The sequence below is a fragment of the Apium graveolens genome, chromosome 10 (assembly GCF_009905375.1).
Source record: "Apium graveolens cultivar Ventura chromosome 10, ASM990537v1, whole genome shotgun sequence".
In the NCBI taxonomy this organism is placed as follows: domain Eukaryota; kingdom Viridiplantae; phylum Streptophyta; class Magnoliopsida; order Apiales; family Apiaceae; genus Apium; species Apium graveolens.
Window position 1 is genome coordinate 36,146,210 of NC_133656.1, and position 72,089 is coordinate 36,218,298.

General features: G+C 34.3%; 2 protein-coding genes and 1 long non-coding RNA gene across 6 annotated transcripts; 2 read left to right on the top strand and 1 right to left on the bottom strand.

Moving 5' to 3' along the window:
- Positions 1-4,916: 4,916 nt before the first annotated feature.
- On the top strand, positions 4,917-5,744 carry LOC141690503 (uncharacterized). The gene is made up of 2 exons (XM_074495297.1): positions 4,917-5,015; positions 5,058-5,744. The coding sequence occupies exons 1-2, from the start codon at positions 4,917-4,919 to the stop codon at positions 5,742-5,744; spliced, it is 786 nt and encodes a 261-aa protein (XP_074351398.1).
- Positions 5,745-20,874: 15,130 nt separating this feature from the next.
- LOC141692799 (uncharacterized) lies at positions 20,875-25,680 on the bottom strand. 2 transcript variants are annotated; one of them, XM_074497740.1, is made up of 7 exons: positions 25,409-25,677; positions 24,365-24,517; positions 23,463-23,609; positions 22,958-23,104; positions 22,248-22,370; positions 21,328-21,420; positions 20,875-21,151 (listed from the first exon to the last, which is right to left on the bottom strand). In XM_074497740.1, the coding sequence occupies exons 1-6, from the start codon at positions 25,538-25,540 to the stop codon at positions 21,343-21,345; spliced, it is 780 nt and encodes a 259-aa protein (XP_074353841.1). In that variant the 5' UTR covers positions 25,541-25,677; the 3' UTR covers positions 20,875-21,151; positions 21,328-21,342. The 2 variants fall into 2 exon arrangements, with proteins under 2 accessions (XP_074353841.1, XP_074353842.1); XM_074497741.1 differs by lacking the exon at positions 24,365-24,517 and having other exon boundaries at positions 25,409-25,680.
- A 3,175-nt stretch (positions 25,681-28,855) lies between these two features.
- LOC141692636 (uncharacterized) lies at positions 28,856-31,525 on the top strand. Of its 3 annotated transcripts, none has more exons than XR_012562867.1 (3): positions 28,856-29,669; positions 29,917-30,029; positions 30,361-31,471. It is a non-coding gene; the product is annotated as an uncharacterized LOC141692636 (long non-coding RNA). The 3 variants fall into 3 exon arrangements; XR_012562866.1 differs by having other exon boundaries at positions 28,858-29,669; positions 30,386-31,471; XR_012562865.1 differs by having other exon boundaries at positions 29,260-29,669; positions 30,998-31,525.
- Positions 31,526-72,089: the final 40,564 nt, after the last annotated feature.

The window sequence follows — 72,089 nt, forward strand, 5'->3', positions numbered from 1 at the left end:
CATGTGCCTTGAACAACCACTGTCCAAGTACCATAGATTCCTTCTTTTTCCCTGCACACAACAAAATCAAATCAAGTTGATTTTGGTACCCAAGTTTCCTTGGGTCCAGCCTTGTTAGTCTTTTTCCTAGACTTCATACCTCCTGCATCTTTTGACTTAGGTAACTTTGGGTCAACCTTGGTCTCAGATGTAGTTGGTTGAAGTGTAGAGTTAGTCACGGAATTATTTAGCATATTTGGTTGAATTTGATAAGGCATAGATTGTGCAAACATATTATTCCATATAGGCATGTTATATGGCATTTGAGGCATACTGAATGCAGCAAAATAAGGATTATTAACATATGGCATATTTGCAAAATGTGCATGAGGATTTTGTTGAGACATAACAGGCATAGCATGCAGAGGTGACATAGACATGTTAGGCATGGAAGGAGTTAAAGGCATGGGAGCATTCTTAAAAGACTTGCAGTTAGCAGATAGATGATTAACACTTTTACAATGCACACCACTTTTTCTAGGAGCATACTTATCAGGTGTGTAATTGTTGTGTTTGTTAATCCCTACCTTCCCATTTCTGTTAGATTTCCTTATAGTTTCCTTTTTATCCTCAACCATCTTAAGCCTATTTTTCAACTGATCTAAAGTCATGTGTCCTATATTCACCTTACTGGCATCTTTGGATGTGCTAGCTTCTTCTTTGACAAAGTTCTTGGAAGTTGAACCAAACTTCTTATTGAGATTTTTCAAATTGTTCTTTTTAGAATCACTTGCATGTTTTGATTGATGAGCCTTCAACGGATGCTCCTTTTCTTCCTTCAACGGATAACTTTCATCATCCATTGATTCCACATCCGTTGACAATCCATCAATTAATTCTACTTCCTTTTTGTTTTTCTTCCAGGCATTCTCACAGAGTGATTCAATTCCCTGAACCTTGACAATCTGAACACTAACATCCCTAGATGTTTTCCAGGCCTTGATTACATCTTGTTCACGTTCTAATTGTTTAGAAAGAATTTCTACTTTCTTAACAGATTCTTCTAGTTCACTCTCAACAGATAAGCATTTGATTTTAATCTTTTCAAGCTCAATTACCTTACCCTCTAACACAGCATTCCTATCACTTAAAAATAAATTATTCTCTTTAATTCTTGTGTTTTCTTTAGCTAGTGATTTAAGGGAAACACGCAAATGATATAATTCATTGGACATATCATTTATAGCTTCAATACATTCAATCTTAGAAAGCTGAGAGAGGTCAGTAGTAATTACCTGGTTGCTTGATGAACTAGTTTCATTTTCATCAGAATTAGCCATCAGGGCTAGGTTGATATATTCCATATCATCACCTTCATTGGCTCCATCCGCTGCCCAGTCATCCTGAGTCAGAAAAGCTCTTTCCTTTTGTTTGAGCAAATCGAAATATTTCTTTATGTAATCCACTTGCTCAAATTTCTTCTTATCAGAGGTTGGCTTTCTGCACTCATTTGTAAAGTGTCCACTCATGCCACAGTTATAACATTTGAACTTAGATTTGTCCACCATGTTCTTGTTTGACTTAGTGAATTTAGCATTTTTCTTGAATTTCATCTTTGCAAACCTCCTGGACAGAAAAGCCAGATGTTCATCAACATCATCAGAGTCATCTTGACTGGAACTATCTTCAACCTCAGCTACTTGCTCCTTTCCCTTGCTTGATTCTGATTTGCTTGTGCCAATTTTAAGACTTGGCATTGTCTTTTCTTCATTCCTGGCTTCAGTCTTCTCATTGTCAGCTACAAGTGCAACTGATCCACCTTTTCTCTTTCCCTTTTCCAACAGCTCATCTTGCTCCATCTCAAGTTCATAGGTCTTCAATATTCCATATAATCTTTCAAGTGTGAAGTCCTTATAATCTTGAGAATTCCTTAGTAAAACAGTCATAGGCTTTTATTCCTTTGGTAGAGACCTCATAAATTTTAAGTTGGAATCCTTGACTTGGTACACTCTGCCATACAGCTTCAATCCATTCAACAGTTTCTGAAATCTATTGAAGATATCATTCAGTGATTCTCCTTCTTCAAAATGAAAGTATTCATACTGTTGAATGAGAAGCTGCATTTTGTTTTCTCTGACTTGTTCAGTACCTTCACAGATAAGTTGCACAGTATCCCAAATTTCCTTAGCAGTTTGGCTGTTAATGACATTATCAAACATATCTTGATCTAGGCCATTAAACAGAATGTTCATGGCTTTCTTGTCCTTGTGAACCTCTTCAATATCTTCATCAGTCCATTCTGCTTTTGGCTTGGGAATAGACTATCCAATAGCAACTGTGGCAGTTGCAGCTATGGCTACCTTGTGAGGGATGTGAGGACCATTTTCAATGTAGTTGATGTAGCTTTCATCTTGAGAGAGAAGATATAGATGCATCTTCACTTTCCAGTGATGATAATTATCTCTTTCCAGGATTGGAATCTTTACACCAATATCCTTCTTACTCATGATGTTAGTAGAATAGATCTTTAAACTCTTTGTAAATTAAGAGCTTGCTCTGATACCAATTGTTATTCCCAAGGAACTAACAATGAGATTTACAGAAGGGGGGTTGAATGTAAATCTTAAAACTTTTTCAAGTTTTGAGCAGTGTCAAAGGCTAAGTGTTTTGATGAACATTTGTGTGTGAATTGCTTTGGGCAGGTGCAGACAGATATATATTCAAACCATAAATGTAAAGAACACAAAGGCTTTAAAAACTTTTCTGGTGGATTTGTTGTTCCACCAGAGATGTGTATTTCAGAAAATCTGTGATTCAAAAGAATTAATCACAGTTGCGTCCTAGCACAAACTAGATGATTTTCTCTCTATGTTTTTCTAAACAGCTCTGGAAAATTCACCATCTAATTACTAGCTGCAACTTGGTTTATATATCACCAAGTTTACAAGTGAAGACAAAAGTACAAATACAATTAAAAAGATTCTTCACATGTTTCTTCTTCATTTCTCTATCCAATGCGATCTAGGATAATCTGTGAATCTTTGAATACTTCCTTGTTTGCACCAGAATGGAAATACTGCATTTTCTTGATTCCTCCAAGAGGCTACCACATTCCAATTGTCTCTGTCAACCCATGTGCCTCTGTCAGCTTATGAATTGTCACTGTCAACTGCTATTGAACTGAGCATCCGTTGAAGCTTTCATCCATTGATGGCTTTATCTGTTGATGCATTAGCAGTTGAAGCTTTATCTGTTGATGCACTCATCCGTTGATGGATGTTATCCGTTGAAGCTTTAGAGACATCCGTTAAAGCTTTGTTTCTCATCCGTTGAAGGCCTTTAATTTATCAGTTGATACTACTTCACTTATACAAAATTACAAGGCATGAAATATTTACAATTAGCCCTCCTATTTGCATATCCACTAGTAGTCAACACGACTTATAATTTCCCACAATCATATAAGAATTATAACTTAAATACAGAAACCGAAATGTGCTACAATACTAAACTTATTTCTAAGTAAAGCTACTCCATCAACTGATAGCTAGAATGGTCTTATCCGTTGAGGCTACAAACACTAGATTTCTACTTAAGTGTTTTGTTTAACTTATCATCAAACTAATACATATATTCCTAACATATATTTTAATTAAAATAAATAAATCATGTATATAATATATCTACAAATTCTATGAATCATTATCCAACTAAATTTCTAATCGCACTCAACCTCCTTGTTACTTCTTTTGTAGGGAATCAAACACTTTCAAAATTAATTTTGGTAATTCAAATTACGATATAACAAAATAATTAATAAATTCAGAAAAAAATAGAAAGATAATAATATTACTATACTATTATAAGCCAAACATATTTCGTTTGGTCGGTTAGTTACCATTTTCTTAAAAATTATGTTAACATCTTCCAAAACAAAGTTTAAACAAATATATTTTAATTAAAAAAATTAAATCGTGTATCTAACATAACTACAAACTTTATGAATTATTATCCAACATAAATTCTAATTGCACTCAACCTCTTTGTTACCTCTTTTGTAAGGAACCAAACACTTCCAAAATTAATTTTAGTATTTCAAATTATAATATAACAAAATCATTAATAAATACATATAAAATTAAAAAAAATAATAATATTAAAAAAACAATGCCAAATCACCCGCATACACCACTGCTACTCAAAACTTCCGCTTTCCATTTGCACCTTTTTAAGATTTTAACTATCTAAATTTTATAGAAAAATAAGATAATAATATTTCTCAGATTAAAAAGTTTCATTGAAAAAATTAAATTATCCATATTTTTAATTTTTAATTTTTATATAAAAGATGTGATTTGTGGAAATCGAACTCGAGATATTTCATTCACCTATACAACCTCATATCACTACACCATCTTGTCACATGTGCTTTTTATTATACATATAATATGTAAGTGTGCTAAACGAATATTTATTTAACTTTAAAGATAGTTACTTAAATTGAAATCATCGTAATTTACTACGAAATGTATGATACGATAATTTATGTGCCGAACACACATATAACTTTATCTTACTTTGTTAACATGTAAATAACAAACTAACATTTTTCCATATATACATACTTTGAATTTCAAAAAGTAACATTTTTCATTAAAATCAATTTTTATATTAACAGTAGTGTAAATTTTACATTTTATATATTATGATTGCAAGTCATTCTGACTTCAAGTATGCATTTTTTATCTTTTTAAATTGAATAAGTTAATTTTAAGTTAATAGTGATCTCAATAATAATATAAACCAGTACATATAGTTTATTTAAATAAAATTTAAATTTTTTGGTACATTCGTGTGTAATAAGGAGAGATAGTCAATCAGTACATATGTATTTGTAGCACATTCATGTGTAATATAATGTGTTAGAGAATTATAAGATGTTGCAGGCGCATAAGAATGAATGGAGGCTAAGTGATGAAGCTAGTATTTGGAAAACGTTGTGGAGAATCAAAGCTTCCCCGAAGACGCTCAATCTGGTATAGCGTGCTTTAGCATTTTGTTTGCCCACGTTAATTCAGTTGCAGCAAAAACATGTTAATATTCGACCTTTATGTCCAGTGTGTTCTACTGATGTTGAAACTATAGAGCATGCTATTTTTTTATGTCCTTTTGTTGTTCAATGTTGCGTTGCACTAAACAAAGCTATAAGGTGTGCGCTGGGATTAAGTTTCTCACAGTGGCTGGAAAACACTTTGGCTCTTTGTAATAAGGAGCAGCAAGCGGAAATTGTTACTTTATGTTGGGCAATCTGGAGAGCACGGAATGAAGTAGTATGTAATAAAAAATCTTCTACAGTGAATAGAGTAGTGGCAGAAACAAAGCAGTACCTTACACAGTGGAAATTGGCCCAAAGTCGTTCTACCAATGCGCTTCTCCAACCTCAAGCTGATGGAGATGGTATTGTTGTTTGGGTTAAACCTCAACCGGATACAGTTAAGGTAACAGTGGATGCGGCTATTTTTGAAAACCGGGATGAAATAGGCTTCGGTGTTGTGGCTAGGGACTCTACAGGTGCTCTCATTCAAGCTAAAATAGTTATCAAGCAAGGGTTGATTAGTCCGGTTTTAGCTGAGGCTATGGCGGTGAAAGAAGGTTTGAGTTGGATAGATACATTGAAGTGGTCAAGGAGTGTGCTGGAGTCTGATTGTTTGGTGGTGGTCCAAGCGATTCGTGGCCTTACTCCGATGAGATCTCATTTTGGTTAATTATTGAGGAGTGTCATCGTCTTCTTTCTCAGTCAAATAAGGTTTATTTGCACTTTATTAAACTGTATGTAAACATGGTAGCCCATCAGCTTGCCAGGGAGTCATGTTTTTATTCAGGTCGTAGTTTTGATTGGAACTAATGGAGTTCAAACATTGTACTGAGCTTGATTTGGTTAATTAATGAAGTTACTAGCTTTTCGTAAAAAAACCAATATAATATTTAATTGAGGTAAAAATAAAATTAAAGCAATTATATTATATGATACAAAAAATACCGTGCATGACACAAGTTCTAAACTAGTCATCCAAATATTTTCTCTTTAAAAAATAAATGTCTAATATTTAGAAAGCTAAAATTTGATTTTCATTGCTAATACTTTAATGTTTCGTAAACATCCAAGTATATTGCATTAATTTGGTCAAATAACTGGACAATGATAAAATTCAAATTCTACATCGAGTTTAGATCAAACCTTTTTTTTAATTTCACATTTAGCTCATTGGCTACAAATTAACGGCTCTTAGAAATTTTAAAGGTTGTACAAGCTGCTGGGAAGGATTGAAGGAACCTGGTTCTATTTATGATGTTGGAAAGCTAGATTAGGATTTTGAGGGGGGACCGAAGGCTTGCTATGACTGTAACATGCCTATAGGCATACTTTTTGTCAAAAGGCATGCCCAAATGGCATGCCATTTATTAATTAAATATAATAAAATTTAATAAATAATAATTATACTAATACATAGTGAATTTGAATATAAAATTAAACTTAGTTGACAGTAACAACCAAATACCATCATAATACTCATTTAAATTAGTAACTTTTTAGATCCTAGCTTATAACCCATGCGATGCACGGTTTTTTAAAATTTATTTGTTTTATTTTTTAAAATTTTATAAATTTATTTTAGAATTTTTTAATGTAGGTATATTATTACTCTTGATGTTTGTATTTATATTGTTATTATTTTTTACAGTTTGTTGCAATATTATTTCAATAAATATGCAGATATTGAAAAATATACGAATGTTGAATTTAATTACTTTTTTGTCATGTATATTATATAGCTATTACAGTTATATCATTGCATCATATTACAGTTATATCATTTCATCATATTTTAGTATTTGGGGATTTGTATAACAATCCTTTTTATTTATGATTGATTGAACCTCTAATCATATTCTATTTAGAATCGTATTCAGAAATTATATTGTATTATCGTGTTTGAATAGTATTAGAACAATGTGATTATTTTCTATTCATGACTGTATTAAGAATTTTTTTAATTGGTTTTAGAGATTTTTTTTTCTAATAAGATATTTTATTATTATTCTATTCAGTTTAGGATTTCTACTTCTTTTTGGTTTAAATCTTATGTTTTATTCAATTTAAAATAATGTAAGATATAATAAGATATGTTAGATATATTTGTGATGTCATGTCTAATAATGATTTGTATTTAGTTTTCAGATCTTGACTAACAGGACAAATCAGGACTTAACTGGAAATCAATACTTATACTGAAGTCAGAACTTAAGATATCAGAAGATATTTATCAGGAGATAATATCAGGAATTAAGAAGACTTTCAGATAAGGAAGGCGGCTGATTGAAAGGAAAGAAGATCAAGACTAAAACAAGAAGAGATATGTATGGAGAAGAATTCTATGAAGAATAGAAGATTTGGAAGAAAAGATAACTAGTTAATATATTTTAGGATGCAGACTTATATTCGATATCAATTAGAAGATTATCTTTTAACTGTGTGTCTATATAAACACAGCATAGGGTTTACACTATATGTGTTATCTTAATCGAGAATATTATTCATTGTAACCCTAGCAGCTCTCGTGATATTTGTTCATCACTGAGAGAGAACGGTTTCATTGTAATACTGTTTTATTAATAAGATTATTATGTGTTTCATACTTGTGTTCTTAATTCGATTTGATTGTACTATACACTGTATTCAACCCCCTTCTACAGTGTGTGTGACCTAACAAGTGGTATCAGAGCTAATCTGTTAACACATATACAGTAAAGATCCAAAACAATCATGTCTGAAGAAGAACAAACTCCAACCAAGCCCACCAAAACTGAAGAAACTCCAAAGACTCAAATCCAAAATCGATATGAGACAATTAGGGTTCCCATACTGAAACCTTCTGAGTATCCCATATGGAAAGTGAGGATGACTATGTTTCTGGAAGCTACGGATCCAGAATACCTTGACAGAATTAATGAAGGACCACATAAGCCAACCAAGCTCTCTGTTGTAGTTGCAGATCATCCACCACAGACTGTACCAAAGGAGAAAAGTGAATATACAGCTGAAGATATCTCATCCATTACCAAGGATGCAAAGGTAAGGCATTTGCTGCATAGTGCCATTGATAATGTTATGTCAAATAGGGTAATTAACTGCAAGACTGCAAAGGAGATATGGGATGCCTTGGAGACAAGATGCCAGGGAACTGACTCAATTAAGAAGAACAGGAGGACTATACTCACTCAAGAGTATGAGCACTTTTACTCAAAACCTAATGAGTCATTACCTGGTTTATATGATAGATTTGTCAAACTCTTGAATGATCTATCACTGGGGATAAGGAATATGATCTTAAAGATACTAATCTTAAATTCCTTTTAGCTCTTCCTGGAAGTTGGGATTTGAAGGCAACTACTATAAGAGACAACTATGCTCTTGATGAAACTACTCTTGATGAAATTTATGGTATGCTCAAAACTCATGAACTTGAGATGGATCAAAGAAGCAAGAGTGATGGGAGAAAGTCAAGAATAGTTGCTCTTAAGGCTGAGGAGGAATCCCCTAAAGTGGCTGTCTCAAAGAAAGGCAAAGGAAAGGCTCTCATCACAAAGTCTGATACTAAGTCATCAAGTTCTGATAATGATGATGAAAATTCAAAAACTGAAAGTCTATCTGAGATGATGAGATTGTGTGCTCTTATGGTGAAGGGAATCACAAAGATAGCCTACAGGAAATTCAGAAAGGGAAGGAAATTTTCCAGGAAAAGTGGAAGTTCTGATAAGAAGGGATTCAGAAAATCTAAAGGCAAATCAGGAAAGTCTGACAGAGGAGATTACTGAAATGTCAAATGCTACATTTGTGGTGAGAAAGGCCACATATCTCGTAATTGCAAGAAAGGAAAAAGTGACAAAGGCAAGGCGCTTGTCATAAAGAAGAAAAGCTGGACAGACACTTCAGATTCTGAGAATGAGGTGAACTATGCCTTGATGGCAAATGCTGATAGCAGTTCTGCTGCTGCTGAGTTAAAGGTACCTCAAACAACTTATGCTTTTCATACTGATGATATTACTGAGTTGAGATCTTATCTTAAAACCATATTCATTAGCTATAGAGATCAGACTTTAACTTGTGATAGGTTAACTTCTGAAAATATGGCTTTTAAGAAAAAGAATGCAATTTAGAAAAAGAGTTAGTTATGTTCCATCAAACTCAGAAAGAAAGAGATGATGCTTTTTATGTTAGAGATGAAGTATTAAAACTGAATCAATCTCTAAAAACTGAGTTAGAAAAGGAAAAAGAGATTATCAGGACTTGGACTAACTCTAGCAGAACAACTCAGAATTTACTAAGTAGTGGAAACTGGAAAGAGGGCTTAGGTTATGGAGATGATAAAACTGAAATAGGAACTGAACAAATTTAGCCAATTGTTATTAAACAGACTAATAAGCCAAAGGTAAATCCTGTTAAGTTTGTAGCTAAATTTATAAAGTCTGATTCTGAAAAGATGAAAGAAAGTGAGACAGAAGTAAAGGCAGAGTCAACTTCTGACAAATCAAAACAGGATAAGCTAACTGAAGTTAACATAAGCTTAATGACAAAGAAGCAACTTAAGTATAAGCTGAAAGAGATTAAGAATGTAAACAAGGTAAAGCCACCTAGGAAAAATAGGAATGGAAAGGAAGGTATGAATAAAAGCAATAATTATATGCTTGTTCTTAATGCTCCTAGAAAGAAATGTTATAACCGTGGAAATTTTAACCATCTGGCTTCTTTTTGTAGGAAGAATAAGAATATAAACTCCTTACCTTCTAAGTCAGGAGTTAAGAGTCAGTCTGTTAGGTTTAAGCCACAAAATCCTTGTTTTCATTTTTGTAGTTTATGACATTCCATTTATACTTATAAGGAATATCATAGTTTGTAATATGATTATTATCAAATAAAACCTTCTTTAAAGAAAGTTAGCATTGTTCCTTCTAGTGTAAGTTCTGATGCAAAGTCTGATACTGTAAAATCTGATAAAAAAATGTTAACTTAAACTCTGATGTTAAATCCGCTGCAAATGTTAATAAACTTAATAAGGCCAAAGGATCCAAGCAAGTCTGGGTCCTTAAAACTAATCATTAGTGGTCTTTGTAATTGTAGGGCAACAGGAAAAACATCCTAGTTCTTGACAGTGGATGTTCAGGACATATGACTGGAAATTAAGCCCTGCTATCAGACTTTGTGGAGAAAGCTGGCCCAGGAGTTTCTTATGGAGATGGCAACATGGGAAAAACTCAGGGATATGGCATTATCAACCTTAGGAATGTCATCATTGAAAAAGTAGTTCTAGTCTCAGGACTTAAACACAATCTGCTGAGTGTTAGTCAAATCTGTGACAGAGGTTATCATGTGGATTTCTTTGAAGAACACTGTGAAGTTGTAAGCAAATCTACAGGCAAAGTTGTTCTAAAGGGATACAGGCATGGTAACATTTATGAAGCCAAGCTTTCAACAAGTTCTGATGGTTCTATAATATGTCTGTTAAGCAGAGCATCAATTGAAGAAAGCTGGGATTGGCACAAGAAACTCTCTCATTTAAATTTCAACAATATAAATGAACTAGTCAAGAAAGATCTTGTGAGAGGACTGCCAAAATCAGTATTTGCTCCTAATGGCCTTTGTGATTCATGTTAAAAGGCAAAACAAAGAAAATCTTCATTCAAGAGCAAGACTGAATATTTAATTCTTGAGCCTTATCACCTACTACATGTTGATCTATTTGGTCCAGTGAATGTCATGTCTATTGCAAAGAAGAAATATGATATGGTCATAGTAGATGAGTTTACCAGATACACATGGGTGTATTTCTTGAACACTAAAAGTGAAACTGCATCTATCTTGATTGATCATGTCAAACAACTGGATAAGTTGGTCAAAGACTCTGTGAAAATTATAAGAAGTGATAATGGCACTGAGTTGAAGAATTTGATCATGGAAGAGTTCTGCAAAGACCATGGAATAAAGCAGGAATTTTCTGCTCCTGGAACTCCACAGCAAAATGGGGTTGTTGAAAGAAAGAATAGAACTCTTATTGAAGCTGCACAAACTATGCTTGATGAAGCAAAGTTACCAACCTACTTTTGGGCTGAAGCTGTGCAGACTGCTTGTTTTACTCAGAATGCAACACTTATCAACAAGCATGGAAAGACACCATATGAGATGGTAAAGAAAAAGAAGTCAAATCTGAAATACTTTCATGTATTTGGATGCAAGTGTTTTGTTCTTAAGACTCATCCTGAACAGCTATCCAAATTTGATCTAAAAGCTGATGAAGGAATTTTTGTTGGATATCCACTTTCCACAAAAGCCTTCAGAGACTATAATATAAGAACAGGGGTTGTCATGGAATCTATCAATGTCTCTTTTGATGATAAGAAGATTACTGGACTTGAAGATTTCAATGATCATGATCAGCTGAGATTTGATAATGAAGTTTTAAATTCTGATTCTACAAATTCTGATAGTCTAAATCATGATACTGCAAATTCTGATGGGTTAAACTCTAATGTTATTGAAACTGTGGTGACTACGCCAAAGGAAAATGCACCTGTGCAGGGGGAGCATATTGAAGATTCAACCACATCTCAAGAAGCATCAGAACCTAGAACAGCTTCTTCAAGTTCTGATTCGTCAAGTTCTGATGGGTCAAGTTCTGATAATTCTGGAAACTCAAATTCTGAAGAATCCAACTCATAGAGCATAATTTCAGGGGGAGCATCAGAAAATGTTGATGGAGACAGCATGGATCATGGGGGAGCATCCAGTTCTAGAGATCACCTTTCATCTGCAAGGAAGTGGACTAAAGCACATACACCTGACTTGATTATTGGAAATCCTGTAGCTGGTGTTAAACCTAGAACAGCAACATCAAATGAATGTGTGTATCATTCTTTTCTTTCTCAGGATGAACCAAAGAAAATGGAAGAAGCTCTTCAAGATGCTGATTGGGTGCAAGCAATACAGGAAGAGTTAAATGAATTTGAAAGAAATAAAGTATGGACCCTAGTGCCAAGACCAAAGAACAGATCTGTTGTTGGTACAAAGTGGGTGTTCAAAATTAAAACTGATAGTGATGGCATAATTACAAGGAATAAAGCAAGGCTGGTTGCAAAAGGATACTCTCAATATGAGGGAATTGATTATGATGAAACATTTGCACCAGTTGCCAGATTGGAAGCCATAAGGATATTTTTGGCTTATGCTACTCACAAAAAGTTTACAGTCATTCAAATGGATGTAAAAAGTGCTTTTCTTAATGGAGAATTGGAAGAAGAAGTATATGTTGAACAACCTCCAGGTTTTGTAGATTCAAAATTTTCTCATCATGTCTACAAACTTGATAAAGCACTTTATGGCCTTAAGCAAGCTCCAAGAGCATGGTATGAGACATTAGCTCAGTTTCTTCTGGAAAGTGGATTTAACATAGGGACTATTCACAAAACTTTATTCTATCTCAAACAAGGAAAGGACTTACTTTTGGTACAGATAAATGTTGATGATATCATTTTTGGTTCTACAAATGACAGACTTTGTAAAAGGTTTGCCAAGCTAATGCACTCAAGATATCAAATGAGTATAATGGGAGAACTTAGCTATTTTCTGGGTCTTTAAGTCAAGCAGAATGAAGATGGAACTTTTATTTTTCAATCTAAGTACACCAGAAATTTGTTGAAGAAATTTGGAATGCAAGACTGTTCAAGTGCATCCACTCCTACGGCCACTGCAACAAAATTGGATAATGATACTGGTATATCAGTAGATATTACTGATTACAACAAAATTGGATAAGGATACTGGTATATCAGTAGATATTACTGATTACAGAAGTATGATTGGCTCACTACTCTATCTAACTGCAAGTAGATCCGATATCATGTATGCTACCTGTCTTTGTGCAAGATTTCAAGCAGATCCAAGAGAACCTCACTTAACAGCTGTAAAAAGAATTTTCAAGTACCTTAAGGGTACAACTGATCTAGGATTGTGGTATCCTAGGGAATCAGACTTTCAGCTAATAGGTTACTCAGATGCAGATTTTGCAGGGTGCAAAATTGACAGAAAAAGCACAAGTGGAAGCTGCCAATTTCTTGGAGGCAGATTAGTTTCTTGGTTTAGCAAGAAATAAAAGTGAATTTCCACATTAACTGCAGAGGCAGAGTACATTGCTGCAGGAAGTTGTTGTTCACAGATTCTTTGGATGAAGAATCAGTTACTGGATTATGGGTTAGAATTTTCTAAAATCCCTATTTACTGTGATAATCAAAGTGTTATTTCTATGAAAGGTAATCCAGTTCAACACTCAATGACAAAGCACATCAGCATTAGGTACCACTTCATAAGGGAACATGTGATGGAAGGTACAGTGGAATTGCATTTTGTTCCAACAGATCAACAACTAGCAGATATTTTTACAAAACCACTATGTGAAGCTACTTTTACAAAATTGGTAAATGAACTTGGAATGGTTTCAGGTTCTTTCTCTAAAATTGCTTAGTTTATGTTCTAATACATCAGACTTTATGATCAGTATATACAGATATTACTATCTTTATGTAATTTGTGTTTAAATTGAAATTTACCTAAGTGCTGATTATTGTCTGATGTGAATTTCTAAACTCTGAAAGTGATATGAATGTTTATGTGACTATTTAATACAATGAGGATAACTGTGCTAGATGCTGACCTAGTAGTCTTTAAAATACTAAAGATCCCATGGTTGAAGTAACTGTTTATGTGGAAATCTTTTAACACAAGTAAATTCTGATATTGAGCTTGGTTAGGTTTACTTTGTGTATCTTATTACTAAGTCAAAAACTAGAATAGTGCTTCTTATATGTTAAGTTCTGATGTTTGTAAATCTGATAGATGTACTAAGTGCTGATAAGCCTCACTTATCAAAAGAAAGAAAAGAAAATAAATAAATATCAGGTACTCCTTTGAGATCTAGAGAAAATTATTTGTGGAAGGGAAGACCCAAGTGCATTGTTGGTATTAAGTAATATGCATCAGAAAAGCAAAATAAAATTTTCTTGGTGACTTTTCACATTCTCTAATTACTGGAGAAATACTCTGATAATAGCATAAATTCTGATAAGCAGTCGTGACTCACTTACACTAAGAAGCCACTGTAAAAAGGAATTTCAAAAGATGCGTAAAATGAGCACAAAACAGTTGAGCTGGACTCATGCATGAACTCATTCTATAGTAGACTTCAGACTAATGACAGATTTTAAGCAAAGTTCTTAGTTATATGCCTTATTTCTAAGATGTAATGAAGTGAATAAGACTTTACTTTTTGTCTGATATTTAGCTTAATGCACACACTTACACTCCATATGAATGATGAAAATTACTGTGGTGATCAATGTTGTTTTAGATGAACGGTTTAAATGTCAGTTGCATAAATTTTGTGGACAAGTTCTGTGGGAAGTCTTGATGATTAAGTTCTGTTGAAACCATATCAGTATTTGTGTGAAGAATTACAGAAATAAACATTCACTTTTTGAGTTAAGATGCCATATTCTGATGACCTTTAAATTCTGATAATAATCAAGTTCTGATGCTTACGTGGCAGTATTTACTTACTTGATTTATTTTTGGTCACTACTTGAACGGTTATATTTTATCAGAATAGTGGATTACGTGAGATAAAGCAGTAATAATCATTATGGGTTAGTGGTTAACGTGTATGTCTTGAAACCTGCGTGTACATAGTAATCATTATTTATTTCCCGTGCCCATTAACTTTTGTCTTAACTACTGCATGTCTGACAGGTGTAACGTCTGTTCCACTTCTCAATAATTGTTGTCACGTGGGGTGTCTAAGTAAAAGAGATAAAAGATTTTCAAATCTTTTATTTACATTTCTATTCTATTTACTCTCTCTTTTTCTTATTCTCTCATATTTTCTAACGGTTTACTATACAGATATTTTATCAAACACTTTTCAGGCATTCTAACTTCTCACCTATTTTCAATGGCACCCAAGGATATAATCTTTAATAAAGCAAAGTTCGTCCCCAACAACTATGCTGCCATTCTCACTAAGAGTGAAGCTCCTTCGGAACTTCATTTTATCCAGGATTTCTAATCTCATAGTGAAATTGGGTTCGCATTGACACAGCCAACCAGTATATCTAGAACTCAAGTTCTGACATTCTGGCGTACTGGACATTATGATGATGGTCGTCAGAATGGGACTCCAAGCATCGTGTTTACAACAAATGAGGTTGAGTATGTGGTTACTCCGGGAGCAGTTCGAAAAGCTCTACACCTACCTGAATCCTGTCAATTTAGTTTTGCTGTTGAGGAGCCATTGCTACAACAAATGATGGCAAGTCTTGGATATGAACAGAGTTTGGCTAAGTTGGGTCAACTCAAATGCGAATATATTCGAAGGGAATGGAGCTTCTTCTTCGATTGCATCACGAAGACTTTTGGAAACAAGTGCTCCAACTTTGATGCAATTCTCATTCTGAGTCAACAAATTGGGTATGCACTCCTAAACCAGTCTCATTTTGATTATGCAAAGACTGTGTTATGTTTTATAGGAGATAGAATGACAGAGGAAAAGAGTGTAGTTTACTTTGCTAGGTTCTGTCAGTTAATCTACAACTATTTTACTTCAGATGAACCTCAATTAGCAAGTGAACTCATAGAACCTTTTAGGTTAGCTAAGAGGGCTTTTACTGATCTTTTAACTGCTGACAACAAAAAGGGAGTTTTGAGACCCGTTAGAATTCCTTTATCAGTAAAGCAAGCCCTTGTAAATGCTGATTATGAAACCTATTCATTACTATATCCTGATGTCCAACCCCCAACACACAACAGCCATTCGAACCAACCACCACCAAAACACAGCAACCACAAACATCAGCACATACCAATCAACCATCAGCACCTACAGTGCAGCCTTCTTCTTCTAGAACAAAGAGGACTAAGATAGACCTCAGTCACAGCAGAAAAGAAGGAGGATGATTCTGAGAGATGAATCAGACGATGAGGCACAGTTTCAAACATCAGAACCTGTTGCAAAAGCAGCTGAGGAAGTGTCTCCTCAGAAAACAAAGGAAACTGGGACTTCTAGGCCCCTCAAAAGGCTTAGAAAGATACATTCTGATGATAAAGCTCCCAAAGTCTCTCCACCCTCGAAGAGAGTGAAGAAACAAAGAGCTAACAGAGACATAGTTGAGTCAGATTCAGAGGATGTGGAAGCAGTAGCAAAGGAAGGGGGTCAGGAATCTCTGATCCCAAAGGAGCCAATGTGATTGAATCACTTCCTTCTATACAACCAGAATTTGCTGAAGCTACTGCATCCACACCTCCACTGTCACCAATTCAAGCTGAAGAAACTGCTCAAGACAGAGTGGTTACACCTCCTGTGTCTCCTATTATTGAACAAGTACATGCTGAAGATCCAGGTACAAGTGCTGAAATAGATATTCACAACTTGGTGGTGCCTGAGGTTCTGTACTTGGAAGCTCCAACCATTCTTCAACATACTTCACCAACAACACCAATTTTAGATGCTGATATTAATGCAGATATTCCAACAACACCTCTTCTGAATCTAGATGATGAAGATCAGATATTAGGTGAGCATCAGAATTTGGATGTTGATCAGAACTTAGAGGATGATTTTGAAACCTCTATAGCCTCACACACTATCATTTTATCAGAGGAAGCTGATTCTGCAGGCTCTGTAAGTTCTGATGCTGAAAATGATGACAATACTGGTGAAGCTGCTACAAATGAAAATACTGATGCAGCTGGTCCTTCAGGACATGCACCTCAATAAGTTCTAGGTAAAGCTGATCTAATCAAGAAATTTGTTAGAGAGGATGCACCAGTGCCTTTGAGTGAAACTCCAAGAGGAAAAGAATGGATCAAGGAGTGGAACAAAGTTGATTTTGTTCCTACTGCAATTATTCTTGCTGAGCACCTGGCTAAAGCTGATGAGATGCTGGTGAATGATGATTTCAAGGCACAGCTCAGAGTTACTGCATTGAGTATCAGGCACCTTCAAGGTGAACACTCAATAACTCAAGCCAAGGTGAACAAAAGTCAAGAAACCTTGATTCAGCAAGACATGAATGTCAAATTGGAAAAGAACAGGTTTTTTAAACCAGCCTTTGACTGCATTGGGTATATAGAAAAGATCAAGAAAAGCAGCAAGCTCAAATATCTGATATTTTAAAGAATCAAGCTGCTCAACAAGATCAACTCAATGAAATCCAAAACTCTGTGGAATTGCTTGTCTCTCTCCTTCTACCAGATGATGCCAAAAAGGGGGAGAAAGTGATTAAGTCCAAATGCAAAACTGATCAACCACTGAAGGGTAAGGATGATGATAATGAAGACCAGGGAAACTCTGAAGGGGGTAGAGGTCATGGTCAAGGCAAAGGTTCTTCATCCAGGAAAGCAGGAACTTCTACACAGAGATCAAGCTCTAATGTTGATAGAAGAAAAAGTTCTGATAAGAAAGTTCTGACTAAGCCTGATGTTCTGATACAGGGTGAGAGTCAAGAATCACAGAAGTTTATGCAGACACTGAAGCTTAAGGGGAAGGAAACAACAGTCTACTATCAAGACCCCAAGTTACAGAAGATGGATGAAGAAATTTCTAAAAGACTATTTCTCAAAGACAATCCAGGAATGAACTTTGAAAGTCTGAAGGAAGAAGATGCCAGACTTAAAGCAGAAAATATCAAATCTAAGTCTAAAGCTTCTATTACTAGAAAGAAACCTCCAAAGCCCAAGGGTATTGTGATTAAAGAGAAGACAAACTCTGAGGCAACCAAATTTGAATCCAAAGCCAAATCACAAGTAGAGGTAGATCCAAGATTCAAGGGCAAAGCTAAAGTTGATGATTCTGTAAAAATCTATCTGCCAACCATGGATGAACAAGTATATTCTGATGAAGATACTAGTCTGATTTTGAAGAAGAAGAATATTCAACAACCTCTGACAGAGCTCATGTTGTTCAAGATCAGGACTTAGTAAATTCTGATATGACAATGAAGCAAGCAACCTCTGACAGAGCTCAAGTTGGCTTGATATCAGAAGATAAAGGAAAGGAAACCTCTGACATTGCTCATGTTAAACCTTCAAAACTTCTACTACCTGGGTTCACTAAAGCTCAACAATCTACTCAATCTTTGAAGACTACATCAAGTGGTTTTGAAGCAAGAGTTATTTGAGGGAAGGAAGCTAGAGATAAAACATGACCGGGTAATGCTAATGAGAGAAGAGTAAACAACTCTACCTTAGATCCTACATCTCTTTCTGAACCAGGAGTGGAAACAACTCCTGAAAGATTGAATCAACTGGAGTCTGTATAAATGGTCTACCACTCTGTATTGAAAGAAGATATCATGTTATATTTTATGACAGATGGGAGGGTATTCCATATAAGAAAGGATGTTATTCGTTTGAAGTACTTTGGAGAATTGCAACATGGGCTATTTCTACTTCAAGTGAAGAACAGATCAACAGATGGTGCTGCCAGATACATAAGGTCTAATATTGAAAGACAGAAGAAATTATACTCTGTAAAGTCTGACAGGCCATACTATGCTAAGTACAGAGCTCACAATGGTGAACTAGTTGAGATGAAGCCTAACACTGCCAAAATCACTACATTTTTGGGTATTAAGGGTCTTGAATTCAATCTAGAGTCTGATAAAGCCTATGTCATCAGACTTGATCAGGAGATAAGGAAAGCAAAAATAAATGATCTCAGGGCTGCTATCTTTCAAACAGGTGAAGATACAGTTGAATTTAAAGATATAAAAAGGAGGATGCGGAATGAACTTGAATATGCTGAGAGAACTCTTTTGAAGAACTATCTCAGAACAACTCCTGACATTAAAGAGATCACACACTGAAGCCAAGTCAAGAACTACAGCTGATAAATTTTGAAGTATATACAGGTTAAAGCTGATATCAGACTTTAAGGATGGTAAAAGCTACAAGGACTGTGAGTTGTAGTTATTTAGTCAAAATCTCATATGCATTTGTACTTAATGTTTTTGACATCATCAAATATCTATTGAACTTGTATATTATGCTAATTTATAAGTTGGGGGAGATTGTTAGATATATTTGTGATATCATGTCTAATAATGATTTGTGTTTAGTTTTCAGATTTTGATTAACAAGACAAATCAGGACTTAACTGAAAATCAGTACTTATACTGAAGTCAGAAGTTAAGATATCAGAAGATATTTATCAGGAGATACTATCAGGACTTAAGAAGACTTTCAGATAAGGAAGGCGGCTGATTGAAAGGAAAGAAGATCAAGACTAAAACAAGAAGAGATATGTATGGAGAAGAATTTTATGAAGAATAGAAGATTTGGAAGAAAAGATAACTAGTTGATATATTTTAGGATGCAGACTTATAACCGATATGAATTAGAAGATTATCTTGTAACTGTGTGTCTATATAAACACATCATAGGGTTTACACTATATGTGTTATCTTAATCGAGAATATTATTCATTGTAACCCTAGCAGCTCTCGTGATATTTGTTCATCACTGAGAGAGAACAGTTTCATTGTAATACTGTTTTATTAATAAGATTATTTTGTGTTTCATACTTGTGTTCTTAATTCGATTTGATTGTACTATACAATGTATCCAACCCTTTTCTACAGTGTGTGTGACCTAACAAGATATTTTATTATTATTTATTTAATTTAGGATGCATATTCCTTTTTGGTTTAAACCTTATATTATATTCAATTTAGAATACGGTTGATATATAGAAGGATTTGTGAAGAATTAGGAGTCATAATGTATTTACAATTTTATTTTCATATCTAATTTTATAATCTAACGGCTAGGATGTTATCTTTTATGATCCAACGGTTGAGATTATTTTGGCGGTACAAAACCATAACTACCAAATATTTGGATACGATCCCTCTTAAGGATATAATAAGGATATAATTAAAATATATGTAAATATTTTAATATATATTTGTTATTTCTGGATATTTCTAATATTAAAATAATTATTAAAAAATAAAAAAATTAGTAAAAAGGCATACCGAATCATGAAAATGAATGTCTCGCTATTTGACATCAAGGCATGCTCATCTTGGCATGCCCGTGCCGCTGTGACATACTGGGTTGCACTAGTGGCGCTCTTCAGAAATTTATCAAGTCTTTTGGACGTCTTTATCAAGACGATTGATCATTGCAAGTGGCTAAGGAGCATCAAGGGATTTAGTTGATCACTGGATGGCTTGCTCATAACCTGCTTTTGGTTCAAATGAAGAGTTTAATCGTCCCATGCCCAGGTTTAAGGCACTCGTAACACCTCATACAATCTATACCATATTATTATAAGCATGATTTCGTTTGGTCGGTTGGTTAACACCTTCCTAAAATATTTATTTTCACCTTCCAAAATAAAGTTAAAATAAATATAAAAAAGTTATTTAAATACATTAAATCACGTATCTAATATAATTACAAATTCTTTGAACTACAATTCAACTTAACTTCTAATTGCCCTCAAATTCTTTCTCATCTCTTGCATGGGAAACCAAATACTTCCAAACTTATTTTTAATAATTCATATTTTAATATTTGAAAATAATTCATTATTTTAATTCATATTTAAAATCCATCAATATCACCACACATACAAAAAATTAACTTCTTTAATTTCAATAATACCTAATTATTATCTTTTATAATTTATTTTTTTATATAATAAACAAATTGCAAATATTATAATCAACCCGTGCATCTAGTATTATTAAAGACGAAGAAAGGGATTTAGAAAGAGTGCGAAATGATCAGACAACAAAACAAAGGTGGTCGTTTTCATTCAAGACAAGCTGATGTCAGTTGATGAACTGATTTGCATTTTTAACTTTCCGCATACTACATTGTACAACATAAGACTTCAATTTACATTCTCTCTTTCTGTACAATAGTGTTATTTCGTATATGAAACTGTAAGGGGTTATATACTCCTCCTCTCCGGAGAGCTTTGAGAGGGCTTCAACTCTTGCACACCTTGAAATTCTGGTTGCACATAGAAGACACCTTCCAGACTATAGTAGTGGGAATCATCTGAATCAAGTAATTATAATTGCATTAGTACAAAGTAACCATAAATTCCTATTTGACATTGGTGTCTTGTCAAATTGGTCCCTGAAAGTATACTACAATACCTTTGTGTTGTTTATTACAGAATATTGAATGAACAATTAAGATGTAGTACTACCTTTACACTTTTGTCATCTCACCTGGTAACACATATGTCACCTCTTAAAACTGGCAGGAATAGTTGCTTCTGTAAAATACTCCTTCCTGACTTCCTCCACCGAGCAAAATCGTACCTTGTAAAATTGGTTTACGAAAAAAGAAATGTATTAAGCAAACTTCTCATGGGATACGAGAACAATCGGAAAAACATAAACACCAACAGTATTATATATTAAAAAATTACTAATATTAATAATAATTGATGAGTTAGTTAATAGCAAAATTATCAATAATTTCTATAGTTTTCTATATAAACTGAGTGTGGAAAAAAGTTAGGCGATTGGCACCTTCTTGTTGACTTGGGGGGACTATTTCATAAATTGCGAACTGTGAATAAAGTGTGTGTGTGTTCTGCGGAAGTGACACAACATTCCTACTGATGGTAAAAGCTCAACTTTCTATTCTGCTAATAAGGAATAGATAAAAAATTTAATCCACTACGAAGTTGTCCCATTGCATATTCTATAGCTGGAGCCTGCGAAAGCGTTCTTTAGAATTAACAAACAAAAATAAAATAAAATTGCCAGAGCAAATTCAAGCAATTGAATTCTAGATTACAATTTTATAATAATACAGTGCTGCAATCAGAAGCATTTGTTTACATATCCTTCTAAAACTCTATGGAGAGATATCACCCAAAGATTTAGATTTCGTCAAACACGAAAAGACAAACTAATAATACATGATAAACAAAAAACTGAATGAAGTAATTTATTAAAAGCCGAGGCTCTAGGGGCTGAACACTTTTCAGGGAGTAACCTACCTAGCTATTGCTAGCAACAAATAGACACATGTATGCCTGTGTTGTTGTATTAATTGGAAGAGAAGTTATAGAAAAAAAGACAAGAACTACTCGAGGCTATGAATCAAAAGAACCAAGCATATCATAAACTAAACTTACCAGAGAAGCGTAGGACTTTAACATGGGCTTGACTAGCTGCCAAATTGGCTTGAATACAAAGGGAGCTTCCACAAAAAGAACTTGGCCCAAGCGTTTTGGATAGTAGTAGTAGAACACATCAAACTATTAAGAGAAAATAGAAGTCAAACTCATGGCACTGGGTGTGCCAGTCCCCATGATTAAAAATGACAACAGGAAATAGTTTAGTACTCTCTTTAAAGGGAGAAGAGACTGCTAATCAAAATATCACCACAAAGTCATGTGTTTATCTAACCATTTAGACAGTTAAAGAACTTTCAAGTAACAGCATAGGGAGCAACAAATTAATCTACATATTGAAATGTACTCGAACATGTCAATACACTACTTAAATAACAACTCTGTTTTGGTCAGTCTTCCAAAAATAATTAACTAATATGCCAAATAGTTTTTATATTTTCCTTAACTACTGACTATAGTAGACTCACCATAATGCATGAACCAAAAAAATACGGCATAACAGTAAATTACTTAAGAAGAGTCTGAAACACTCATTCTAAAGAAAATGAAGATATCAAAAGCAAAAACAAAATCATTCTAGATCAAAAATGCCGTTCCTGTAGCCGGTCAAAGATATATCTCTAAAGTAGGATCAAGTTCTGCTTAACATAAAGCACAACATAAACAGGTATTATATGAAGATAACTAGCATCCAAGTCAATAGATATTACCAAGAAAGTGACAAACTGGAGATCAGCATTCTTGGTACCAAAGCCTCGCAGATCAATTATCGTAAGAATATCATTTACCCCCTCCGGAAGTTTACTTAATGCCTTCTCTATCAAATATACGCATAATTTCTCATCTTCAACTGATTCCTGTATTTGTCAAACTTCTATTGTTAGGCCTAATGCCAAAAAGTCTAAGGATGTATACTTGATAAGAAATTGGTTAACAATATATGGAACCCAAAGCTCAAACACACAATTAAACTCTATTTTTGCATGCTTAGTTTGTAGGTGGCATACGTGAAAACAATTAAGTGATAATCGCAAAAGCATTCTGATCAAAACTATAGGCAACTAACATAACGATCTTCGGTATGGTTATCGATACAAGAGAGTAGAATGTCAAATTATTATAATTAATAAACACAGATTCCATTTTGATGAACTATTTTATAATAATATAATGTCAGCGTACAAGAAATTTGCTCAAAAAGACAGAATCATTTACCCCAGGGACATGTTTGGATGCATCGACCATCATCACCGGCCTTTTATAGACATCAAGATAGTCATGTAAGTAGGATTTTCCAGTTTTAGCAGCAGCTCTGACTGAGTCTTCAGACAACTCGGCAACACCAAATTCTCGACGCCATTTCTGACATGTGGGTAACGTGTCAATGACTAAAGTGCGATACAGTATATATTTAATCATTTTCATATCAACAGAGATAGGTGGAAAGATATGTAGTTTGCATGGTTGTCACGTCGATAAGTCGAGTCAAGTCAATAGAGGTCAAGCTTGTCGACTAGTCGAATAGTCGTAGACTAATCGCGCTGACTAATCGAAAAATTAGTAATAATTATATTATATAAATATTATATAATAATATATATCTAACATCCGTGGTTTCCCACAACAAAATCTAACATTTATTAGACTCATATGTATATCAATCACAAAACAGATATATTGAACACAAACATATCTTATTTCCTTTCTATATGCTCATAAGCTGACTATATAAACAGATTATACTACATGTATATTTAGTTTTAATCAATTTACACATACATAAACATACCCACATAAAGATAAATAAGTTAAAATTAGCATGTTGATTGTTGCTAATGTTGAGTAGATTTTTAGAATATTTTTTTCGTTTTAAATTTTGATTAGATTTTGCGGTAGTTGATCGAATAGTCGACCAACTAGTCAACAATACGCAAGGAGCTCTCCAGTCTAATTTCTCAAACCGAGTCGTCGACTAATCGACCGCCGTGACAACAATGGTAGTTTGTAACAATTAAACAAACCTGAAAAAAAATTAATGGATTCCCCAAGAGCACTATAACCCAAACTAAAACAAAAAATTCTAGATGGAAATAAAGTAAAGAATGAAGACATCTTACAATTGCTTTAGTCAATTTTGAAACAGTTTCATTAACTGAAAATTTACGGTCCTTCAAAAACCATAGGATCATGTCTTCATCATCTCTACCGCCTTTTCCTATAGGGAGACTGTGATAATCTCTTTTGAGCTTCTCTTTCACTTCCAGCACCGACTGAAAGCGGACAACAGGAATCGTGGATACATTGTCATTCATGACCACATCTTACTTTAAATACTTTACTCAGTAAACGAACACCCAAAAGTGATGCATATTATAGAAATATAGTAACTAACTTGCATAGAGACACCTTATTGAACTCGATAAACAAAACTCCAAGTAGTCTGACACTCTTTGCTATGACAAATATCTCTACACAGAGAAAAATATGCAAGTCGAAGCTTGTAACATAACATAACAACTTTACATAACCTTTGATTTCAATATTCATATCTAAAACAAAGCCTAATCGAAATTAAACCCAATACGAATCAAGAAAATATCAAATAAAAACATATAATCTCAAAATCAGGTGTCACAATATCCAATCTAGTGGCAAACCGAAAAATGACACAAACAAGATTCAATTGTAATATAAAACATTAAAATGACTCATCTACCAACACATTTAGTCCTTTAATCTTATTCACTCATTTTGCTACATTTCGAAACATTAACGCCCCAAGATTCAAAATTATCACCCCTACTCGAAATTAAAATTTAAACTAGTTGAGCTACTAAAAAATTTAATCTTTAAGCATATACAATCATTTTATCACATTTCAAAACTTCGACAATGGGGGTCATCAAATAAGCCTAGTTTATCACACATTTACGACCCGAAACCTAAATTTTCGACCCGAGTTAAACCACATTCAATAAGCCTAAAGCTCAGCTGCTACATACACATGGGTGATCAAAAAGTTTCAATCTTTACATATATAACACACATACATCACTTTATACACAACATTTACATTCAAAGATTCTCAGCGACAATCTTAGACAACACAATAAACACAAAAGGAAAAACCACTTTTAATCAAAATAAAACCAAGAAAATACCTTGTGAGTATCATTAGTGCTCATTTGACTGCGCATACTGCAACTGCGTTTCCAAGTAGTTGAGCTTAAAGACAAAAAAGGGGCCCCAAAGGGGCGGCAAGAAGAAGATGGGTTGTTCAAACGGAGAGACATGTTTAAAGCGCAAGATACTAACTTGGGTTTGTGTACATATATGTATGTATGTATATGTGGAGTTTTTGCGTGGAGGAATCACAATATTTTTGTAACTAATTTGGATATTGCGTTTACGCAATGCCGTTGAGCGTCTTCACGACAATAGTGTGATCTTGTTGGGCTTTGTTCGGGAACATTTTACTAGAACAGGCCCATTTATAAAGGGATTCGAAATATGTACATAGATGGCCTTTTTTTAGGGCTGTAATTTGAGCCGAGCTTTTTTTTAGCTCGACTCGAACTCGACTTGATTAGCTCGGCTCGACTCGAACTCGTTATCGAGCTCGAACAAGATTTTAGGCTTGATTAAAAACTCGAGCCGAGCCGAGTTTTTTTGAACTCGACTCGAGCTCGACTCGATAAACTCGAACTCGAACTCGAACTCGGTTAATTTTTTATATTTTACTAATATTTTTATTTTTTATATATGTTATTACTTATGTTATTAATATTACTTATGTTTTTCTATATTTTTATTTTTTTCATTAATATAACTTGATGCTATTTTTATTTGTTATTTATATGATTAATGATATTTTATTTTACTTATATTATTAATATGACTTATGCCTTTCTATATTTGTTATTTACATGATTGATATTTTTTTCTGGATATGTATATATATTTTGATATTGGTAGTTCTTTGTCACTTTGTGTATATTTGAGGGGACCCCTTCCATACTTTTATTTGTTTGAAAATATTTGCATTTGTTATCGAGTTTCGTTTGATTTTATTTTAAAATAAAAAGGACAGTTACGAATTTTACATCAAATAATCTATTCAATACAGGGTTTCTATTTTTTTTGTTTAAATCATGAATCTATAGAATATTCCTTTATTTTAGATTCAAAAGTTATCATTTATTTCAAAATCTAACGGTCCTTTATAATAATAATGTATTACTACTATATTGATATTTTATTATAAATTCGATTCAGACTTTTGATAGTTGTCTAAATTCTAATTGAGATGTCAACTAATTAGATCTAAATTTACAATTTAGTGATAAGTTAATATGTATATTATACAATTATGATATAAATTACACCAGAAAAAGTTTTATTATGATGTATTACTATTAATTAAAATTTTTATTTTTATAATTGTTATTTATTAATGATTTAATGTCTATTGTGTCCTTTTTTTTAAAAGGGATAAAAATTAATTTTCTCCCCCGAACAATAATAAAATTATCATTTTACTTTATTTATCATATATATAAGATATACAATATATAAAAATAAGTACATTTTTAAGAAATATGAAGATAGAGTTAAACAAAATTAATAAAATTGATGATTTGAAAAATTATAGTAACAAAGGTGTTGTTATTTATTTTCTAGTTTATACATGTATTTGAATATGTTGTTAGATTTACCTCAGAACGCATGTATATTATTTTGAACATTTATTTATTGTTATTAATAGTGAAACTAATGTTTTTAAATTATAAGTCAAAATTTCAAAAAAGAAATATTTTTACGAAGGTAAAAATAAAACTCGAATAACTCGATAACTCGAAAACATGTTAAAAATTCGATAAACTCGTAGGCTCGATAAACTCGATAAGGACTCGATAGCTCGAAAATATGTGAAAAAACTCGATAAACTCGAAAACTCGTTAAAAACTCGTTAAACTCGAAAACTCGTTAAAAAACTCGTTAAGTTTGAAAACTCGCGAACTGCTCGAACTCGGCTCGTGTATTACCCGAGCCGAGCTCGAATACACAATTTAGACTCGATTATTTTCAGACTCGACTCGACTCGATAAAAAAAAACTCGAACTCGACTGTAAAAAACTCGAACTCGGCTCGACTCGGCTCGAATCACAGCCCTACCTTTTTTATTTGCTCTTGTGGCCCGTTATTTTATTTAGCTCAACAAAAACTCTCATTCCGTTGGTTAGCTTAAGGGATATAGTACAAAAGGTCGCCGGACTTCAAAAATTCTATTATTTTTTTAAACGGATCAGGTCGGGCGCTAAAGTACTACTCCCTCCGTCCCAAAATGTTTTTCCCATTTTGACTTTTTTACCGTTCATGCTAAGCGATTGACTACAAATTTAGATCTAATCTATAAGATCAAACATAGTCATGCGTGATTTTGTTGAATTCGTATTTACGAGTACTTTAATACAATGAAGTTTTTATATTTAATACGAATATGAAATTAAAGATATTAACAATCAAAAGTGTATATTGGCAAATGTGTCCCACACAAAAAGGAAACGCTTTTAGGGACGGAGGGAGTATGGGGCTATTTTTATGCACGCGGAACAGACTAACGAGGACCATAAATGCGGGTCAGGTTGATCGGATTAAGGGTAATAAATCGAACCAATCCAATTAATTCTTTTTTTAAAAAAAATGAACCCGTTAATAAAAAAAATTACAACCCAGCCCTACCCTTTATATATGAGGTCGGGTTGGGTCGGGTTGTTTTGTTTTAAAACTCAAATAAAATAATTTAAATAATTTTAGAAGTCAAAATTTCAAATAAATTTAATCAAAAATTAAAGTGCACCCCATAATTTAATAGAAAATAAATATTAATGGATATTATACGTACCGTGTACTCTTCTATTTTAAAATCAATACTTATGGTGTGTTATTAAAAAAATAATAATTTTATTTCGAATATATTATTTATTACAAATAAATACATAAACTAAAATTTCAAATAATAATACTATAACTATAAAATCGGGTTGGATTAAGTTATTAAGGGTTTTGAATCTTGACCCAACCCAAAATTGACGTAAAATTAAATTAATTAAATTTCGGATTTTGAATAATTTGGTTCCGTCAACAAAATAAGAGCTGAATTGGATAATTTATTTGACTTGAAAGTGGCTTGTGGAATAATAAACATCGATTTCTTTTTGCGGGGAAGACTACTTTTCACCGGAATGTATTTCGAATTATATTAGGGCGATGTAGGGAAATCCTCTGGTGTTGATTCTTTTAGAACCTGACCATATTATTTTTATTTTGCTTTCTTCCTGGAACTGTGTTATTATTAGTGATATATCTATATTCTATATATCTATATAAAGGAGGATCTTGAGGTGATGATGTGGCATTCTCAGATGATCAAAACTAATTTTTCTCAAATTCTCATATTTTAGCTATTTTGTTAATTGCCCCCACTCCTCAGCTTATGATGCAAAACTCCTTGCATTCCTAACCGATGACCTTTTGTTTTTTAAATAAATACTTCTCATTAATTCTTGACCTTATGGATTCTTTGGAGGTGTCTTTATGTACCCGCCTCGCAAGTTTCCTGGGTTGTTTGTGATATATCTATATAAAGGAGGATCTTGAGGTGATGATGTGGCATTCTCAGATGATCAAAACTAATTTTTCTCAAATTCTCATATTTTAGCTATTTTGTTAATTGCCCCCACTCCTCAGCTTATGATGCAAAACTCCTTGCATTCCTAACCGATGACCTTTTGTTTTTCAAATAAATACTTCTCATTAATTCTTGACCTTATGGATTCTTTGGAGGTGTCTTTATGTACCCGCCTCGCAAGTTTCCTGGGTTGTTTGTGATGGCTAAGGGTAAGGGTAAACATAGGGTAAGGGTAAACATATGGTAAGCAGGTGATTTTCCAATATATGTCACTACATTTTTATATATATCTTCAGCTATATTTTTTATATGCAACTTCAACTATATCATCTATACACTATATGTGTGTGATTCTGCATGTTTCTTTCTCCTTTTGTTTATTGGTCTTGCAGATTTATATCTTGCATTCTACTATCTATTTTTAAAATTTTGAAATAGTTAAAAGCGTCGATCATCTATAAAAAAATAACGATTACCTATATGTATTTTTATATTTTTATCAACTTTGCAAGTTTTCCCATTTCCGGTATATATGCTCTCTCATGTTTCAACTTCCTATTATCCATGTTTGCCAATTTCTCTCATTACCCATGCTTTCTGGATTTTGGGCTACTTTTCTGTGCAAATAATCAATCTTGGGCTTTCACTCTTCCAATATCAATCGGTTACAACCTTTCCTTCTTCCATTTGCCAAACTTGATCAGTCAAGCGTCAAGCGTCAAGCGCCAAAGGTATATACATAATATGTGTAATACCTACCCTAAGATAACCAAGATAAAAAAAAAACCACGATGATTTAACAGGTTGTTCAATTCTGAAGAGCAATTCTTGTAAGTGTATTTTAGAACTCACTGAATTGTAAGATGTTAAGGATTAGGACGGTGACAAATGAATATATTATCATGTATAGTTGTATTTTCCCCAATTATTACATTTTTTCCGACTTGCTCAAGAAAAATGTGATAATTGTTTGTGCAGATCCAGCCCTTTGATGATCTCAACACGAGGAACTCTGTTATATCATCGTTGCAAGCATGACTTGATTTAATATTGGATTTAGTCAAAAAAAAGCTTTCGATTTACTTCGTCAGGTGAGATATGTTGTTTTGCTTGACATTCGATGTTATAATTCTATGATATACCAATAATGTATTGTTCTGTTAAATATTTCAAGTTCTCTTATTTGTTTCATATCTAGGAATCAGTTTGTCAATAATTATTGTTGCATATTTGATAACTTTTCATATAGCATATGACAAATAAGATTTAGTTTTTGTGTCTTTAAACAAATTCTTTTATCGATTTGCTTTTATGGTTATGTATAGAAAGTATTAGCAACTAAAATTAATGATAATATTTGACCATGAAATTGACTGGGTGTAATGATTGAGAGTTTCTTTTATTTCGTGGCAAATTACAAAGTTCCACTGTCAATTGGTCACATTAGTTTTTATGAAGAGGACGGAGATGTCACGTGTTTGTTGCTCACAATTACTGCCAATAAAAAAATCATGCTCAAGCTTGTTACGACTGCAAAGTGAGCCATGATTCATGGAATCTGACAATGGAATTCTTTAATGGAGATCCCTAGGAAGATTTCACGAATTCTAGACAGGTTAGTGAGGCTCATAGTAAAATATTCTTCCCATGTCACAACTTGAATGCCTATAGCATGAAGGATATGGAACACTATTTCCTCTACTGTACAAATTGATTTGGTTGTGCTTATGAGGATTATGCATAACACTCCAGCATCAATTGGAGTTGGATAAGGTGAAAGACCCATAATTAGTTGTTTACCCTATGAATTGTTTGCTGATTGCGAATGCTCAAGTTGAGCTTAACAGACTTTTGGCAACACTTGAGGAGAGTTTTTGTAGTAATAGTGAGTGAAATTGTACATGTCATTTCTTTTAATCACCCATATAATTTGTTTTTATTAAATCTGACTCTCGGAGAAGTTTAAGTTACAATACAATACAAAGGACAGAGGCGACATTAATGAAAATGAGCTTAATCAACTACATATTTACTAAATTAATTTGCTTCGTTCTTACAGCCCGACAATACTTCAGGAACAATTGAGGAATAACTTTCAGCTATAGCACTAACATTAGAACAACTATGGAAACAAAGGGATGAAAGAAATAAAGAGTTTTCAAATGTATAATTCAAATTTAAATGATGTATGGTCAAATCTCCGGGACAAGTGAGAAAGTAAGAAACCTGTGGTTGACGAGTCTGATCTTTCCCTAAGGAAATTGGATGATATGCCAAGCTACAAGAATTCCAGGTGTTTAATGCTCTTGTGTGTAGGAATGCAGGTGTTTAATGTTGGATATTATATCTTATTATAGATTATAGATATCTTTCCCATACTGTGTATTTTTGTTTGCTGGACATCACCTCCAGCTCAGACATCTCTATAATGATATGTTGTAGGAGGAAAACAATAGTTGTGATTATTATGGCAGCTGAGCTTGGGTTCGTGTGCCCACATTATTATTTTCTAATTAACAGTTAAGTTTTGTAATTATTGTTGATTGAACTCTTCCCATTATGTGCTAACAGTTATACTATTTGTTGCTGGCCATGTCTTTAATATACTCCTTTACACATGCCCATTGTCCAATCATTCCGATTTTTAGTTTGTTAGGGCTTACTCCCGAGTTTTTTAATGGGAAGGAAGTGTTTAGGAGGTAAAATACTTTCATCCCATTTTTGGAGTGAAAGTTTTGGAGTGAAAGATTGTTAAATTTACATTCATAAACACTTATTTACGCTCCTTTTAAGAATTCGGGAGCATGATTATGAAGGGAAGTGAAATTAATTTATTTATCTTTCACTTGCTTTCGTTCCCTTTTAAAACTCGGGAGAAGTGGTTAATCTTTACATGAGAGAAGATGCCATTAATATTGTATTCCAAACCAACAGGATGTATTGTTAACTATATTATACACCAAAACATGAATAGTGATATATCATCTTTTGACTGCTGAGACTAAATAGCATATTTTATCAGACCAGATAAAAAATATATACTATAGTGATGGTAAAATTGAGAGCATAGTGAAAATGAAATTATTTAAATTTTTGTACTTTTTTATCTACAGTGTTTTCAAATTTGTTTTAACTTGACGCTTGCCAAGATACCCAAGCCAAAATATTATGCAGGGAGAAGAAAATATTTTCCTGATTATTAGAATGGCTGCCGCCTAATATAAATCCTTCCAATTTGTCGACGTTTTTGTCTTTCTTTTATATTTTTTATTTCAAAAATAAATTGACATATGCCGGATATACTCAAAATTGAGCATAAAAATTTCAGACAATTTATTTCTTCTTAAAACACCAATAATTAACATATAGAAATTGATTTATAGCATATATTTGCTAAAATACCAAAACAACCATTAAAAATGAATGTTGGGGAAAATAAATTTTAATCCATAATATTTATAAATTGAAGGAAATAAGTGATCGCAAATGAGTAATTTATTTTTTCCGTTAAACATATCTTAGGGTTGACGAATAATATTACGTATATATTAAACATATGAAACAGTGTGATGTATATAACATATATTTAAAAATCGTTACTAAAATCAAATCTTGTAGATGATATTCGAATTGAATTTGAAAAAAGTTCATGAACCGCGCGAAGCGCGGTTTTTGCACCTAGTTTAGAGATATAATGCAAACATAAAAATTTCATTATAATCAACATATAATTTATAATAAGTATGTCAAAACTTATATAAAAATTAATATAAACAAGATAGCAAAATGCAGCCCATGAATAATAATTAAAAAGTATTATATAATAATAATATAAATATTTATTCTAACATCCCATGTAATATACAGGATTTTCGCAATATATATTATGTGAATAAATTATTTATTATGTAATTTTATGGAATGTATGTGAATTAGAGAATAAATATTTAAATATAATTTATTCCGATTTAACTAGTCAAATGTGATTTAGGATATGATGGATAACTAGATGGCCATCACCGGATACGCGACCCGTAAATATTAGACGGGGAATTTTAAGTTATTAAAGAAAAGCGTATATATAGGAATATTTAAATGTAGAAAACATATAAAGAGCTCTGTGTGTTCATGTGATTATTTGAGTTAAAATATTAAAAGTCGGGTCGATCGTTGAATTATTGTATGACTGGTAATTCTGAAAGAAATATATAAATAAAAATTTTCTGGATGTGCGATTTTCTTAGTTGGGAAATGTAAATATATGTTATTGAAGTCATATGTGATTGACTTTGTAGTCAACTGGTTTTTAAATATTTTTAAATGAATTATTGTCTGAAAAATATTGTTAATTTGGTCATAAAATATTTATCTAAAATTATTGGAGTATGTTTAGATCTCGAAACTTGTTTTATTATCTCTGGAATAGTTCTAGAGATTTTTAAAAATGATAGTTAAAATTATTATGGCGTCCAAGTATTTTAAAAGTATTTTTAAAAGGATTATTTATATTTTGCGGGCTAACTTGCAAAATTCATAGTAAATAAACCGTTCACTAAAAAATCATTTTAAAAATACCGATGGATATATATTTTCATGAAATATCATTTAAAATTTGATTTCATACTTAAATCGCATTTTTCCATTATATATATATATTACAAAATAAAGATCGGCTTATTAGAAAATCAGAAAAATCAGAAAAAAATAAAGGATTAGTAAATTACTAAAATGCCCATGGGCTCATAAAAAGACCCAACAGCCTTTCTCTCCTCCTCTCCACTTCATCACCCTCGACTCTCATCTCTCTTTCTCTCTTTCTCGAGTATTCTCTCTCTTATTCCTCTTCCATTTTCCAGCCGGTTCTTGTGATTAAGACCGGATTTCGGTCGTATTTCACTTCCTAATTATGATTCATGGGCTGCATGCGTGTATTGTTGTGTGTGGGGTTTGATTTTCTTAAAACCCATTTCGGGGTTTCGATTTCTAACTCTCGAATTTTGATTCTTTGTGATGAAAATCGAGTGAACTTTGTGTTTTAGAGATTATGGTGAGAATTCCGTTGAAGGAAGCCCCGAATTGGGGAACCTCCAAGACCTTGCTCTACCGGCGATGAGCTACGCCGAGCCAGTGGAGGTCATGATGCTTTACTGAGCCTTAAAAATCGATATTAAACTTGTTTGTATGAGTGCATGCATGTTAATTCAGATTTTTACACATTTCTAGTTTTGAATTTGTGTAATTTTGGTTCGGTTTTATGATTGCTTGATGCTTATGAGTTTGGTAATTGGTTTAATATGTAATTAGTGAAATGCATGTTAATATTTTTAAGTGTTTAAAATTTGAGAAATCATCTTCTTGGATTTATGGTTCGATGCTCGAAGTAAATGAGCGATATTGTGCTTAATATTATAGAGTAGTGTTGTACGTTTAGTGGTGTATATTTTTCAGAGATTTTTCTATATTATATCTTTATACCATCATTTAATTTTTAAATTTGTGAATCAGTGACAAGTTAAATATACTTGTGGTAAAATTATTAAGTTATACGAATTGAGAAGTATGCTCAATTGTGATGATTGCTTGGTTATGCATAAAAAAGGGGTAGCCAGTAAATACGAATACTTTATGTCAAATTTCGGTAAGAATATAATTTTAATGAATCGTCAAATAATTAAGAGACATAAGAGTTTATAAATGAGTAATAAGAGTTGTGTAAAGAATGTTATGATAAGTATACGAATATGGGTATAATACTTATCGTGGTTGCGTGATTTTCTATAAGTGAATAATGATATGTCTTATATGTAATCGAGATGTCCGTGTATGATTACTTGATTTATAGTAAAGTAAAGTCGACGAAGATTTGAGTATAAGTAAGTCATGAATATGATTATGTGTAAACGTGACAATGTGATTATAAAGTAAATGTATATCTTATAAGTATGTTAATTAACATAAAATGGTAGAAAGTTTAGACGTTCAAGAGAACGTTATTTTGATTACGAGATACCTAATTAGTGTTTATTTAAATGTGTAGATTTGGAAAGCGAGGGCGCTCAAGGTGGAAAAGGAAAGGCAGCTCTAGGTGACAGTAACCATATTCAGATCATGAATGAAAACTTTTGAGGTGAGTAACCCTGTCCTATATGGTAAAATAATATATGATATGGAATGTTAAAGGAATTGATAGAGATGATATGATATTGTTATCCCTTAAACACGAACACCCTTATTGCTAGTTTATTCTTTATGAGCGAGTTCAATGAAAAGGACGATCCGTAAGACCATTGTGAGAAGTACGAATTACTGATGATAGGGATGGAACATAACAACATCATGCTCTATAAGATGTTCAAAACATATTGAAGAGATCAGTCTCGATGTGGTACAAGTCCCTTAAACCAAGGACCATCGATTCGTATGAGCAGTTGAAGAGGAAATTTTATTAAGTATTATTCCCATCTGTGTCGGAAGGTGAAGAATACCGAAGCATTGGTTCATTGTAGGCAGAGGGTGAACAAATAACTTGGGGATTATATGGCTCGGATAAAGGAAGAAGTCAAAATTGTCACTAACCTGGATAAAGTCAAAGGAATGGGCTTCCTCACGACGGGGCTAGACCCCTGCAAAGGTAAAAAGCTTCGCTCTTCTCTTTATTATTTCCCCCCAATGTCCCTCAATGATATTTATGTAAGGGGAGAAAATATTCGAAGAACAATCAAAAGCAATGGGGTTTACAAAGACTCCCGAAGGGATGATTGTTCCAAGCGAACCCAAAAGTATGACTACTCGAGGTCCGCAAGTGACCAAAGGGATAACATAAAAGATAGTAAGAAAGAGACAGAACGTGGTGTTGAATGACGTCGAGATAGAGATTTGATCGTGTTTACTCTCTTGAACGCACCAATCTCCAAGATTTTCCACGAGATCGAAAGGAAGCCAGGGTTTGTTCGGCCAGCAAAAATGCACTTCCCAAATCACAAAAAGAATCCTGATAAGTACTGTGACTACCACAGAGACAAAGGTGTTAGGTAATGAATAGAACACAGATGTTAGTGTTTGTGCCCTAGAGACAACACTATGATATTTTAGTTTAAGACATTTTGATTATTAATTTTTATATTCTATCGATTATTCCCTTTATAATTTATTAATTCTTAATTTGCTGTAATATATATTATATTAATAAATGTCCTTGGAATATGATATGCAATTCTATATCTCTAAGTATATGACTTAGGAATGAGATTATGAGAATAGTACAATATTCCTAAAGGTCCCTAGTCGAGTATTATTAAGGGACAATAATAATGCATTAATACTGGTGTGTTTGTTGACTGATGATCGCATTGTTATTGTATACTGAAAATATTTATTTGAAGTATGTACATTTATTTCTGGCCAGTTTATTTGATAATCATTTGAATGTTTACATGTTGTCTAATATTATATATTGTGAACAATCTAGTATCAAATGGGATACAGAATATTAGATTGTTAAATACGGTTATATAATATAATAAGGTTCACAGCACAGGTGGTGTTGGACAATCCACTGGTATGGCTGTAGTATTATTTAGATTAGTTTATATTGACTAATAAATAATGCTAGTATACTTTGTGTATATTGAACAAGATCAAATTTAGAATTGTTCCCTTAATACTGATTAAGAAGGAGAACTAAGATTCTATGTTATTATTAATGCTTAGGTTCTTAATCCAGAAATAGTAATTGACACGTGTATATTATTTACATGCTTTGATTTATATATGAAATAATTCTTTTGAATTATATCATTATATTTTGGGTGATGGAATTATATACATGGTGGATATTATTTATTGAAGGAATCCATGTCCTGATAATATTCGGGTTAATGATGTCCCCTTGAAAGCTCAAAAAGATTTAATTATGTGAAACCCTGCAGGTGGAATTTATTCTGGCATAATTAAATAAAGGTTGAGTGGATGATCAAGGATAAAAGATATTAATTAAATAAATTATCAGTAATTTATTTAATTAATGGACATATGATATTTTAAATATGGGGAATTTAATAAGCAAATAATATTGGAACCGAATTAATTAAATTACGGTATTAGGAAAGGTAGTGTAAATATTAATTCTTTAGTGGATTGAATTAATATTTAATTACATTGGGCTAGGCTCAAGATGTAATTAGAAGGCCCAACCTAATTATCCATGGTCCCTATTGTAGCCTATATATATTCTTATTCTCTTCTTGCTTGACAATTGTGTGAAAATATATTGTAGCCACCAAGGAGCAAGAAGAGAGGATAACTTGAGAAGACGGAGGCCACACTTCGCTCAAGGGAATTTGGGAATACAATAGAAGAGCGTGGAATCAACCATTAACAAGGTAATCCTCTTTTCGCAATCTTCATCATAAAACGTAGTAACACCCTAAGTCCGTGGTTCCCAACAATTGGTATCAAGAGCCTGGTAATGGGTTCTACGTTTTATGATATAATGTCCATGTCGTAATTATATATGCGTGTATATAGTGTTTTTCTTGTATTGGTTTTGATGCAGGTTGTTAATCCACTATTATGGCCATGTATATTTTAATTATGTGTTTGGATCCCACGTGGTTTAATCATGGTTAATTTTTGTTTTGGTTTCCACGTGGTTTAATCGTGGTTGTAATTTACACGAGGGTTGATCGTGTTAGAATAGATTTTACAAAATTAGTTTTGTATTAGATCTATTTTTTTTTGTAATTATTCCGGGTATTTTGTAATAGTTATGTGCGATCGGAAATCAATTCCGGTAGTTTTTTGTTCCGCTGTGTGATTACAAGGGGCTGCTGTTGATGTTTGGATCGAACAAAATCAAAACAAAACTCACAGAAAAGCAACAGGCGCGCGCGCTGCGGCCGCTGCGACCGCTGCAACAGCTGGGGCTGCTGGGGCCGCTGGGGCAGCTGGGGGCGCGCTTGGGGCAGATTTTTTTTGAGAGCTGGATTTTTTTTCAAGGGCCATAATAGTGGAAAATTTATTTTAATTTTTTCCATTAAATTTTAATTATTGCTTTAATTTATTTATTATGTGTGTCGTTAATTATGTGTGTAATTCTTTTAAAATTGCATGTTTAACTTAATTAGGACGACATGGACATAAATTTTATTTATTGCTTTAATTAAATGTTATATATTGCTAAAATTGTAACACCCCCAGATCCGGGGTCGGGGATCCGGGTCGTCACGGTCTTTCTTTCCATAATATCACTTCACTTAATTAATAATAATAACCTTATGCTGTGACCCCACACTAACACACACCACAACCCGTTATAGTCTCAGAGATGAAATTTAAATAAGTACAAGTCTTTGAATCCATAATTTAAAAGTTATTACAACCCACAATGATTACTTGATAAATTTACAGTTAATTGCCATTATCTGCCACAAGTTATAATTATACATAATTTGATTCTCAAAAATAGAATGCCTGATCTACCAATAGATCTACCTCTGCAGCTATAGCAGCCACAACATCATCGGGAAGACGCAGGATGCTTCCCACGCGCTTGCGCTGGGTCTGCTGGAGTCTGGCCATCTTTCCTAACTGTTGTTGTGTGATGAAGAAATAAAGCAAGAGTGAGCCTTACAGCTCGCAAGATAATATGTAGTGATAACAATAATATAAGTATCTAAATGGATACTTACTAGAATCTTTTATCACGAGTAAGATAATTACTTACTAGATATAAGTAGAAACAAGGGATGAAGTTACCAAATACTTCACTATACTTATATCATTTATGAAGCTACTTGAACTACCACTGTTCAAAGTATAATGAGCTTTCAACAGTTCATCACATAGATGAGACCACAAATAAAACTTGAAAATATTTGATCTTTGAAATATTTTGAAAAGAGATGAAGTTACGAGATACTTCATTCAATGGATACACCAATAAAAATGTTTGACCCTGTCAATGCTTCGGCAACCACCCATTAGTAGCCTTTCAATCGAAATGCTACGGGTAGTGTTGCAGAATTATCCAAATGGATGATGAACTCATTACGGGAGTTTACCGCGCCAGGAAGACCACTTACGATGATCAGTCGTAGTAGTACAACCCCACCATTTTCTACATGTAGAGGAGAACCTGTCGGATTTACTTGTCAACCGAACACTGAACTCCTAAGGAATGGACCGCCTTAGCGGAACTTCCAGGCCATTTGGGCCAATAATAATAAGGCTGGGCCGGCGCTACTCGACCACTTACGCCACTCCTAGTTCAGATGAAATCCATGACTCTGAAACGTAAAGCTCGTTTCCCCCTTTCCCCAAGTAGAAACTTGTTGATACGGCTCCACCAAGAAGTCGTATCTAGTTGGAAAGGAAAACTCACCGATATTTCCCAGGCGATGCCTGTTAATGGATTAACTTGTTCCAAGAATTTTACTTCCCGAATATTGGGTAAGTAATCAAAAACTCTTTTACCAAGACAGCAACCTTGTTGCGAATATAAAACACACCACCGAGCCGGATCCCCCATGTTTTGAGCGAGTATTTAAATCCCCTTTTTAAAAGGAAGATCTTAAATATAAAAATAGTTTTGGGATCCGCTCTAACTTTTGAAAATCATTTTAAAGACTCGAAAACACTTTAAAGAGTGTTTGGAGTAAAACTGATTTAATGAAGTAAATCAGTCCCCAGAATATTTAGAAAATGACTGAATATTAATATTTAAATAATATTCCCATAAAGAATAATCTTTATAAAAATAATTGAAGTAGAAGTATTAAAACTTATACTTGAAACGAGTACTAAATAATCAAAGATATACTTATATGAAAGTATTATCTTTAGTTGAATAATCGAAAATAAGTTTGATTATTGACACCTTATTCTTTAATAAAATAAAGAATATACCTCAGCAAATACTCGGAGTCATAGATCCTCAAATGAATATTCAAATAATATTCAATAAATAAAATAAGCTGAGTAATAAGCCCTCAAATGAATATTCGAAATAATATTCATTAAATAATAAGCCGAGTCATAATACCTCGAATGAATATTATAAATAATATTCATTAAATAAAATAAAGGAGTCATACATCCTCAAATGAATATCCAAGTAATATTCAATAAATAATATAAAGGAGTCATAAGTCCTCGAATGAATATTCAAGATAATATTCATTAATAAAATAAAGTTATCGAATACACCTTATTCAATTAATAGTTTGGAAACTATAACCATATATATATATATATCCATATCCATATATACAAAATTATCCGGGATCCTCGACTCCCGGTTTTAGAAAATATTTTCACCTTTGGGTCCCTATACTAAGGGTATATGCAAGTTACCGCTATCCTCTAGCATAGGTATTATCAACTGAACCAACAGATATATAACTCAAGAATATGAGACAGGCATGCATATATATATATACCATATCAGCATGCTTCAATATATCGCAACATTTGCTAATTAACCAATATGCATTTATCGCAAGATCATGCATATACAAATGTATACATCACAACAACAGTATAACGGATAGAATACTTGCCTGAGCGACTTGGGGTGATAAAAGGCTCGGGACGAGTCTGGTAACCTATAAACAACAAGTAAGTTGGAATTAAACCAAAATCACTTGTAAATCTATACTTTAACTAACTTAGACTCTAACGCTTGTTTTGCGCTCACTGATTTGCTTAAGTCACTCGGGTATCCTCGGCTCCACCATTTTTAATAATTTAACCTTTACGAGTTTTAAAGCGATTCCTTCGCGAGTGTCTTACCAACTGCCTAACACACTTACCATAAATGTTTCATACATTAATTAACCCTTTTTGGTCTTTAACCTATGTTTCAAAGTAAGGCGAGGGAAAAAGTTTCGTTCGCGAAACGCCGTTACTTGAAACGGTCGTTTCTCCTAAACCGTGCATCGGAATCGAACGAACTACATATCAAAACGAAGCTCGTAACATGAGCTATCTAAACATGGCAGTGGTCATAATCTAGCAGGGATTCTCGGGTCCTAATGCTATGCACAAAAACAGTCCAAAGAAAATCGGACGTTACGACGGCTATGTTTACGCGATTTCCCAATTTTAAACCATACAAAACCAACCACAAACCAACCTCAAATCCAACATACAACCAACATCCATCCTTATCACATCATAACAACCCCGACCAATTCAATTTAATCATTCATACTTATGCCTAAACTTAACTTTAATCATACTTAAGTTCTTTTAATCAAAACCACAACATTTACCATTCCATTTCACTACCACTCCAAATCCCAAACTCTAAATCACAACAACAAGCTACAATATCATCCTACTAATCAAAATCATCTTATAATACATAGGAATCTAGGGTTTGGAGATGGTATACCTTCCTTGAAGTGGTGGGAGGAGCTAGGAAGCCTTAAGAAGCTTTGAGAAGTCTTAAGAATGCTTGGATCTTCAAGAAAACAAGAAAACTTCAAGTTAAAAAAACTTGAAAACACTATTCATAGTCTTCTTCTTTGATTAAATGAAGAAGATTGAGAAGGAATTAATGGCTTAAACTCATGATATAGTCCTAACTAAGCATGAAGATGATTAGGGAATTATCTTACCAATTTAGGAAGCTTGGATCTTGGATTTTGAATTTCTCTTGCCTTTTGAATAGTGAAAAGCCGTGAGCAATGAAGAACAAAGCCTTGGTTGCTTTTGATTTTTAATGAAAATGATTTTACTTGGCTTGGTTGATTGGTTTTTGTGCTTGCTTTAGTCAATTACCTTCTTGCCCTTGGATTTGTGTGGTTACAAAGCCACCACACCTCCTTCCTTCCCATGTCATGCTTATGTCATCCTCATGATGTCATCCTCACTTCCTTGTCCTCTTTCTATTGGTTGGATGACATCATTCCCACTAATCCCTTTGATTAACTTCCTAATCGTTTGCCTAATGACCGCTGATCTGTTATACGGTTCGCTTAACTTTCGTTTTCGTTTATCGTTTGAGGGATCATACCCGGTATCTTATTACTTAGGTTCCCTCAACCTTTCTCAATATATTATATTCCTTTTATGATCCTCTCCTATAATCCTTTAATTTAAATCCTTTTATCCTGTTACCTTTTTCTCAATTCTTTCCGTATCTAGTGGATTTCCGGGAAAAATCCAAGTGTTCGGAATTGGATTCTGACGATCTTTACATACACTTATATACTACATAGAGTACTAATAATATCCCATAAGATCAATAACAGAACCCCTACATAGCGTGGCATGAACAGTTTTCTCATTCAGCAAAAACACTATTCATAAGGGTTTCAGAAATTTCCAAAAATTGGGGTTATTACAGTCTCCCCTCCTTAAAAGGATTCCGTCCCGAAATCAGATAGAAATAAATAGGGATACTTTCTTAGTATTGCACTTTCTAACTCTCAAGTCAATTTTCCCACATTGTGGTTCTACCATCAAACTCTTACTAGTTTGATAACCCTTCCTGGTTGCTCCATATAGGTTACGTCTGGTTGCATGTCTATGCGCTCATATGCCCCTATTTGTCTGGCATCTGAATTACACTTCCTTAACATTGATACGTGAAACACGTTACGACCTGCTACATGTTCGGGGTTAGGGCTAGCTCATATGCTAACTTCCCAAACATCTTAATATATCCAAGGGTCCAACAAATTGTAGACTTAGCTTTCCTTTCTTTCCGAACCTCATCAATCCTTTCCAAGGGATACCTATAACATTACTAGGTCCCCTATTTCATACCCTTTGTCCTTTCGAGTCAAATCAGCATACCTCTTATGTCCATCTTGGGTTACTACCAGCCGTCCTCTGATTAGATCTATTATATCCATGGCCCTTTGGGCTACTGCGGGTCCGAGCATCTTGCGCTCTACAACTTCATCCTAACATAAGGGAGATCGACATTGTCTTCCCTCAAGGATCTCATAAGGCGACATCTCGATAATGACATATGATCTATTGTCGTAAGAAAACTTAATCCGTGTTAAGTGATCATTCCAAATTCTTTCAAGTCTATTGCACAGACTCTTATTATAGCTTTTAGCATTAGAGCTTTTGCTTCTTAATACCTATTCTTTTTCCCAGTTCGTAGTCGCTACTATCTTCCGTTCCTAATATTATACTGGTTATACTTTTGCTCGTTAGCATTCTATAACCTTTTAATAACCACGTCAACCTTAGTATCACGAATGTGTTCCCATTCCGCATACTACCACCACTTTATTACTCCTTTTTCAGTTGTTTCTATTTTCCAAAATTTGATCAATCAAATAGAAGTAAAGGAATTTGTTGAGAGATCACTATGATCATGAACACTTGTTATATCGCATAGTTAGTACAGAAGGTGGCCAGCCTTTAGTACTTGACAAGCAATTAAACAATAGCTGGTATCCTACTAGGCTTCTATCACAGAGATAGATAGTCATTCGGCAATACCTCCCCTTTCTGGAAGGGTTGTTCTTCTCAGCTTACATGAAATGAAAAGAAGAGAAAAGAACGAATTGAAGAGAATTGTATATATGAAAAAAAATATACTGCCACAAAATATCTGGCTTGGAACCTACCTCTGAACTATAGAGGTTTGTCATAGAAGAACAAAACATATATGTATTTATATCAACATCAAGTATTATAGCATCGCATTTCACGTGCCTAAATATTTCCGTTATCCCGTCCATCATTCTATGGACCCATGCTCTTCCTCGAGCTTATACATAATCACCTTTGAAACTCCTTCGACATCGAAAATCGAATCTGGGACCTCCTTCTATATATCACCGTTACTCAGATTCTATGCTTGCACTGCAACCTTCCTCGTATAGTAATACGACTCTCTATTGATAAGAAAGAATAAATATTCAATAGGTAGATACTCTACTTAATTAGTCTATCAATGATAACTTATACACTACCACGACCCGATTAGTGGTACTCAATCTCAACACCCATTCCAATACAACTCTCACGGTTGTAATCAGCTCATTACTCGCAGAATCATTGCTGCCTTACTATGGTCCACCACTGACCTACTGTAGTCATTCATTTTCCATGAAGTCTTAATAGCTAACCATACGGAGTCCATACATCTCGTATCTAATTCTCCTAAGGAGTTAACATAACCACCAATCACAATTCATGAAGAACACTCCAAACTCTGACGTACTTTCATGACATGAAGTAGATAAAATTGCAAAAGAGTTTCAATCAAAGCAACGATAGCAGGTTAATACCATTCTTAATCATATGCCTTAAATAGAAGACTTAACTCAAAGGTTCGTCTAGTCCTTTTTGAAACATGGTCCTGGCTTATCTCAAGATAGGACCTTCTAAGATAGATAGCCCGTTCATGGCGATTACACGAATTAAACCTTTACCAACTACTATTAAGGTCGGGTATTGCACAGTCATCAGAAGGAATGTCAATCTTCCAAACCATAATACAACCTTCCTAGCTGTAACCATTATCACTATTTTCCTTTGGCACAAGCGCCAATAATTATCCTCTTACCTTTAAAGTGTCGGCCACCTCTTTGGCCTTTCCTGATAGTAAAATTTTCTTACAATCAATGTCATTTTAACCACCTCCAAATAAATTTTCTACCTTATTTCAATCACAGCTTGAGTGAAGATGTTTTCCTTAAAATCAAATGGAAAAAAAAAATATCACCATTTTTCCATAAGTTATTGCCTCAGTCTTTAGAGGTTAATCACTGTCATGACTGACTCTCAATTATACTTAGAGCATCTTTTATCTTAAGTCCTAATTGCCCTGAACAATTTCGACCATTACTGGTTCGATCCATACCTTCTCGTGGTTTAACACGTGCCTCACTTGGCATCAATATAATTACGTCATATTTCCTTTATCAACATTTCTATTCTTGAAAATTTTGAATATTACCTTTCTCCTTGTAAAACCTCTAGGGTTATCCTTGAATCGTTCCTCCTGTATTCCTTAGATACAGGGCATATCAAAATACCATTTACTACTACTAGAACCATTGTCTATATACTTCTGAAAAATTTCTCCACTGATTCTTAAAGGTTGTTATTACCTTAATCCTTTCCAATTCATCCTGTCAAAACTCATACTGTCCCTATTAAGGGTGAAATGCCAACCTGTATGCATTCCCCTAGGATTCATTTTAAGTTACCAATGTTCTATCCTTAATTCCACCTTTAAAAGGTACCTACATCCTTCCATGGATAAATCAAGTCATATATCCTTGATAGATTATCTTATTCATCATTCCCACCTCGATAGTCTATACCTAACTTCATAATAGCATCCTTATTCAAATTGAGGTCAATCCATATGGCCTCCAAAAGATAACAATGGTCATCTGCTTTTCTTTCCTGATTTGGTAATGATAACATGGATGTTCTGGAAGATATTGGTCATGTTCAACGTGAACTTCTTCTTAATAATTCCTTATTTACTTTTGTTGTTTATCTCAACAGTCATCTCAATGTTGGGATATCTTTCATACCTGGCGTCTCCCTTCCTGGGTATCAAGCCACCGGTCTTACACTTCACATTCTTGAAGGTCACTTCCTTCATCCAATTTTCTTAATTTCTTACTTTCTTGTCTCCTCAGTCTATCCGCGTCTCATTGTTTATCCTTCGAGCTATCTCAATGTTTCCTCGAATCCTCCCAACTTAAAGGGGATAAAATATATGCACCTCTTATGCCTTCAACCGTCAACTTTAACTCATGGTGAATCACCCTCATCCTGACGATCATATACTTTTCTATTTCTATTAATATGAGTCTTTAGGGTTTCCTCATACCCAACTCCCTTATCATTCCTCAAACTCTGTTGCCTTTATATTCCTTTCCACCTCAATTCCTTTTTATTTTCCTTTCTCTTATCATTATTTCATGAACCAACACAACATAAGCATTGATTTCAAATATCCCGTCATTCTGGATTTGCGTCTTCAGAACGAATCTTAACAACTTTTACAGCTTAGACTCATAATTCATCATACTCGTCTGTCTTTGTTCTGGCTCTAAAGCTTTTACACTATCTCCTTATCTTTGGGAATTACTTTCCCGAAAACAATTGACTGAACTTAAATCAGTTTATTATAATCTCTTGCTCCGTGCCTTCCTTGGCCTTTCACCAGCAGGTGGTCTCTCTCTTAGGAGGGTGAGTGATAAAAACAGTCTTCTGTGATTCGTCAATCATTTAGAATCTCAAATGATTCCTATATTTCCTTTAGCCAGGCTCTTGCCTCGACTAGGTCAACTTGTTCCTTGGAACTCTGAGAGCTTAACGATTTAAAGGTCATGAAAGAATTTCCTGCCGCATTGTCCCCTCAGGGTGGTGGTTGGGGATAATAGTCTAAGTTCTCTTTAGACAGGTCCATGAATTGCCGTATTGGAGTACCGTCTCGGGTCTCCTTTCCTTACTCGACTTTTGATTCCTCAGTCTAAATATTTCTTCCTACTCCCCATAATTGGGGTCATCTTACATAATTTAAATCCTCATTTTCCACTTCATCATGTTATGGGTTCCTTTTGTCTTGGTGGCAACCTCCCTGACTATCACGTTCAGGGTTTGCTCTAACTCTTATTCCTCAAACTAGCTTTCATCTAAGATTTCATCTTTAAGCTCTTAAACATTTGGAACCCAAATTCTATAGGAATACCTCATTATTCCCTTATCATCTCTCTCGGTATTAATCTCATATCTATTTGTTGGCTCTCTGCCTTCATTCATCACTTTTACTGGCACAATATGTTCTTTTCCAATAATTCGGGTTGTATTGCTATCTCAAACAGCTTTTCGGTACCGGCTCCGGTTACCTTCACTACTATTTCCATTTTCTCAAAATCTCTTATAAACTCTCCAAAAGACATTATCATCTTGAGTCTCTCCTTTTTACTAAGGGCATCAGCCACCATATTGGCTTTCCCCGAAGGATAAAGAATCTCCCAATCATAATTCTTGATTAGCTCTAACCGCCTCCTCTGGCGTATGTTGAGCTCTTTCTACGTAAGAATGTACTAGAGCTCCTATGGTTTGTGAATCTCACACTTCTCTCCATACAAGTAGTGCCTCAAATCTTTAGGGCAAAACTATTGCCACGAGCCCAAGCTCATGGGTGGGGATATCGAATTTTAAATTCCCTTAATTGTCTTGACGCAGACGCGATTATCTTGCTGTGCTATATAAGAAGCACCCTAATTCCTTATGCGAAGCGTCACTTACAAATCACAAAATCTCCTTTTTCCCTCCGGCAATGCCAACATAGGGGCCGTCACCAACCTTTGCTTCAGTTCTTAAAAGCTGTTCTCGCATTTCTCTGTCTATTCGAACTTCTCAGTCTTATGAGTAAGCCGCGTTAAAGGGCTACTATCTTTACAACTTGAACGAACCTCCGGTAGTGACCGGCCAATCCTACCTCTGGTAGTCGACCTAACCATGGTCATCAATTCATCAGTGGTCCTTTATTCATTCTTGTCAGGATCCTCCATGGGATCCTTCTCAGCAACTATCCCTTCTAGGACAACATCCTCAACCGTTACATTCTCAATATCAACATCATCCGGTCCTGCATTAGGACACTCTGTCGGATCCACAATCCGATCTCCAATTAGTAATAAACATCATCACGCTGTTGCTCCTCAACCTCAGGGTTCAGAGTCCCGCTACCATCTACGATAATGAACTACGCTTCTATCACGATATTTATAAGGGTTCCCATAAGGGTTTTAACTGTCAGTGCTACGTTAGGTAGCCCGACTATGAACTTGGCAAGAGTTCTTATTATCTTAGTTAACTTACTATCTTAACGTCCCATCATCTCTGAAGTTTATAACGCTTAGCTCTGATACCATTTCTGTAACACCCCCAGATCCGGGGTCGGGGATCCGGGTCGTCACGGTCTTTCTTTCCATAATATCACTTCACTTAATTAATAATAATAACCTTATGCTGTGACCCCACACTAACACACACCACAACCCGTTATAGTCTCAGAGATGAAATTTAAATAAGTACAAGTCTTTGAATCCATAATTTAAAAGTTATTACAACCCACAATGATTACTTGATAAATTTACAGTTAATTGCCATTATCTGCCACAAGTTATAATTATACATAATTTGATTCTCAAAAATAGAATGCCTGATCTACCAATAGATCTACCTCTGCAGCTATAGCAGCCACAACATCATCGGGAAGACGCGGGATGCTTCCCACGCGCTTGCGCTGGGTCTGCTGGAGTCTGGCCATCTTTCCTAACTGTTGTTGTGTGATGAAGAAATAAAGCAAGAGTGAGCCTTACAGCTCGCAAGATAATATGTAGTGATAACAATAATATAAGTATCTAAATGGATACTTACTAGAATCTTTTATCACGAGTAAGATAATTACTTACTAGATATAAGTAGAAACAAGGGATGAAGTTACCAAATACTTCACTATACTTATATCATTTATGAAGCTACTTGAACTACCACTGTTCAAAGTATAATGAGCTTTCAACAGTTCATCACATAGATGAGACCACAAATAAAACTTGAAAATATTTGATCTTTGAAATATTTTGAAAAGAGATGAAGTTACGAGATACTTCATTCAATGGATACACCAATAAAAATGTTTGACCCTATCAATGCTTCGGCAACCACCCATTAGTAGCCTTTCAATCGAAATGCTACGGGTAGTGTTGCAGAATTATCCAAATGGATGATGAACTCATTACGGGAGTTTACCGCGCCAGGAAGACCACTTACGATGATCAGTCGTAGTAGTACAACCCCACCATTTTCTACATGTAGAGGAGAACCTGTCGGATTTACTTGTCAACCGAACACTGAACTCCTAAGGAATGGACCGCCTTAGCGGAACTTCCAGGCCATTTGGGCCAATAATAATAAGGCTGGGCCGGCGCTACTCGACCACTTACGCCACTCCTAGTTCAGATGAAATCCATGACTCTGAAACGTAAAGCTCGTTTCCCCCTTTCCCCAAGTAGAAACTTGTTGATACGGCTCCACCAAGAAGTCGTATCTAGTTGGAAAGGAAAACTCACCGATATTTCCCAGGCGATGCCTGTTAATGGATTAACTTGTTCCAAGAATTTTACTTCCCGAATATTGGGTAAGTAATCAAAAACTCTTTTACCAAGACAGCAACCTTGTTGCGAATATAAAACACACCACCGAGCCGGATCCCCCATGTTTTGAGCGAGTATTTAAATCCCCTTTTTAAAAGGAAGATCTTAAATATAAAAATAGTTTTGGGATCCGCTCTAACTTTTGAAAATCATTTTAAAGACTCGAAAACACTTTAAAGAGTGTTTGGAGTAAAACTGATTTAATGAAGTAAATCAGTCCCCAGAATATTTAGAAAATGACTGAATATTAATATTTAAATAATATTCCCATAAAGAATAATCTTTATAAAAATAATTGAAGTAGAAGTATTAAAACTTATACTTGAAACGAGTACTAAATAATCAAAGATATACTTATATGAAAGTATTATCTTTAGTTGAATAATCGAAAATAAGTTTGATTATTGACACCTTATTCTTTAATAAAATAAAGAATATACCTCAGCAAATACTCGGAGTCATAGATCCTCAAATGAATATTCAAATAATATTCAATAAATAAAATAAGCTGAGTAATAAGCCCTCAAATGAATATTCGAAATAATATTCATTAAATAATAAGCCGAGTCATAATACCTCGAATGAATATTATAAATAATATTCATTAAATAAAATAAAGGAGTCATACATCCTCAAATGAATATCCAAGTAATATTCAATAAATAATATAAAGGAGTCATAAGTCCTCGAATGAATATTCAAGATAATATTCATTAATAAAATAAAGTTATCGAATACACCTTATTCGATTAATAGTTTGGAAACTATAACCATATATATATATATATATCCATATCCATATATACAAAATTACTCGGGATCCTCGACTCCCGGTTTTAGAAAATATTTTCACCTTTGGATCCCTATACTAAGGGTATATGCAAGTTACCGCTATCCTCTAGCATAGGTATTATCAACTGAACCAACAGATATATAACTCAAGAATATGAGACAGGCATGCATATATATATATACCATATCAGCATGCTTCAATATATCGCAACATTTGCTAATTAACCAATATGCATTTATCGCAAGATCATGCATATACAAATGTATACATCACAACAACAGTATAACGGATAGAATACTTGCCTGAGCGACTTGGGGTGATAAAAGGCTCGGGACGAGTCTGGTAACCTATAAACAACAAGTAAGTTGGAATTAAACCAAAATCACTTGTAAATCTATACTTTAACTAACTTAGACTCTAACGCTTGTTTTGCGCTCACTGATTTGCTTAAGTCACTCGGGTATCCTCGGCTCCACCATTTTTAATAATTTAACCTTTACGAGTTTTAAAGCGATTCCTTCGCGAGTGTCTTACCAACTGCCTAACACACTTACCATAAATGTTTCATACATTAATTAACCCTTTTTGGTCTTTAACCTATGTTTCAAAGTAAGGCGAGGGAAAAAGTTTCGTTCGCGAAACGCCGTTACTTGAAACGGTCGTTTCTCCTAAACCGTGCATCGGAATCGAACGAACTACATATCAAAACGAAGCTCGTAACATGAGCTATCTAAACATGGCAGTGGTCATAATCTAGCAGGGGGTTCTCGGGTCCTAATGCTATGCACAAAAACAGTCCAAAGAAAATCGGACGTTACGACGGCTATGTTTACGCGATTTCCCAATTTTAAACCATACAAAACCAACCACAAACCAACCTCAAATCCAACATACAACCAACATCCATCCTTATCACATCATAACAACCCCGACCAATTCAATTTAATCATTCATACTTATGCCTAAACTTAACTTTAATCATACTTAAGTTCTTTTAATCAAAACCACAACATTTACCATTCCATTTCACTACCACTCCAAATCCCAAACTCTAAATCACAACAACAAGCTACAATATCATCCTACTAATCAAAATCATCTTATAATACATAGGAATCTAGGGTTTGGAGATGGTATACCTTCCTTGAAGTGGTGGGAGGAGCTAGGAAGCCTTAAGAAGCTTTGAGAAGTCTTAAGAATGCTTGGATCTTCAAGAAAACAAGAAAACTTCAAGTTAAAAAAACTTGAAAACACTATTCATAGTCTTCTTCTTTGATTAAATGAAGAAGATTGAGAAGGAATTAATGGCTTAAACTCATGATATAGTCCTAACTAAGCATGAAGATGATTAGGGAATTATCTTACCAATTTAGGAAGCTTGGATCTTGGATTTTGAATTTCTCTTGCCTTTTGAATAGTGAAAAGCCGTGAGCAATGAAGAACAAAGCCTTGGTTGCTTTTGATTTTTAATGAAAATGATTTTACTTGGCTTGGTTGATTGGTTTTTGTGCTTGCTTTAGTCAATTACCTTCTTGCCCTTGGATTTGTGTGGTTACAAAGCCACCACACCTCCTTCCTTCCCATGTCATGCTTATGTCATCCTCATGATGTCATCCTCACTTCCTTGTCCTCTTTCTATTGGTTGGATGACATCATTCCCACTAATCCCTTTGATTAACTTCCTAATCGTTTGCCTAATGACCGCTGATCTGTTATACGGTTCGCTTAACTTTCGTTTTCGTTTATCGTTTGAGGGATCATACCCGGTATCTTATTACTTAGGTTCCCTCAACCTTTCTCAATATATTATATTCCTTTTATGATCCTCTCCTATAATCCTTTAATTTAAATCCTTTTATCCTGTTACCTTTTTCTCAATTCTTTCCGTATCTAGTGGATTTCCGGGAAAAATCCAAGTGTTCGGAATTGGATTCTGACGATCTTTACATACACTTATATACTACATAGAGTACTAATAATATCCCATAAGATCAATAACAGAACCCCTACATAGCGTGGCATGAACAGTTTTCTCATTCAGCAAAAACACTATTCATAAGGGTTTCAGAAATTTCCAAAAATTGGGGTTATTACAAAAATTATGTGTGTATTTTGAATGCATGATTAGACATAATTATAACAACATAGGGCCCCATTTAATTTTAAAATTCCTCAATTTTAATAAAAAAAATTCTAAGTGGGAGAGGGAATTAATATGAAATTAAATCCCATGGTCTCCATTATTGGTTGTAGGTAATTTAAGATAAAGACGAATATAAATTATATATACGTCACCCATCGTGGCATGTAATTTATGGTGTCTAGAATGTTATAGAAATTACTAGAACAAACTTCTTAAATTAATAAATTTTGAAAGGAATAAATACGGATTTTCTTTATTTCTGATTTGGGGCGATTTTGTCAAAAACGGGTTCATCGAACTTGTAAGGCTGTGGGTTTTAAGCGAGACCGATGTGACTCCTCCACTACCTGGAAATCAAACCATTGATGAATATTGAATTGAAGTATTCTATTCAAGGCAAAATTACGAATATTGGAAGGTATACACGCCACCCATCGTGGCGTACCAAGTTCCATAGATTTCGAATAATTTAAGATTTGATGATGGTATACACTTAGCTATGAAAAATAATATAGTCCACCCCAACGTGGCATATTGTTTAATAATAGGACCGAAGTAACATTTAAACAAAATTAGGTGGTATACATGTCACACATCGTGGCGTACCAGAAGCTTATGGTGTTTAGATGTTAGTGCACTAAATTTTAATAATTTAGATCTTAATAATTAATGCACCCTTATTTATGTGATGTTTTTATGCATGATTCTCAGGATAAAATGGGCTTTAATCCACTATTCACCATACTTAAGGATAACAAACTTACCGGACCTAACTATATTGAATGGAAACGAAATTTGGACATTGTGTTGACTGCTGAAGAGTACAAGTTTTGCACTTATGAACCCAAGCCTGAACAGCCTGCTGCTGATGCTCCTGAAGATGAGAAAGAGTATTATAAACGGTGGATTAAGGCTGATGAGATGTCGCGATGTTACATTCTGGCAGCAATGTCGAGTGTTTTGCAGCATCAGCATCAGTCTATGGCCACTGCTTCGGATATGCTCTTTAATCTCAAGGAACTTTTTGGAGATCAGAATAGGGCTGCTAGGCAAGTAGCCATGAAGGCTTTAATGAACACTCAGATGGCTGAAGACACACCTGTAAGGGATCATGTTCTCAAGATGATGTCGCATCTGAATGAGATAGAGATCCTTGGTGCTGAACTTGACGGGGAAACCCAGATTGACATTATCCTTATGAGCTTGTCCAAGAGTTTTGAGCAGTTCCGCTTGAATTACAACATGAACAAGAGGCAGTATAGTCTCGCGGAACTGCTGACAGAACTTCAGGCAGCTGAAGGATTATTTCGGCAGAGTGTTCAAGTGAATGTGGCTGAGAAAGGTTCTTCCTCTAAGCCGAAAGGTATTAAGAAGAAGAAAAAGGCTCAGACACAGAAAGCTGTGAAGGCAGTGGGAGTTCAGGGTGGTGTGAAAAAGCCTAAGGGAAAGTGCTTCAGATGCAAACAGTCAGGTCACTGGAAACAGGATTGTCCTCTTCCTAAGAAGACAAATAATACTGGTATGTCTCTTTCTCTAGTTACAGAAACATTTATAGCGGCTATATCTACGAGCACTTGGTGTGTAGATACAGGAGCCACTGATCATGTTTGTAATTCTATGTAGGGGTTCCAACTATCCAGAATGCTTAGAGATGGTGAGATATACGTGTTCATGGGAGATGCTACGAAAGTAGCAGTAGTTACAGTAGGAGTTATTCATTTATCTTTTGGTTCTGATAGGATTTTGGTTTTGAACAATTGTCTTTATGTACCTTCTTTTAGAAGGAATTTAATTTCGGTTTCTAAACTTGCTTTGGATGGTTATAATGTTTGTTTGGATCGTAATGTTTCTATTATGATGAATAAACGAATTATATGTTTTGGTACATTGCAAGACAATTTGTATATAATTAATCCTAGTCAACCTGCACTGCAACTGCAATTTAGGGAATTGAACAACATATCTTCTAACTCTACTAAAAGAAAGGAACCTTCTAGTTTGAACCAAACATATCTTTGGCACTTGAGATTAGGTCATATTAACTTGAGAAGGATTCAAAGACTGGTAGTAGACGGGCCTTTAAGCTCATTGGCAGTGGAGCCATTTCCAGTTTATGAATCCTGCTTGGAAGGTAAAATGACTAATAGGTCTTTCAAGGCAAAAGGGAATAGAGCCAAACAACTGTTAGAATTGGTTCACTCTGATTTATGTGGACCCATAAATATCCAAGCAAGAGGTGGTTATGAATATTTCGTCACTTTCATTGATGATTATTCTAGATATGGGTACGTTTATATGTTGCACCGTAAGTCTGAGTGCTTTGATAAGTTCAAAAAGTACAAAGCTAAAACGGAGAAGCGACTTAATAAAAGTATCAAGTCACTACGATCAGATCGTGGTGGCGAATACTTGCTTGGAGAATTTAGGGAATATTTATCAGAAAATGGGATAGAATCCCAGTTAACTGCACCAGGCACACCCCAACAGAACGGTGTAGCAGAGAGAAGGAACCAGACTCTTTTAAAGAGTGTTAGATCGATGATGAGTTATTCGGATTTACCCAAGTCATTTTGGGGACATGCCTTAGAGACATCAGCTTATCTTCTGAACTTAGTACCTTCTAAGTCGGTTCCTAAAACCCCCTTAGAATTGTGGACCGGGGATAAACCGAGTCTAAGACATATTCGAATATGGGGTTGTCCAGCACATGTGCTGAACAAGAACGCGACTAAGTTAGAATCTTGTACAGAAGTAAGGTTGTTTGTAGGCTACCCCATGGGAACAAAAGGATATTTATTTTATAGTCCGAAGAATCGGGATGGCATTGTTAGCACCAATGCAAGATTCTTAGAGGAGGAATATATAATGAATCACAAACCCATGAGTAGTGTCATTTTAGAGGAACTAGTGGGAGGGACAAATAATACCCATGAAGCTGTAGTACAAGTAGAACAACCATAACATAATGTACAACCTGTCACTAATACCGCACCAGTGCCTCGTCGTAGTGGGAGGGTTGTTCAACAGCCTGATAGATTCATATTTTTGAGAGAGTCTTCAGACTTGGTCTCTGGTGAACATGATGATGATCCCCGTACATACGAAGAGGCAACACAAGACAAAGATGCAGATCTTTGGCAAAAGGCGATGGAATCTGAGATAGAATCAATGTATTCTAATCAGGTCTGAGAGCTCGTGGAACCACCCAAAGGTATAAAACCTATTGGATGTAAGTGGATCTACAAGAAAAAGAGGGGATTAGATAAAAAGGTGAAAACCTGGAAAGCAAGACTTGTTGCAAAAGGGTATACTCAGAAAGAAGGTATCGATTATGAGGAAACCTTTTCACCGGTAGTCATGCTTAAGTCAATCCGTATTCTTTTATCTATAGCAGCTCATCTCGATTATGAGATTTGGCAAATGGATGTCAAGACAGCTTTTCTTAATGGAAGTCTTGAAGAAACCATCTATATACAGCAACCAAAAGGATTCATTAAGGAAGGCCAAGAGCATCTGGTATGTAAGCTTAAGAGGTCTATTTATGGACTTAAACAAGCTTCTAGAGACTGGAATATTTGTTTTGATCAGGCAGTCCAGTCATATGGATTTGATCAAAGTCCAAGCGAATCATGCGTGTATAAGAGAAGTGAAGGTAATGCAGTGGTTTTTCTAGTACTATATGTAGATGATATTTTACTCATTGGAAACAATGTTGAGATGTTATCATCAGTAAAGGCATGGTTGTTCAAACAATTTGACATGAAGGACTTAGGTGAAGCGGCATACATCCTTGGGATCAAAGTTATAAGGGATCGCAAGAAAAGGATGTTGGCTTTATCTCAAGAGCCCTACATTGATGAAGTATTAGCTCGTTATAACATGCAGAACTCCAAGAAAGGTTTCTTACCTTTTAAGCATGGAGTTGCTCTATCTAAGAAGCAGTGTCCTTCGACACCTAAGGATATAGAGAGCATGAAAGCAGTTCCTTATGCTTCAACATGTGGAAGCTTAATGTATGCTATGTTATGTACGAGGCCTGACATCTGCTTTGCTGTAGGCATGGTTAGTAGATATCAGTCAAACCCAGGTCAGGAACATTGGAGTGCAGTAAAAACTATACTCAAGTACCTGAGAAGGACTAAGGAGTATATGTTAATTTACAAGGCCTCAGACTATTTCCTTTGGGATATACTGATTCAGATTTCCAATCAGATAGGGATAAGAGGAAATCAACCTCAGGATATGTTTTTACTTTGGGAGGTGGAGCCGTTATATGGAGGAGTGTAAAGCAGAAATGCATTGCAGACTCCACCATGGAGGCCGAGTACGTGGTGGCCTTTGAGCTGCCAAGGAGGCTGTATGGTTCAGGAAGTTCCTTTTGGACTTAGATGTGGTACCTAATTTGCCTAGGAGCTTGACGGTGTATTGTGATAACACTGGTGCTGTGGCAAATTCAAAGGAACCGCGAGACCACAAAGCAGCTAAACATATTGAACGTAAGTATCATCTCATACGAGGAATCGTAAAGCGAGGGGATATAGTTGTGGCTCATATATCATCAGAAGACAACCGGGCAGATCCAAGGTTTTTGACAAGCATGTGGAAGCGATAGGAGTCAGATGGATGGACACATAGATTTTTATGTAATAGTAGATTAAATAAACACTGATGTACACATAGAATATTTTGAGTATAAGTGGGAGATTGTTATTGTATACTTAAAATATTTATTTGAAGTATGTACATTTATTTCTGGCCAGTTTATTTGAGAATCATTTGAATGTTTATATGTTATCTAATATTATATATTATGAGCAATCTAGTATCAAATGGGATACAAAATATTAGATTGTTAAATACGGTTATATAATATAATAAGGTTCACAGCACAGGTGGTGTTGGGCAATCCACCGGTATGGCTGTAGTATTATTTAGATTAGTTTATATTGACTAATAAATAATGCTAGTATACTTTGTGTATATTGAACAGGATCAAATTTAGAATTGTTCCCTTAATACTGATTAAGAAGGAGAACTAAGATTCTATGTTATTATTAATGCTTAGGTTCTTAATCCGGAAATAGTAATTGACACGTGTATATTATTTACATGCTTTGATTTATATATGAAATAATTCTTTTGAATTATATCATTATATTTTGGGTGATGGAATTATATACATGGTGGATATTATTCATTGAAGGAATCCATGTCCTGATAATATTCGGGTTAATGATGTCCCCTTGAAAGCTCAAAAAGATTTAATTATGTGAAACCCTGCAGGTGGAATTTATTCTGGCATAATTAAATAAAGGTTTAGTGGATGATCAAGGATAAAAGATATTAATTAAATAAATTATCAGTAATTTATTTAATTAATGGACATATGATATTTTAAACATGGGGAATTTAATAAGCAAATAATATTGGAACCGAATTAATTAAATTACGGTATTAGGAAAGGTAGTGCAAATATTAATTCTTTAGTGGATTGAATTAATATTTAATTACATTGGGCTAGGCTCAAGATGTAATTAGAAGGCCCAACCTAATTATCCATGGTCCCTATTGTAGCCTATATATATTCTTATTCTCTTCTTGCTTGGCAATTGTGTGAAAACATATTGTAGCCACCAAGGAGCTGAAAGGAATATGTCCTAAGTCCAATCATGTATTAGGATTTATGAATAACTTTTATGTAATCTGTTTTGATTTCATTGATATTAATAAAGACTTGTTTTGTTTTTATTACGGGCTTTGTCTATTTAAGTGTTTAAATAAGATATACCATAGTTTAGAGTAAAGCCTTTTATGGATTATGATGAGATCATAATAGTGAGACCTAAAAAGATGATAACTCTAAACTTAAATAGTTCCTGGTCATAGGATTACTAACTGGTAATTAATAATCCGCAAAAATCGGTACATACTATGCTTGCTTCATTATGAAGGATGTCTGTTCTCATAGACATTTGTGTGGTGACACTATAGCTAGTATGTAGGTGCTTATTATGGAATAAGTTCACTGAATATGACTCGCACAGCTGAACAACTGATGGAGTTCACTCACGTGTCAGCAGTTGTTCACATAGTGATAGTTGTACAAGTATCCTTAGACTTGAGGTCATCATAGTCATCTTGTGTACACTGAACTATGTTTTGGTTTAGTTCTTAGTCTCCAGGGACAATTATTAGGGCTCTTCTGGGTATAGGAATTTGTACACGAAGATAGTGTATGATCAATAAAGGATCTACCCCTTCCAGTGAAGGAAGCGAATGTTCAAGGCTGATCCACTTATGCTAGTTCAGGAATCTCTGGCCAGAGTGAATGAAATTAGAAAGGAGTTTCTAATTTGCATAGAACTACGCATAGTAAATGGTAAGCAAGTGATTAAATTAGATAGGCTTGACATGAGATCCATGCCTTGTATTTAATCGGGACATTGTAGGGTAGAAGGAGTTTATTGTACGGTAACTATTCATTGACAGGTTCTTGGTATTCTAAGCAGTGAATTCATATTATCCGGATAGTCGCGATATGTTGAGAAGCATCACTCACGATGTAGAATAAATGTGATTAATTAATTAATCATATTTAATAAATTAGAGAATTTATATAAATAATGATAAAATAGTTTTATTATTATTTATTTCTACTACCGGCTTAATATTGAACCTACAGGGTCACACCATAAAAAGAGAATGATTTAATGGTGGATGAATTAATTAATAATGGCTAATAATTATTTATTTGTGAAATAAATAATTAATTGGCAAATTTAATAATTGATTAAATGAGATTTAATTGATTATAAATTATAAAGAAAAGTTCTTAATATTATTAATTAAAGGATTTAATTTTTGGAAATTAAATCAAGAGAGAGAATTATTTCTAAAGTGTTTAGAAAAAGGATTAATGATTAAAAGGTGTTTTAATTATTAATGAGAATAATAAATGGGATAATAATAATAATATTTATGGGAAAATTTCAGCTGAAAATTTTGCCTATAAATACACTATTATAGACCCTATTTTATTTGAACCCCATCGAAACCCGAAAACCCAAAAAGTTTGGAAAACTCAATTCTCTCCACCTACTTCCTCCTCCTTAACATCGTTTTCTTGGTGGATACCGGTGGAGTGCTTCACACTTGAGGAGCAACTGCTAAGGATCTCTGATCGTTGTCTCCGAATTATTTTAAAAGGTTAGATTCGATCCCTCAAATTTTTATTCACGATTTATATGCTTTTATTTGGATTTTATATGTGTAAAAGTGTTTTGCCATGCCTCGCTGCGTTTAAAATCCAACAATGGTATCAGAGCATAGGTTGTATGCATATAGATCTGTGGTAAAAATTTCAGGATTTTATGTGCTTGTATGAATTAATTATGATTTTTACAAGTTATATCATGGATTAATTTTGTCTGATGAGAAATCATTTCTCAGAATAATTTTGAATGTTGATCTGGGTTCTACAAGTGTTGTAGATCGTCTGAGTATTTTTTTCATAATTTTATGATGTATAGATTTTTTATTATGAATTTTTGAAGTTATTGTAATTAAAATTCATAATTTAATAAGTATAATTATATGTATATATAGTATATATATATATATATATATATTTGTATTATCTGTACATCTGCACTTCTGCTCTGCATCTACTGCTGTTGTTTGAGTTCTGCACGGAAGAAAAGACATGCACGTTTTCCAAGGAAAGAGAAAAGGCGGCTGTTGCAGGAAAAAAAAAAAAATAAAAAAATAGGGGTGTAACGCATTCCGTGAATGCGTTACACACCCGTGGCGCATCACCGGAATGCGTTACAGGTCTTGTAACGCATTCCTGTAATCTGTTACAGCCCTCTGTTGATTTTAAAATTGATTTTCTGGGAGTTTCGTAACTCCGTTTTAGGCGTGTAATATACCGTTGGATTCGTTTTTCTGAGACGGATCTAATGGAGTGATCAATTTTAGTTTATATAAAAGTTTTGAACTGTTTATATTTCCATGAAGTGTTTCAAAGCTGTTTTTGACTGTTTTAGTTGCTTTTAAATGCTTCATGTGATACATAGAGATGTATAATGCTTAGACTAATGTGCTAGATGATGTAACATGCCTACCTTGATGTTTATTCATGTTTATAAATGTGATATATGCTTAGTTTATCATGCGATGATAGATTTAGGTGAACTTGAATGAACATAAGGCGTTTGTTAGACAACCTAGTATAGTGAAATTGTTTCATAACCTTAAAAACAATATTATGAATACAATCATGAGATTCTTGTGTTTGTGAAACACATAATTGAATATGAATTTTCGATATGAGAGAAAGGATGATTCTGTCAACAACAGATTTCCATCTGTAAGAAAGAGTTATTAAGTGACGCCTCTTGACAATGCTCCACCCGATCTGGGAATCGTCTGATTATTGATTATTGATTTGAAATATTTAATTTAAAAGGAAGAATCTCTTTATAATATGATTATGATTGTAACGTAATATAATCCCTCTAAAATTAAATAATATCAAGTAGTAATTGGCCAATGACACAACGGGCTTATGTCGGTCATAGCCTTCCAACATGATAGAAAGTAGTTCTTATTTTTGAATCATTGTCGTTTAATGCCACAGCCGAGGGCTTTGATTTTGAAATAAGAAATACTTGTCTATTACATAGAGATGTGTACATTGAATAAGAATCTAAAGGTCGTTACGTGCCACAGCCGTGGGCCTTTGGGGACTGATTCATTTGTACGGAATGTTGGGTTTGACTTGACTTAGAATATTGAGTTTGTCGTGCCACAGCCGTGACTCAATTATTCAAGAGGCTAAAGTTTGATTAGGAAATAACATAAGATGTAATTGACAAGAGTTGTCTGCCTATTGAACATTACATGGCGTTTCGTGCCACAGCCGGGGTTGTGTAATGGAATGTAGGATCCCTATTCCCACTAGCATTATGAATGCTTAATTTTTCACATAGAGGGTTGAATAAATTAGATAAACTAGTTTGAGCCACTTATGAATAAAGACCCGATTTATATAGTGTTTTAAAATGAAATCGAATATTTGCTAAGTGTTGTTATGTGTTTATCATTTACAGATTTACAATATACATTATGTCTTCTGCACTATCACTCAGGAGCATACTAGATGCTCACAAATTGACTGGTCCTAATTATGCTGACTGGCTTCGAAACTTGAGAATTGTTCTCAGGATTGAGAAGTTGGAATACGTGATTTACTCACCTAAGCCTACTGAACCTGCTAGTGATGCACATAATGATGAACACGTTGTGTATCGTAAGTGGATAGATGATGCAAATGTTGCTCAATGCATCATGCTAGCTTCCATGAACATTGAGCTACAGAAGTAACATGAGTATATGGATGCTCACACTATCCTCATGCATCTACAAGAGTTGTATGATGTGGCAGGGAGGACAACTCGATATGAGATATCGAAGGAATTGTTCGGTTGTAGGATGTCTGAGGGATCATCTGTGAATGACCATGTACTTAAGATGATCAATTTGATTGAACGTCTTGGACAACTTGGTTTTGCCATGGATGGGGAGCTGAGCCAAGACTTGGTCTTGCAATCGCTTCCGAGTTCATTCTCGCAGTTTGTTGTGAACTTTCACATGAATAAGTTGGATGTCAGCCTGCCTGAACTCCACAACATGTTGAAGACTGCGGAATCGAATTTCCCTCCTAAGAAGAGTTCTGTTCTTCTAATTGGTGAAGGTTCCAATCCTAAGAAAAGGAAGAGGAACTCTTCCAAGAAGAAGAAAGTAGGTGAGAAAATGCCGGTTCCACCAAAAGCTGAAGACCCCAAGAGCAAAGTTGTTTGCTTTCACTGTAACAAGGTGGGGCACTGGAAGAGGAACTGCAAGGTTTACCTTGCAGAATTGAAGAAGAAGAAGGGTAGTGAGACTACCGCTTCTGATTCAGGTATGTTCATGATAGAAGTGAATATGTCATTAAATCAAATTTCTACTTGGGTATTAGATACCTCCTGTGGTTCTCAAATCTGCAATTTGTTACAGGGACCAAGGAGAAGTAGGACTCTTGAGGAAGAGGAGGTGATTCTACTGATGGGAAATGGAGCAAGAGTTGCTGCTAAAGATGTAGAATCATTTCATTTACATATGCCTACGGGCAAGACTATTGTTTTAAATAATTGTTATTTTGTTCCCTCGATTGTGAGGAATATTATTCCCAAGTTAGACTTGGCTGGATTTTCATTTATTATTGAGAATAATGAATGTTCTATTCTTAGAGATAATATTCTTTATGGACGTGGTACTTTAAATAATGGTCTGGACATATGTGACATAATTTACTTCAGATTGAACAAACTAATAAAAGAAAAGGGATGATGAAAATCTCACTTCATAGTGGCACTGCAGTCTCCATTTAGTGGACATGGAGAGATGACTGCAAATTTGCTAGGAATGGTACACACAGATGTATGTGGACCAATATCTAAGAAAGCCATGGGTGGATTTTCATACTTCATTACTTTCATAGATGATAGATCTAGATTCGGATATGTGTTTGATGAAACACAAGTCTGAGGCCTTTGAAAAGTTCAAAGAATATAAGTATGAAGTGGAGAAATAAACCAAACATAGTATTATAATTCTTCGATAAGATCGAGGTAGTGAATACTTTAATGGAGTGTTTCTAGATTATCTCAAAGTAAATGGTATGGTCTCCCAGTGGACTCCTCCAGATTGGTATCTGAAAGGAGAAATCGAACTTTGTTAGACATAGTTCGGTCCATGATGAGCTATGCAAATCTTCCAGTATTCCTATGGGGTTATGCATTGGAAACCTCAGCATATTTACTGAATATGGTGCCTTCCAAATCTGTTCCTCAAACTTCGTATGAGATATGGAAAGAAAGGAAACCGAGTCTTAAACACGTTAAGATTTGGGGATGTCCAGCTTATGTCAAGTAAGTTGACCCAGATAAGCTGGAATATCGATCCGTAAAATGTAGTTTTGTGGGATATCCTAAAGAGACTTTAGGGTATTACTTTTACACCGATCATCGGGTGTTTGTATCCAGACATGCTACCTTCTTGGAAAAGGAGTTTATCCTTGAAGGAAACAGTGCGAGCAAAATTGAACTTGATGAAGTTCAAGAAGCACAAACTACTACGGATCAAGTTGAAACACCTGTTCTGACTGAACAACCTTTTATGGAACAGCCCATTCATAGATCAGGGAGAGTGTCTCGCCAACCTGAGAGGTAATATGGCCTTGTCATTGAGAATGACAATGAGTTATCGATCATTGATGATGACGACCCTGTGACCTATAATGAGGCTATGAGTAGTGTTGGCTCAGAGAAATGGCATAGTGCCATGAAATCCAGAATGGAATCTATGTATACGGTATACAAAAGATAGATTATAGCAGATGGCCAGGTGGAGACCTTTAAGGCCAGGCTTGTGGCAAAAGGATTCAAACAAAGGCAATGGATTGACTTTGATGAAACCTTTTACCTAAAGCCCTGTTAAAATCAGTTCGGATTTTGCTTGCGATTGCTGCATACTACGACTATGAAATCTGGCAGATAGCCAGATGGTTTTCTTTCCAAGAGAAATGAAAACCTAGTGTGTAAGCTACTGCGAACCATATATGGTTTAAAGCAAGCTTCTCGTAGATGGAACATTCGTTTTGATGAGACAATCAAAGAGTTTGATTTTATCAAAAACGTAGATGAACCATGCGTCTACAAAAGGGTTAGTGGTAGCGCGATAACATTTCTTGTGTTGTATTGAATTAGAGTTGACACACATAACAACATAGCAGACCCACTCACAAAGCTACTTTATGAAAGTCACTTTGATCGTCGTAAAGACAAGATGGGTATTAGATACCAGAGTGATTGGCTTTAGTACAAGTGGGAGATTGAAAGGAATATGTCCTTATTCCAATCATGTATTAGGATTTATGAATAACTTTTATGTAATCTGTTTTGATTTCATTGATATTAATAAAGACTTGTTTTGTTTTTACTACGGGCTTTATCTATTTAAGTGTTTAAATAAGATATACCATAGTTTAGAGTAAAGCCTTTTATGGATTATGATGAGATCATAATAGTGAGACCTAAAAAGATGATAACTCTAAACTTAAATAGTTCCTGGTCATAGGATTACTAACTGGTAATTAATAATCCGCAAAGATCGGTACATACTATGCTTGCTTCATTATGAAGGATGTCTGTTCTCATAGACATTTGTGTGGTGACACTATAGCTAGTATGTAGGTGCTTATTATGGAATAAGTTCACTGAACATGACTCGCACAGCTGAACAACTGATGGAGTTCACTCACGTGTCAGCAGTTGTTCACATAGTGATAGTTGTACAAGTATCCTTAGACTTGAGGTCATCATAGTCATCTTGTGTACACTGAACTATGCTTTGGTTTAGTTTTTAGTCTCCAGGGACAATTATTAGGGCTCTTCTGGGTATATGAATTTGTACACGAAGATAGTGTATGATCAATAAAGGATCTACTCCTTCCAGTGAAGGAAGCGAATGTTCAAGGCTGATCCACTTATGCTAGTTCAGGAATCTCTGGCCAGAGTGAATGAAATTAGAAAGGAGTTTCTAATTTACATAGAACTACGCATAGTAAATGGTAAGCAAGTGATTAAATTAGATAGGCTTGACACGAGATCCATGCCTTGTATTTAATCGGGACATTGTAGGGTAGAAGGAGTTTATTGTACGGTAACTATTCACTGACAGGTTCTTGGTATTCTAAGCAGTGAATTCATATTATCCGGATAGTCGCGATATGTTGAGAAGCATCACTCACGATGTAGAATAAATGTGATTAATTAATTAATCATATTTAATAAATTAGAGAATTTATATAAATAATGATAAAATAGTTTTATTATTATTTATTTCTACTACCGGCTTAATATTGAACCTACAGGGTCACACCATAAAAAGAGAATGATTTAATGGTGGAGGAATTAATTAATAATGGCTAATAATTATTTATTTGTAAAATAAATAATTAATTGGCAAATTTAATAATTGATTAAATGAGATTTAATTGATTATAAATTAATTAAGAAAAGTTCTTAATATTATTAATTAAAGGATTTAATTTTTAGAAATTAAATCAAGAGAGAGAATTATTTCTAAAGTGTTTAGAAAAAGGATTAATGATTAAAAGGTGTTTTAATTATTAATGAGAATAATAAATGGGATAATAATAATATTTATGGGAAAATTTTAGCTGAAAATTTTTCCTATAAATACACTATTATAGACCCTATTTTATTTGAACCCCATCGAAACCCGAAAACCCAAAAAGTTTGGAAAACTCAATTCTCTCCACCTCCTTCCTCCTCCTTAACATCGTTTTTTTGGTGGATACCGGTGGAGTGCTTCACACTTGAGGAGCAACTGCTAAGGATCTCTGATCGTTGTCTCCGAATTATTTTAAAAGGTTAGATTCGATCCCTCGAATTTTTATTCACGATTTATATGCTTTTATTTGGATTTTATATGTGTAAAAGTGTTTTGCCATGCCCCGCTGCGTTTAAAATCCAACAGGAGCAAGAAGAGAGGATAACTTGAGAAGACGGAGGCCACACTTCGCTCAAGGGAATTTGGGAATACAATAGAAGAGCGTGGAATCAACCATTAACAAGGTAATCCTCTTTTCGTAATCTTTATCGTAAAACGTAGTAACACCCTAAGTCCGTGGTTCCCAACACGCATCTCATTGATCATAGGTATAGTGATAGTAAACTAAAAAACACAGGCATATGTAAATATACATGATGCTGGACAGACCCGATGTGAGATTCTACATGTTTGTTGTGTCATAATTAATTCTCACAGTGATAATGATGTAATGGTCATTAAACCCCAAGTCATTATATTTCTATACGAGAATTAATATACATTGATTCCATTAAAAGTTATCCTTGACCAGGTAATGATAAAAGTGGACATTGAGTGTAATATCCGGGATATATCGTGTAATTATTTTTGCTAATAAACAATTAGTATGTATGTTCAGTATCTATTTTGTGAATTATTTGTTAAGTGTTAAATATGTTTGGATGTTTAAAAATATTATTAATTGAGTATTTCAATTTTTTTATGTCCAAAATAAAATATAGATAATTGTCATATCTTCCTAATTATTTTTATGTTAATTTATGAATTTATAGGAATCATATGGATTTTTTTTTTAAACTCTTGTTCCGGGTATTTAAAACCTATTTTATGAAAACGGGAACCAACCACCGTTAACCGTTTTTACGTTTTTAGAACCCAAAAATCTTTCGAGAACTCCATCCTAACCTAATTGCAATATTCCGAGCATTTTCCGTGTTTCGACTTTTTCGATCCGGCGTACGGTTTGTCCTGCGCGGGTCCCGGCGCAACATTTTCGATACAATATTCGTTTCGGTAAATCAATAAAACCCGTATTTTCGATAAACGGGAGCTTTTTATTAAACTATCCCAATGATCACCTCGTAGTACGTATAACCAGGCGCTGAGACCAAGACCGCAGTACAAATTGTACTGATTTGGATAATTATCCCGAAAACCGATACCGTTTGGATTAGTTTTTATAAATAAACGTACCGTTTTATATCCGGAATGATCCAAAGGGATACTAATTCTCCGTAATTATAAATAGCCTTTTACCGTATTTTATTTCGTATCAAAATCATTTGCAGACAGATAATTATATAATTTTTACAGAGAAAAAACATATATTCATAAACCTTTCTCAGAATCAAACCACAAATTCAAGGTGTTAGTGAAATCCGTTTGAAAAGTTGGAGTAACCAATTTGAAGGTCTCAAGGAGTACTATCAGATTCCAGAACCTGTTTTACTGCAGAATCAAAGGTTGATTTTTTATAAATTTAATTATTTTCATGAAAAATATGAATTTTTGTTCGGATGATTGTTTGTATGATTTGATGATTGCATGTTGTAGAGCTTGTTTTCCTGATGATTTTGGTATATTATACGTCTGATTTGGAGTCCAATAACATGTTCAAATTTGAGTTTGATTTTCGAATTGCAAAATTAGGGTTTATAACCCGTATGAATGTTCTTAATTGAAATTTGGGGGTTTCTTATTCTGGAATAGATTGATGTTGTGATATAGTGGATTGTGTTCCCTGTAAAATTTGCAATCCAGTCGTATAAGTTTCATGAATCAACGAGGTCTGTAGAGAAGGGAGTTGTGTTTTGAATATTTCCGAAGTTCGCCGGAAACTGGCAAACTTCACGGCCAAATTCCGGCCAACTCAGGGATTGTTAGATCGATTTGATTGCATGGTTATGTTCCTGGTAATCCGTAGATGTGATCTGGAGCTTGTGGCAAGGTGAGGAGGCCGGAATCGTGTTCTCCGGCCACCCCTGTGTTTTCCGGCGACTGGACTACAAAATTACAGTTTAGTCCCTGTAGTTTTGTAGATGATGAAGTTTAGTCCCTGAAGTTTCCAGACTTTGCAAAAATTGGATTCCTATTTTAAAAATGTTTAAAAATCATATTTCCTATTTATTTTTATTATAAAAATCCATTTTTAATTTCTAAAAATTCTAAAAATTATTATTTTAATTCCGAAAATTATTTTTAATTCACAAATAAATCTGAATTAATTAGTTAATTAATTTCAGTTAATTTTTAATTGATTAATTGATTTAATTAATTATTAATTGATTTTTAATTAATTATTTAATTAGATTTAATTATTTAAAAATGATTTAAAAATTTTGAAAAATAGTTTCGAGCTTTAAAATATTATTCTAAATTATTTTCAAGGCTCGATAATTATTCTAAAATTGTTTCGGAGCCAGAATTGGCCAACCGAACCCTGTTTATTATTCTGAAATTGATCCAACGACCCGTTTTAATTCCGAAAAATGTTTTAAAAATCATTTTAAATACCAGAAAGCCTATTTATGACCCTAAATGTCTTTATAAATGATATGTCATTGATTACGTGATGTATTATGTGTGACTTGTTGATTGACTGTCGGTTTATATATTCGATGATTACTGTTTATGGCGTAACTTTCAATCCGTTAATCGGATTTGGGTGAAACGAAGGGTAGATAGAAGTATGTGTTGAACATAATCGTATAAGTGGAATATTGATAGATACTTATGATGCCTAGCAGAGCAAGCAAGACGTAAGAAAGAGAAGCAGGTGATCAGAAAATAGAATTGACATGTAGAAAATACAGCAAGTGAGCAGAGATTAGAAGCGAGGCATAGGAGAAACAGATGAATGGTGGTTGAATAGAGTCGTAGACAAGTACAAGTGAGGTTGGAATCAATTATGATAAGGCAAGTACTTCTAAACCTTTCTCGAGATTTATTGCAAATATTTCTAAATTCTCTTGTGACCTATTGTTAATATTCAAAATAGCTCTATTTTATATTGGAAATACTTTGAATCCTCCAGCCTTGAACCTGAGCCACATCATTTGATCTTTGAGCCGTAAGCCTTATTCTTTGTGAACCATTTCTTGTGGATTTAACAAATATTAAACCACACAAATACGATACTACTCCACAAATATATGTCCATCATATACCAAACACTGGAACAAAATTTTTTATATATACAAAAACTTTTATACTTAACCATACCTTGTGATATCAAAGCACTCAAACTTTGGAAAAACACTATTCATCTAATACACGATTATCCTACCGGTTGGAGGCCACTTCTTTTATGTATTTTGACATACCCTTTTTGGTAACTATGAACTTTTACCATGCTCTTTTACAAATGTTTTATGGTTATTGATTATGATCTGGTTTTATTGAACTCTATTGTTTATCATATTGAAATGCTTTAGAATTGGATAGTTTTCTTTGTATGGACCAGATTCGTGGTCAGACCATATCGATGGTCAAGTTAGGCCAATGTGTGCCTTGGATCCAGTAGTTAGAGCAGTGCTGTGTGCTTTGCTCGGGGTTAGTGCGTGACTGATCAACAGCCTAACCTTGGTTTAAAAACTTAAAATGAATATCCAATTCTATTGGTTGTTTAACAAGAAACTTGATTCCTTTGAATCATCTCATTTATTATTGTCTAACCTCAGTTATTGATAATATGACTTGCTGAGCTAGTTAGCTCACTCTTGCGAATCTTTTTATATATTCTACTGTTAAGAAGGATACGGTTGATAGCAAGGTTTCCCAATTCAATGTTCGAGCTAGGATTCCAGATTATGATTGATCGAGCTAGCAGGAGCTTATGGCAGTAGTGAGATAGCAAGGTTGTAAGAATGATTTTATTATCAATTGTAAGTTAAATTAGTTGGGTTTTGGTACGATGTAATAATTAAGGTTGTGGCTTATTTTCATACTTTAACCTGTTGCGATCCGTGGTTTTGTAAAGCAGGGTCATTATAAATAATATTTCTTATACAGGTTGATATATTGTGTTTGTGTTGTGGACCCCAAACTTCTGACCCGTGTTTGGAGGGCGCCATAGGTTGGTATCAGAGCTACAGGTTATAAGTCACTGAAACAAGCCTAGATTGTCGGGATCGGGTAGAGGGTTAGGATTAGGAATAGGAAATAGAAAGATAAGCCATCGTGAGGTTGAGTGCGACTGTATAGTAGGTCTCCGGCACGGTTCGTGTTGCGATTCGGGATTCTTAACTCGCGACGTGATATCCAGGCAACGGCAATGGCATATCCTTATTTCCCTGCATCAACTGATCATTTGGAGCCTTCCGTTTAAGGATTGTCATCTTCTCCCAGATTCGATTTGTGCCTTGTTCTCCATCAGTATTAATGGTATTACTTTCTGTTATGACAGTTGCGCCTCTCCAAGTTATTCAACGCTATTCTATCATCTCTCGATATGAGACTACCTATTCAAGAACCTTCATTTGCTTATTCTTGTTCTTTTGAACATTCAACTATGAATGTATCTTTTCTGTCTATTATACACCATATTCTACATCCTTAGTTTAAAAACCTTTCTACCGAAACAACAGCGTTTGTGAGAAGGGACGCGATAGCAGCAGTAAACGGTGAGTATTGAGATATAAATTAAGGTGATAAGGAGTTTAGAAAGAAGATTCAAGTGTTCTGGAGGATGGCTGTATCCGGTTAAAAGAAGCTATTAGTAATTAGGCCACTCATGACTAGCTTGTGGAATGGAGTAGATAAGTGTTGAAGAAAGAGGGTTAGAAGAGATTAGGGATCTGAAGATTTCTTAAAATTAATGATGTTGTAATGATGTGATATTAGCTGACTTATTGACTATGGGATAGTCTGTTCCACTTAATGATTGCAAAGTGGTTAACGGGGGTACTACCAGTATGGGAGCCTTAATGTGAAGCTACAAATAAGATAATGTGCAACGACAACGGAAGTTTTAATTGATTACGGAAAGTAATAGACCCCAATGAAGGAGATGAGATAAATGGAAGCGAATGGACCTTTGAGTGATTGTTCTTTAACTTGGTATTTGGTCATAAGAAGGACAACAACCAACTCATATAGTGAGGACAACCAGAGGTGTGATTTTCAAAATTTTCAAAATTTTTTAACAAGTTTTCGAAAAAGATTTTTCCTCACAACATTTCTAAAAGCCTTTTCGAATAAAATAAGTTTTAAACATCGGTTGTCAAGTTACTACTTGAGTTTCTTGTTTGTCAAAAGGCTCGGATTAGCTGGAAGGATATTATTTTAGATTTAGTATTGTTAATTCAGAGGACGAAGTAATCTGCGATTATGAGGAAGTTGGTTATTCCTAACAAGAAGGTACAAATATTGTTTGATAAGATTAACAACAAAACCAGCGTATGGAATAACTATTCATCCAATTACTGGGATTATCAGAGTTCGAAGAATTCATTGATTAAACGGAAGCCTGAGCATGACCGAAGAAGATTGGGAAAATTTCCAGACTCTTCTAAAGGAAGAATATTATTAATAAAATAATCGTTATGTTGAATGATTTACGGTTATTCCAAATTAGAAAGAGGAAACTCAAGGTTATCTGATAAAAACGCCATTAAGATCAAATTGTTAAAGTATTATACGTGTAGGTATGACATTACAGATGCGAGACTTAACAAGTAAGAATCTACCATAATGCTTAGTTACGAAGGCATTTTAGCATACTTCTAAAGTTATTATATGATTCAATTGGGATATGATCAATCAAACTCGAAAGATGAATACAAGTGAAATGTGGATGGTGATCAATGGTATCATTCTTGTCCTCAACATTACAACGTATATTCCTTTTTAATTCCTAAAAATGTATGAACTCTTTTTCTTAATAAATTCTTTCTGATAACATCAAAACGGAGAATTTTGCATTCCTTTCAAATTTAATTGTTCCCCTCGGGTTTTGCTTTCTGATTGGGATAAACAGTGTTATGATGAAACACTTTGTCGGAATGACAAAGAGTCGGGTGGGACGCCACCTAATCATGTGTTGTATGCCACACGGTATAAAAGACTGGCCATCTTCAGTACTAATGTGGTTGTCTCATTCATATTCAAATCATTACTTCTTCTTTCTCTTCAACTCTAAGTTTATTAAAATTGTGAATCCTTCTATTTGTTTCGTTGTACCGTTGTTCCTTGCGAGAGTTTTTCAAACAAAAGTTAACGTATTATATACTCAGCGGGCAAAGTCTCATCTACCTCGCATGCATGGGAAGGAAACAAGGGCATATGGTGAAAATTACAAATCACTGTCCCTAGCCCGGGATGCATTAACAGTTAAGGGAATCTACTTCAATAAGGGATACGTCTCCGAGAACGAGAATTTGCGATATGTTATTTAGAATATGGATGTGATGACGTGGAAGATTATTGCGGATACCTTATGCGTTAAAGTATTAAAAGATATGGGAGCAACTTGATCATATATTTCTCAAGGTTTTATTGATAAGATGAATTATCCTGTCGAATCAATAAGTTTAGGACTAAAGGACTAGCAAATTAAGAACGTGCAGTCATTAAATATGTAAGTACCAATGACGGAATC

Excerpts from the sequence above, each read along its gene's own strand:
- LOC141692799 (XM_074497740.1), bottom strand. The coding sequence starts at position 25,540 with ATGTCTCTCCGTTTGAACAACCCATCTTCTTCTTGCCGCCCCTTTGGG. Across the intron at positions 23,610-24,364 it reads CAAAATTGACTAAAGCAATT|AAATGGCGTCGAGAATTTGG; the intron begins GTAAGATGTCTT and ends CCCACATGTCAG. Across the intron at positions 21,421-22,247 it reads TAAAGTCCTACGCTTCTCTG|GTACGATTTTGCTCGGTGGA; the intron begins GTAAGTTTAGTT and ends CAATTTTACAAG.
- LOC141690503 (XM_074495297.1), top strand. The coding sequence starts at position 4,917 with ATGTTGCAGGCGCATAAGAATGAATGGAGGCTAAGTGATGAAGCTAGT. Across the intron at positions 5,016-5,057 it reads CCCCGAAGACGCTCAATCTG|TTGCAGCAAAAACATGTTAA; the intron begins GTATAGCGTGCT and ends ACGTTAATTCAG.